Source organism: Coffea arabica, chromosome 8e (genome assembly GCF_036785885.1).
Source record: "Coffea arabica cultivar ET-39 chromosome 8e, Coffea Arabica ET-39 HiFi, whole genome shotgun sequence".
NCBI classification, from domain to species: domain Eukaryota; kingdom Viridiplantae; phylum Streptophyta; class Magnoliopsida; order Gentianales; family Rubiaceae; genus Coffea; species Coffea arabica.
Genome location: NC_092324.1, coordinates 5,543,975 through 5,616,063, shown reverse-complemented (window position 1 = coordinate 5,616,063; position 72,089 = coordinate 5,543,975). Strand labels below are relative to the sequence as shown.

The following is a 72,089-nucleotide window of genomic DNA, read 5'->3' as shown; positions in this document are numbered from 1 at the left end:
AACAAACAAAAGTCCAATCAACATTGGCTGAAGAAAGAAGGGGACAAGTTCCTCTTTCCTGGTGGAGGTACCATGTTCCCCAACGGAGTTGGAGAGTATGTTGATCGGATGCAGAAACTCATTCCCGGAATGAAGGATGGGACTATCCGCACTGCCATTGATACTGGGTGTGGGGTGAGTCTGTGTTACTTATTATGTGTTTGGTTTCTGTATCAACACTACCAACACTACCAATATTGTTTTTCCTTTTTCATTGTCCCCTTTTTCCGTTGGATTATAAAATATCTGGAAAGCTATTATTTTCATCAATGGTCTATCGAAAGGAATTTTGATGTTCTCTTAAGTTGTTGATGTAATTTAATTCTAATAATTGGATACAGTCCTTCTTGCTTCAACGGTAACTTTTATGCTTCAAGTTGTCCAGAGATCGGAGCCCCTATGGTAAACTGTGCTTTTAACTTTTCCTTTAGGGATCATAAGTAAAGACTTCTACATTCTGATTCAGTACAACAGTCTGTTTTTTTATCCTGATGAAGAAAATTGTACAAACGGGTTTTGAAGCTGTTCTAGTTTTATTATCCTTTTGGGCTTTGGTAGGGATGAGGTGAGGAGTGTTGTGATCTACTAGAATAAACAATAGTTTAACATAAGAAAACTAATGATTGTAAAGGTGTTAGGCATGTTGCTTTCGTGCAATATTTTCGAGTAAATGGTTAAGACTTGATTTCTTATTCTTTTAAATTTCATTGCTATCTCTAGGTTGCAAGCTGGGGAGGTGATTTACTAGACCACAATATTTTGACAGTCTCCCTTGCACCAAGAGATAATCATGAGGCTCAAGTTCAGTTTGCTCTTGAACGTGGGATTCCTGCGATTTTGGGAATCATTTCAACACAGAGACTTCCTTTTCCATCAAATTCATTTGACATGGCTCATTGCTCAAGATGCCTTATCCCATGGACTGAATTCGGTGAGTAGTATTAAGCAAATGTTCGGATATAGAATCCCCCGAATTATCTAGCTATCATTTGAGAGTCAAAGTTTGACAGAATAATGTCTGTTAATTTGACCAGCAATAAAAATTGATCACTGCAATTCTTCAGCATTGTGTTTATAGCTGTGGATATAGGGAATGCTGCATTGATTTCCAAGGCATTATTGGATGATGGGAATCTCATTTTTTTTTTCAGCAATAAAAATTGATCACTGCAATTCTTCAGCATTGTATTTATAGCTGTAGGTATAGGGAATGCTGCAATGATTTCCAAGGCATTATTGGATGATGGGTATCTCCTTTTTATTTCAGGTGGAATTTACCTTCTTGAAATACATCGTATACTTCGTCCTGGGGGTTTTTGGGTTCTCTCTGGCCCACCTGTGAACTATGAAAACCGCTGGAGAGGATGGAATACTACTATTGAAGAGCAGAAATCAGACTATGAAAAATTGCAAGAATTGCTTACTTCCATGTGCTTCACATTTTACAAGAAGAAGGATGATATTGCTGTGTGGCAGAAATCTTCAGATAATAACTGCTACAAGAAGCTTGATTCTCCAGATAACTACCCAACAAAGTGTGATGATGGTACTGAGCCAGATTCAGCTTGGTACACTCCACTTCGGCCTTGTGCTGTTGTTCCTGATAATAAGTACAAGAAATTGGGGTTGAAATCAATTCCCAAATGGCCCCAAAGACTGCATGTTGCTCCTGAACGTGTTACAGATGTTCGTGGTGGCAGTGATGGTGCTTTCAATCATGATGATAGTAAATGGAAGGCACGAGCTAAGCACTATAAGAAGTTGTTGCCTGCAATCGGGACGGATAAGATAAGAAATGTGATGGATATGAACACATTGTATGGAGGTTTTGCGGCGGCTTTGATTGATGATCCCTTGTGGGTGATGAATGTGGTTTCCTCATATGCAAGCAATACACTTGCTGTGGTGTTTGACCGGGGCCTTATTGGAACCTACCATGACTGGTAATGTGTGAAGCAAAATGTGTATTATCCTGGTTTGCAAGTATTGCAGCATAAATTTTGTTCTGGGTTGTTGTTTCTCTTATTTACTTTTCTGTGAATTTGAAGGTGCGAGGCTTTTTCAACATATCCAAGAACTTACGATATACTTCATGTAGATGGCCTCTTCACTGCTGAAAGCCACAGGTATGGGCATCTTTATGATTCCTTCTGCTAGTTGTCTGCACATATCTTCATTGCTGTTGATGTGGGTCAATTATGCGGCAATATAATTGTAGTTCTTAGCCATCTGGACCTGAAATAAGTTGGAAGAAACAGCTTGGGCCTGTTTCTTCTTTGCTGGTTCTGAAGAGTATTTGTTAGGATTTTCTTTGATGTTCAAGTAATGCTTTTTTATGTTTAAGTTTCGGCCGTTGCTTTTGAAACACAGGCATTGCTTGGGGGTAAGTATACCACTGTATGTAGCTGCAGAAGCATTTGGAGTTCATTTTGCTACCTCCTTGCTCTCTTTGTGTCTGTGCATGTGTGTGCATTCTTGTGCCAATATACAAGTCATAGCAATCCATGAAGTCTTAGATTATACAGGAGAATTTTATGTTGTTAGATTTGTGTTTGGCCTGCATTTGGCTGATATATGTGACGTGATTATAATACCGGTCCTTGGTCCTTATAATACCAGCTACAAACTTGTGGGTTGCTGAACTTTTGCGATACTAAACGAAAATGGTAGAAATGGTGCATATAATCTAAGACTCAGTTGCTGATTCTGTTGTTCCTCATTATCACTTCTTTATATGTGCAGATGTGAAATGAAGTACATCTTGCTGGAGATGGATCGCATATTGCGGCCTAACGGGTATGCAATCGTCCGTGAGTCCAGCTTTTATGTTGATGCTGTTGCAGCCATAGCTAAGGGCATGAAATGGGGATGCCGTAAAGAAGATACAGAGTATGGTGTTGACAAGGAGAAGATATTGATTTGCCAGAAGAAGCTCTGGTATTCTTCCACTAAGCAGACTTCATGACAAAGATGATGAAACATGCAAAGAACAAAAGATACTATAGTTCTGGTGAAGAGTCTCAAAGGAGATCAGATATATATACACCAACCATAGGAGACAATGTCCCATACAAACCACAGAAGATATTTGTTTGAGAAAATATGAACACAATTTTCAATTGGAGAATTGGCTATATCCCAATAATTTTTTCCTGATTTTTTTTCTTAGTGTATTGTAAACCATACTATATTCTTTATTAGGTTCAATGTTTAGGTTTTCTTGTATTTCTAATTTTTCTCCTTTTTACTCTTTTTTTTCCCATGCCAAGGCCAGATGTGGTAATGTAATGTGTTGTATGCATATCATCTCAGCTCATTGGCTCATTTAGTAATGAAATTTGCTCTCATATTCAAGTTTCCAACTTTCAATCACATTTTGCATTTTACATTCATTTCTTAAGAGGCTTTTAGGTCAATAAAAGTGCTCCAAAAACTTAGAATGAGAATGCAATTTTGTTAGGAAAGATCTAACTTCACTAGTCTTTCATCTCATGGCTGCTACAACTTCCACAAAAGAAGAAAACAGTGATATTCTTGTAAGAAAAAAGAAGTTGCAGCAACCAAAAAAGTTACAAGAACAAATCATAAAATGCATTAAGATGGGCCTATCTGTTTGGAGATTTAGAACCAATAACAGAAATCTTATACCCTAAAATACAGAAGTCATCTAATCGTGAAACAGATGGACAAGTGCAAGATCAAGCAGAAGCAGTGAGACTGGCTTTACTAAAAGCGGCCAACCAAGGATGGAGGAGAATCACAGTAGAGCTGGACAATCAAAGACTAGTGGAAGATATTATGGAATCAAGGTACAGCAACTGGCGAGTAGCTACTCTTATTGAGGATATCAAGTCCATTTGTAATCTGTTTCATCAGTGCTCTTTCTCTTTTGCAGTTTCGGGGAAGGTAGATAGCATTAAACTGAGCATGCATGCTCTTAACATTTGGGTAGATGAAGAGTGGGTTAATCCCACTTTTAGATGCTAATGCATCATTGTCATATGTACGACTGTTGTCCTTTTGATTGGACCTTTGTCCATTTACTGTAAAGTTTTAGAAATGAAATACAAAGCTATCGTTTCGACAAAAAAAAAAATTGAAACAGATGGACAAATAGAAGACTTGTGATATACCCCAAATAACAGAGGCATCATCTGGATATGACTAAAAAGGATAGACATCATCCACTATGAAACAAATGGATATCCCAAAGAATCAGAAATTGCTTAATGAACAATGCTGAAGTTCCCAGCTAGAAATTAAAAAAAAAAAAAAAAAAAGGTCTTCAGTATTCTGACAATAGTGTTCCAGTACAATTTAACCACTATAAAGCCAAAAATCTGGAGTAAAACCAACATGGCATATTGAATATTTTCAGTAGAAGGAAGAAAAGACAAATTGCAGCACAGCTTGAAATCCTGAATCGATTTCAGAAACGACTGCCAGTTACAATTGCAGAATAAGAGTCATTCACATGCTCAAGTATGTAATTGAATATCCTCAAATTTTGAGGCTCAAAAAGGTCAAAAAAACAACCACCTTATAAGCTTAGCCTGAATAACAAAGTATAAAACCTACGTGTTTTTTGAAGAATGTACGCTCTAATCACTAATCAGTATCTGAATTAGAAAAAAAAAAAAAAGTAAGTTCCCTCATTGAAAAGATTAAGAAACCCCAAAAGAGATGCAGTCTTGTGACTTCTCTGTTCATGCCCAAGCAAATCAACAGGCTTGTAAAAATCCAAAATTGGCATTGCACTGGATTCCTTCATAAAGAACTTCAGGATCCAATCCTTTTCTCCTCTTGAAGAGTCGGAATTCATAGGATTTCTCTGATACGGATTCATTCAGTGTTGGCTTCAGGCCCAAGCTCCTGTCAGAAACAGAGTTCTCTGCTGCAACTTTATCCAGTCTAGCAAGATTCTTCAGCAGCAACATTGGCTTGATCGAATCCATGTCCTTACTTGATTCATCATCCTCAGAGCTTCCGATCCTTGGTTCGTCTGACATTGGACTAAACGCTGATTCCTCTGAGATTTCCTGATCAACAGGAGCTTTGTCCAAACCTGAAACAAACGGATGACTCGAAAGCATATCTGCAGTCCACCTTAATCCAGGATTCTTGATCAAACACTTTGCCAGGAAATCCTGAGCATCCTTCGACAACCCACGTGGAATTTCCACCTCTTCATTCTTAATCCGGTCAAAAAACTCGTCGAAATCATCAAGATCAGTACATTGACCAAAATCAAAGTCCCAGGCGGGTTTCTTGGTGAACATCTCTATAACAGTACAACCAAGTGCCCAAATATCCACCTTAGAATCATATTCACCAAACATAACTGACTCAGGAGCCATATAAAACAACGTTCCCCTGTTACCCTTCTTTCTTTTCCTCCCTGTCCGCCTTTTCGAAACCTTTGTTGCGAGCCCAAAATCAGAAATCTTTGCCGTTCTGTTTCCCTCTTCGTCATCAACCAGTAGGATATTGGCCGGCTTTATATCACAATGCGCATAACCCTCTGCGTGAATGTAACTCAATCCCAGAAGCACCGATCGTGTAAACTGTTTAACTTCCTCCTCAAGCAAACCATATTGAGAACCATGAACGTAATCCGCCAAGCTTCCACCAGAGGCAAACTCAAGCAACATGTTATACAGTAAATGACCGTCTTCTTCGCTTACGTCGGCACCATAACAATGGATGATTTGTGGGCAGTTCTGAAATTCATGAAGCAATAATCTCTCCCTCTGAAGAGACTCAGAACAGGAAAACTCTGCTGACTTGACTGCGATAATGGGCGGAAGATCAAAGAACAATTGATCTTCTTCATCGTCCGGGAAGCTGCTTGGGATAGTCTTGGCTATCGACACAAAGCCAAAGCTACCACTGCCGAGAGTTTTTTCTCTGATCCACATCCTGTTTTGTTGCGAAAAGAAGTTAGGAAACTGAGACACAAGAATGAAAAAGTTCGAAGATTTATCCACCCCTATATGTTTACGTAACAACAACGGGCAAATCACAATCCTTGTTCGACACGGTTGTAAATCCTAGTCTCACTCAATATGTCTTCTAGGGGCGTGGTCATTTGACCAATGGGCTTTCTTTGGGTCTGAATTTAGGCCTATGGCTTGGGCTTTAAGACTTCCTGTTGTCATTTTAGGTTTTCATTTTTTTATTTTAATTCTCCCGCTTTTTCTCATGCCCTTCTCATTTCTAACTTTCAACCTTCTCATCTCTAACTTTCAAGTACATAATGGATTCGAATCGTGAATCTAATAGTGAAAAAGATACTAAGAACTCTCTTTTAAGCACTGCACCGATCCCACATTTTTACATTCGGCAAACAATATTGCCGCATCGCATATTTTATTTCTTTGTTAACTTTTCTTAAAATGATAAAAAAGTACCCCTTCTAAACACAAAATACACTTGGACTTGGGAAGGGTAGGTTTGGTATTTTGTAAAAGAATTGTTGTGAAAATAAAATCTAAGATATGGCATTATCAACAGATTTTTTATTCCTTGGGTTTTTGTCTGGTAGTAGTTTTATATATATATATATATATATATATATATATATAGGTTTTGGCTTGTGATATTTGTGTTTTTTGTTGTCTAGTAGAGCCACCTTCATTAAATCATAAGTTGAGTATTTTTTCTTCTTCTTCTTCTCTCTTTTGTTTTAGCTAGTCTAGAAATCCGTGCTATGCACGGTTACAAAGAATGTTATAAAAAATAAATAGATATGAAAATACATAAAATATAGAAATTTATAAATAATAACTTAATCTATGAAATATTTAAATAATTTGTAGTCATCCCTTCCACCTTTTCACTTCATAAATTTTACTCGCATTTTGCTTAAAAATTTAAAAAAAAATTAGCTACCGTCTACCTAGTGCAAACATGCATTACAAAAGAAATTTTTTTGTAACACAATACAAAAAACATGTCATATTAAATTGTAATATATCTAAATGACAATTCATTTCGCAACCATTATGTCCAACATTTAGAAAATTCAAATATTATTTGCCGAAATGTTAATTTATTTTTAACCATCATATCCTTCACATTTGCTAACAAATCTAAATGCCAATTCATTTCGCAACCATCATGTCCAACATTTAGAAAATTTGAAAAGTATTTGCCGAAATGTTTATTTATTTCTTAATCATCATAACCATATAAAATCCATACAGTACCAAATTCTTTCAAGAAGAATAAAAAAAACAAGAAGTTAGGAAACAGAGGCTCAAGAATGAAAAAGTTCGAAGATTTATCCGCCCCTATATGTTTTTTTTTTTTTTCTGATACAGGGGGTATCCGCCCCTATCTACCTACTAGATAAGAGAACAACTCAAGTTCTCCCTTTAATGCCAAGTGTCAATATATTGTTAGAGGAAGGAGTTAGGAAGGAGTTTGTTTTCTGATTTTTGGGATTCAAAGAGTGAGAAATGCCTATTTGAGCCTTGGTCTTGAAATTAAAGGTCTTAATAGTTCCTTACTATTTAGGGGCTAATTGGTAACAATGGTTTAATTATTTTTATTTGTTCCTTTTGTTTTGTTTTTAATTGGTTTGAAAGGTCAATTGAATCCTTTTATGAAAACTACCTCATTAAATAGTTGCTAACTATTTAGGGTTATTTTTGTATATTTGAAAATATATCTTTTATAATTTTCTGGTCAGATGCAAATAATTGTAGACTATTTGTGGACCTTTTTATCACATGGGTTGTTTTGAATTACATTATATAATACATTATATAATTATTTTTATTTGTTCCTTTTGATTGGTTTTTAATTGGTTTGAAAGGTCAATTGAATCTTTTTATGAAAAGTAGCTCATTAAATAGTTGCTAACTATTTAGTGTTATTTTTGTATATTTGAAAATATCTCTTTTATAATTTTCTGGTCAAATGCAAATAATTGTAGACTATTTGTGGGTTTTTTTATCACATGGGTTGTTTTGAATTACATTATGGGTTGTTTTGAATTACATTATATAATTATTTTTATTTGTTCCTTTTGATTGGTTTTTAATTGGTTTGAAAGGTCAATTGAATCTTTTTATGAAAACTAGCTCATTAAATAGTTGCTAACTATTTAGTGTTATTTTTGTATATTTGAAAATATCTCTTTGATAATTTTCTGGTCAAATGCAATAATTGTAGACTATTTGTGGATTTTTTTATCACATGGGCTGTTTTGAATTACATTATATTATTAATTATATAATTATACAAATTAATGCAGTCATACCCGTTAGAAGTAATGTTCCTGCCTGTTAGCATGATTAGTATGACTGATGACTCATGATGTAAGTTAGTCAACAGTAGCTTAATGGTCTTATTAGTCATCGAGCTTCCTTCTTCTTCATTTACCAGAATTTCCTTCCCCCTTTTTCCCTTTCCCTTTTTTCCCGCCGAGTAGCCTCTTTCTTTCTCTCAAATAGCCGCTTTCTTCCCGTCGAATCAGCCTGCAAAATTTTCAGTTTTCTACCAATTCCTTCAACAACCAATTGTCCTTCCTTTTGATTGCAACCCACAAAATCCTCCACACGCACGTGAATTTTTGTCCTGCCCCAAAAGTTAGGTCAGTAAAATTTTTTCCCCCAAAATCTAGAAGCCTGCAAAATCTTCAATTTTCTGTCAATTCCTCGAGCAACTAATTGTACTTCCTTTCGATTACCTCTCAAAAAATCATCCACATTCGCGTGAATTCTTCTTTTTCCCCGAAAAACAGCTCACTCAAATCTCTTTTTCCCCAAAATCAGCTCATTTTAGGGATGGCTGTTCTACCGCCTTATCATCTATGCTATAGCTTTCAGAACTTACTATTTCCAACTCTATATATACCTCTGTTTCCCAGTTTTGCCGGTATTCAGCAGACGAGCGAAGAAAATCTAGGTAATTCCTATTCTCTTTCCTTCTATTTCGAGCTGCAATTTTTTAGTTTTAGTTTGATGACTGAGCTGCAAATTTTAGTTTGAGCAACTAATTTTAGTTTCTGTCAATTTTTCAGTCAGCATATTAAGTTGCAATTTTTTTAGTTTGATGAATGTTCTTACCTTCTGTTTATTTATTATTTATATTTATTGCCATGTTCTTACCTTCCGTTAATTAAAGACTGCCATGTGTTTGATATTATAAATAAAAGAATAATTATGATGCTATTTTTTCGATTAGCTTACGTTTACTTTTTTTCTCTGTTTTTATATTATTTTCAAATGCTGCCGGACTTTTGCCAACATTCAGGCGAGCAAAGAAAATATAGGTATGTTTCTATTTTATCACCTTCTATTTTGAACTGCAAGTTTTTTTTTCACTGTTGTTGCCTCTGTTTATTGCTTTCTCTTAATTAAGGAATGCGATGTGTTTGATGTTATGCTATGATAGTTTACTTTTCCCTCTGTTTTTTATTTCAAATGTTGCATGATGCTGTTAGCTGCTTATCTATTCAATAATTACATCATTTAGTATCATTGTCCTTTGGCTTATTAAGGTTGTCATTTTATATATATTACTTAGTTTTAGCTATTCTAGGATGCTTTGATTCTGTCATTTTGTGTGCCTTTGGATTAGCATTTTGCTTTGTTTATAGTAAAATTAGATTTTGATTTTTTGTGTTTCAAAATGAAAAAAAAAAGAGAAAATTTAGTACAGGTTTTAGATTGATAGATGAAATGTTTGATGATTCCCCTGATCTAAGAATGTTGGAAAGAAACAAAAAGACAAACTTAAATATGCTGACTTAAATAAGCTTCAATTGTTCACACCAAGCACAAAGTTGGTACTTGAAGAAATTGCTGGAGCCAGTTCTTACAAAGACAGCCAGACATCTGCAACCAGTGGAGCAAAATGAAGCCTTGAGTTTCCAGAAGATTTACCAGCAGACACACATGCTAAACATCCAACAAAGGCTCCTGAAGAGTTTGCCAAAGAACCTGCAAAACTGTATGGTCCACCTGCAAATATCAAAGATAGTCCAACCAAGAAAGCTAAAGCAAAGGAAGACTAATATGGCCTATTTCTGTACTTTTGTTAAATCTTTTGTTCATTGCCTTTCCTCCATTGCTTAGACAATATCTTTTGAATTATATTATGATCCATTATTCTTTTGACTTAAAAAGTAATGGATCGTAATATACTTAGTAATAGTTTAACCATCAATGCTGTACTTCATTGGGCAATGAAGCTTATTTAAGCCTCCTAATATGTAACTGTGGCTGGCATCCAAGTATCTATTCTACTAAGACATGAATGATTGAGTTTATGTAATGTATTATTGTGATTTGCATAGTATTTACCTCTTGAGCTTATATATACATGATGATGTTTTAGGAAATTATCCTCATTGTCACGGATTAAGCTGTTCATACCAGTGGGTAGGCCGCTGCATAGCGCGGCTAGAACCATGCTAGTATGTTTACATAGCAACAATGGGCAAATCCTAATCCTTGTTCCACACGGTTGCAAATCCTAGTCTCACTCGCTATGTTGTTTGGGGGTGTGGAGGTTTGACCAATGGGCTTTGTTTGGGTCTAAATTTAGGGCTATGGCATGGGCTTTAATACTTCACGTTGTCATTGTAGGCTTTCATTTTTTCTTTTTTAGTCATTTCACTTTTTCTTATATTCTTCTCAATCTCAACTGTCAAGCACGGAATTCGAATCGTGAATCCACTAACGGAGAAGACCTAACAGTTCTTTTTTAACCATTGGAGCGACCTCGCTTTTTTTTTTATATTCGGCAAACAATATTGTCACATCACATATTTTATTTCTTTATTAACTCTTCTTAAAATGACAAAAAGTATCCATTTTAAATACAAAACACATTTGAACTTGGAAATGGCAACTTTGGTATTTTGTAAAAGAATTGTTGTGAAAATAAAATCTAAGATATGGCATCACCAATAGATTTTTTATTCCTTGGATTTTTATATGGTAATAATTTTTTCTTTTTATACATAGGTTTTGGCTTGTGATATTTGTGTTTCTGTTTTCTAGTAAGCCACCTTATCTAACCATAAGTTGATTATTTTTTTTTTGGCTTCTTGTTCTCTCTTTTTGTAATTGTCTAAAACTATTAGTTGTTGATTTTTTAATTAATTTTTCTCATGTTGGATTCTGGAATCTTGTGCTTATTGAAGAATCATTTTCATATGCAATGGGGGTACAAAAACTTCTACATTGCTTGATCTATAGCCGTATCAAGTGTAGAGAATAACTTAAACAACTTTTGAATTTCGATGAAGAATTTTTAAAATTTTATAAAGATCATGTGACATAAATCTAGGTGAGATTTGTAAAATAAATTTTATGTTACTAGGATAATAAGATTGATTATTGCAATATTAATTTAATGGTATTACCCAATATGATCAATTTAGACCTACATTTATTTTGGGATCAAAATCTTAGCATTTAGATCCAATAGGTTGATAATTTTGGATCCAACTATTCAAATAATATTTTTTTTTAAAAAAATTATCTCAAGTAATCTACTATCCAGAAACACCCATTATCACACTCTTAATCTTAACTTGTGAGGATTGGGAATATAGGCTTGTTTTTGATTGATCATTTTAACTGATTATAGATTCTGATTTCAGATAATTAGTTTTTGTGATGTTCATGATTACTTTTGTATTTTGGTTATTGGTTTTTTAATAATAAAAAATGCTAAAATCTATAATTATTCAAAGGGTAGCTTTTGTTGACTATAATTATTCAAAGGGTAGCTTTTGTTGATTCTTATTATTCTCCATAATCGGTTTCTATAATTAGATTTTGTAAAACTTAAAGCAATCGAGAGCAAGGCTATAAAGTAGTTGGGGAACAATTTCTAGTAGTTTTTGGAAAAAAAATAAAAGCTCTTATCATAGCCAAAGCTCACAAGCAGAACCGGAGTTTACAAGGAGTCGGAACTCGTACATAAAAGATTGCAAATTTATTTCCCTTCATACTTGCAACTATTTCTTAAAAAAAAAAAGGGTAAAATATAGAAAAACTCCCTATGGTTAAGCTAACTTACGGAAAAGTCCCTTATAGTTTCAAACCATACATTTCGACTCCTTGTGATTTGAACACTGATTTGAAACAACAATGAAAATCTTTGAAACAACAATGCAAATCATCAAAACTAACAGAGACAGGTGAAATGATACAATTACCCTTATATATAAGAGCAAAAATAGACCACCTAACAATCATCCTGACTAAGCAAATCTATGAAAAAATTTCCTATGGTTATGCAAACTTATGGAAAATCTCCGTATGATTATCTATTGCTACCACCATCATTCACCCCTTTCTAGCGCCACCTTTGTCACCATCACAACCCCCATCCCTTTCCTTTTTCCCCCTCTCTCTTCACTCCTTTTCCTCCCTTGCACCCCCTTCCCTCCCATTGCAACCCTATTTTGCACTTTCTCACCTCCTTCCCATGACCTAATTTATCATAGAAGGGAGGAAAGAGGATGCGGGGAATAGGCAATTTGGTCGTGACACCTTCCCCATACCCTTGCCCTATCTCCCATGACTGGCCATGATCACTGGAATGAGAGAAAGTGTAGGAGAGTGGCCTTGAAGGTGGAGAGACAGCGGGATGTAAGGGAGGGAAAAGGAAGAAAGAGAGGGAGGGGTGGCGATGAAGGGAAGGATGGTGGTGGAAGGTGGAGAGTAACGGTGGCAAGAGTTGGGGCTGGTGGTGGAGGGGGTGGTATTTTATTTTTATTTGTTTATTTTGTGTATAGAAATAAGGTGAATTTATTTAGGATCTTTTATTTATTTATTTTGTATATAGAAATAAGGTGAATTGTATTTGAAAATTTTTTTATTTAGTGTATAGAAATAAGGTGAGTTGTAGTTGGGAGTTTTTATTTATTTATTTTATGTATAGAAATAAGATGAGTTGTATTTAGGAGTTTTGGATTGTTTTTGAGAATTTTATGAACTCTAAAGGGTTTAATAAGTATATCAGCTAAAAATTTGATTTAAAAATTATTTTTCAGGTCAAGCACCCTCAAACTTGTTAATTTAAATGATTTTTATAATTTTTCATATTAGTTCAAATCATGAGATACTGAATTATATGATTTGAAACTATAGAGGCGTTTGTTAAAGAAAAAATCATAGAGGCTTTTTCTGTAGATTTGTTTAACCATAGGGGTTTATTTGCATTACATTTTTAAGGGTATAATAGGTATATCAATTGAAATTTTATTTGTTTCCAGTACAAATACTCACAAAAGACGAGCGTGTATTTCAAACCTATTAACTCAGACAATTTCCATTAATTTGTAAATTAATTCAAACTATGAGGTACCAGAGTATATGTTTTGAAACTATAGAGAACTTTTTTGTAGGTTCACTTAACCGTGTGGACTTTTTTGTATTTTACTAATAAACATCCCCATGTTTTCATGAAGTGAGATGGACCTTCTCGGCCAAGAGTGGGAGGCAACTGTTTGGTCAAAAATAAATCTTCTTGCTGGGTTTAAATTTAAAAAAAAAACTTTTGGCTTTGATTTAGAAATATTTTCGAGGCCATTAAGATTCGTCAAAAAATTTAGGGATAATTTCACAAACCTCTCCTGAGATTTACAACAATTGCAATCACCTCCCCTTAAGTTTTAAAAATTACACCTACCTCCCTTACTTTTACTGTTTAGGTAACTATATAGACCCAATATACTACATTTTTCTTCAAAAATCCTAATATACCCTTATTGACATAACAACAAAGAGAAAAAGTTAATATAATCATGTAAATTTTCGTTTTCTTAAACCACCGCAAACCTGCCACTATACCAAACCAATCGAGCAAACTATTATTTATAACTCAGTCTTCATTTCAAGTGATTTTAACAATATTTGCAGCCTTAGAATCATTTGGCATCCCAAAGGCTTTCACTAGAAATTACGAGATCAAATATAACCCCCATTTAAAAAACCTAAAAACTTACTTGCAACTTTCTCAACCTACTAACAATAGCTAATCTAGCCCATCACCACCTATATGGATACTAGAAGCAACCCCACCGTGATCCAAAGAATAACCCATTATTACTCCATAATCTCTGTTAGAGACTAATCCTATTTCCATTATAAAAAAAACACTGTTCATAGTAGCAAATCAAAAACAGAAAGATGCATTTTTCATTTTTGCTTTTCATTTTTTAGGCAACAAATGCAGTTATGGATATCTATTAAATTTTTTTACGAATATCTAATAAATTTTTTTGAATAAATAGACACAACAATAACCAATCATCAATCATCCGGTCCCTCATGATTTCAGTTATTGGTTTCAAATTTATTCTTTAGATTATACGGCAATTGGGAATGTTTTGCTGGTTGTAGTGGAATGGTATCTTTCTTTATGGATCAACTAATTAAGTGAAGGACATTCTAGTAATTTTGTTGCAACAAGGGAGGTCAATGTAATTATATAAACCTAAGGGGAGCTGACTGAAATTGTCAGAAACCTGAAGGAGGTTTCTGAAATTATCCCAAAAATTTAAGGGAGGTTAGTTTTCAAATTTGAATTCATTCCATATTTACACGGAAATTTCCACACTTGAGAAGTTATTTGAGAGCTTTCTCTGGACATAAACCCTCATATTTTATCAACTAGTATTACCTAATTTGACAATTAATCCCAATTTTGGCATCAACAAAAACTACTAGCTAGGCGAGGCTGAGATTTATTTATTCGGATTTAGACTGATGTATTTTCCTAAATGTATACAATTACAAAAGTTTATGGTGGTGAATGGTGATTCCACTCTGAGAAGATTATGCAATGAAGATTGTCACTTAAAAAAAATCTAAAAATATGGTAAAAACTGCAGGTGTGTCTATAGAACACACTTATTTTCTTTAGTTTGTATTCAGATTCAGTTGGCACGCATGTTAGAAAATATGAGATAGTTTTTTTAATCTTTTTTTTTTTAAGACTGTTAAATTTACTGTTCATGAAATGTTCAATTTCTGTATGGCTCTACCAAATTTAAAATTCAATGTAGTATGTTGATTTAACAATTCAACGTAGTGTGCTGGTTTAACATGATGTAATTCTAATATCTATATTCGCAAAATTTTGAGCAATTGGAACTGAAAATCGAACTTTGATCCTGTAAACATTCATGCAAATTTGAGTTTTAAAAAAAATGTAATGTAGGGTTGTGAGGTCTCAATCCCACTCACGTATATAGACTTTTCCTATATATATTACCATGAAAAGATGTTAAAGAACAAGCAAAACCAAACCACAGAGGTGTAGTGTGTAGTGTAGAAACCATAAGGATGGAAAAACCTGTCTCTGACCATGTTGTGTTAATCAATGAACAAAATGACAACATAATTGGAGAAAACAAGCCCCCTTCTCCAATCCGCACAAGAGTTCAAACCTTACGTGGTCTCAGCTTTTCGAAACCGAAAGCAAGATCAGTAGAATTCAACCTTAATCCAGTCTATCATCGTTCTTTATCTCAATTATCCGGTACTGAAAATGAACCCTTGAATAAGCCAAGTGGACAAAATCCTTCTCCTATTGATGATTGTGATAGTGATGAAGAAAGCTCCGAAGATGAAGAAGAATTTGAAGAAGGGGAAGAAGATGGAAATGGCCAAGTCAAGATGCTCAAAAAGAAGAAGATCAAGAGTCATTGCAGGGTTTTGGTTGAATGGATATTGTTTATCATTATCTTGACTTGCTTAATATGTTCTCTCACAATTTCATCTCTCAAGAATAAACTCAAATGGGGTCTTGAGATATGGAAATGGTGCTTGATGATCATGGTAGTTTTCAGTGGCAGATTAGTCTCTGGATGGCTAATCAAATTCCTAGTTTTTCTCATCGAAATAAATTTCATGTTAAAGGAAAAAGTCTTGTATTTCGTCTATGGCCTTCGAAGGAGCTTCCAAAACTGTGTATGGCTAGGCCTGGTTTTACTAGCATGAACATTTATGTTCAACATGGAAGTCCAGAAAAACAACAAAATGCTCAAAAAAGTTTTCCAAGCTTTGGTGGCTGTATTAATCGGGGCAACAATTTGGCTCATCAAAATTGTGCTAGTAAAAGTTTTGGCCTCATCATTTCACGTGGCAACATATTTTGATCGTATGAAGGAGAGTGTTTTCCATCACTATGTTTTGGATACTCTTTCAGGGCCTCCCATGGATGATGTAGCTTATCAAAAAGCACATCATAAGACCTTGACTGCATCGAAATCGCTGCCGGCGAAGCTGAGTAAATCCAAGAGTTTGAAGTTCAAAAGGGTTGGGACGAGGAGGATTGATATGGAGAAGCTGAGGAAATTGAGCATGCAAAGTAGAGCTTCTGCTTGGAACGTGAAGAGGTTGGTTAACTATGTTAGGTCTTTTGGCCTGTCCACCATTTCTAGGAGTGTTGATGAATTTGGGACAATGGAGATTGCTAGTGAATGGGAGGCAAGAAATTGTGCCAAGATGATCTTCAAGAATGTTGCTAAACCGGGTGCCAAGTAAGTGCTTTCTCTCTTCAACAATCTCATCCCTATTATTGCACTAAATCCACAAAATCTATTGCTTTCTTTTAAGCCAGGATTTTGTAAAGAAGAAAGACCATGGTTTAATACAATCTTCCTCAAATAAGAATTTTTTTTCATACTAAAATTCATGAATTTTATACTTACTAGGATTTCAGAAGATCATGGAAATATTTGTCCTTGTACATCTTTCCAAAGAAAAGAGCTTGTTTTACCTAAAAACTCTCTGTTTGGATTCGCCTATTTTTCAAAAACAAATTTTTTAAATACAATACTATAATAATACACAAACAAAAACAATTCAAAAAACATCTCATCCATACAATATATCAATATTTCAAAAAGCATATATAGTAAAAGTTTTTGATATATATTATTACAATAAAATATTTCAAAAACACCCAAAAACAACTAATCCAAATGGAGCATTTGTAGTAGTAGAGCTTGTTTTCATTTTTTTTTAATAGTTTTACCTTTTATGCTACATATATAGTTGCTCTCAACTCTATTTGCTTGATATAACATGTACATTTGCTTAATTTGGCAAAGCTTGAATAGTGTTTTGGGAGTTATCCATGTTGTTTCACTAGTTATTAGTTTGGCATCCAAGTATTTTATGAAATGCAATTCGAATGTTTTGCAACTTTACTGACAAAAGTAACCAAAGAATTCCAATTGCATTAACAAGCTGTCGCGCCCCATTTTTCGCGATGGAAAAGAAAAATAAAGTGTGAGGTTTATAAAAGATATGATTTTATTTTTAAACAAGTTAAAAGGGACCTAGAATGGGACTTAAAAAGAATGCGACAATTTGGGTCCAAAATTTAGTCTAAAAAGGGTTTTTAAGAAAAAACAGGAGTCGCCACTTGGTATGGAGTTTTGGTGTACCAAGTCACCCAAAAAATAAAGTAAAACAAAATAAAACCCTTTTTGACAACTCCAGGTCTTTGAAAACAAGAGAAAATGGATTCGGGAGTCACGGTTGAAGAAAGGGAAGGCAAAGATTCGATTAACTCAAATCTAAGGCACCCTTTCAACCTAGTCTAAGCTAGTTGCGAGGTTTAGTCAAAATTTTCCTAATCTAACCCTTAATTTATCACATTTGGATGTTTTCTATATGAATGCAAATCTAAAAAATATCGCAAGGGACAACATGTTCATTCAAGGGTTTAATTGAACCAATCGCATTAATTGCGAAGGTCAAAATAAATCCTCGAAGGTGTCACAAGGATGCAAATGATGAAAAAGAAAAGAAAATAAAAGAAATTAAATTAAATTATATATATATATATAAGTGATCAAAGAAAAAGGGAATGCAACATAAAGGGTACGGGAGGCAAAAAAAAATTCGTGACATAATTTTCTTATACATGGATTAATAGGGTATTTAAACTAGAAAGTTATAATCACCCATTTCCCATGTTTGAAAAATAATTATCCTAACATGAACAAGCAAATGAACTAGCTTAAATGGGATGCAATTCTAAATGACATGATTAGCACCTATAGCGGGTAGGGGATAATATAATAGGGAATATCATGCAAATGAGAAAAGATCCTAAAAATAAAAATATACATGAAAATGTAGTGAATAGCACACAAAGATGAATCTAGCGCAAGATAACCTAAAGGGTCTAGCGTTGGACTAGCCCATTTCTAAAAATCCTTACTAGCGTTGGACTAGCAAGTAAGCGGAGGGAGAAACCACAACTAACGTTGGACTAGTGTGGTGACGTCATGCATCAACAATTCATAGTGAAACAAATAAAACATAAATTAAAACAAATAAACACATAAGAGCACGTAGCACATAACACGTAAACATAATATCTAGATGCCAAAATCCTAAGAAAAACGGATAAAACACATAACACATAAGCCACATAAACACGCAACCTATCTATTACATCGGAGAGCGCCTAACTACAATCTAGAAGGGAAAAATATAATAAAACAAATCTAATTATCCTATCTATTACATTTTTGAGGTATTTAAATGCCTCTTGAATCATTGTAAAAATTAATTAAAACATATATAAGAAAATTTGAATGAATATTTAATTCAAATAAATAAAGCATATAAAAATATAAACACATAGGAACACATAAGAGCACATAAGAGCACGTAATTGACATTGAAATAATAAAAATAGGGGTACCTCCCGTTTGAAGTGGTGACTAAATGGAGTTAAATTGTCCTATTTATACTCACAATGAACAAAAGAATCATGGCACCACTTTAATTGAAAATAATAATAATGTTAAAATACTAAATTCACATTAACATGTCAAACGCAAAGAAATTTAAGAACATCTAAAAATTGCAAGTTGAATATGTTCAAAAATAACATAATTAGTTATTAAAGAAAAGAAACAATCATAATAAAGAGAGTCAAAATTCATCAGGGACTGAATTGCAAAGATTGAAAACTTTTAGGGACAGAAGTTATATTTTTCCAAAGTTTAAGGGTCAAAATTAAATGAAAGATAAAATTCAAGGACCAAAGTGAAATTAAATTAAGTACCTAAGTGAAAGGAATTTAAAATATTCTGGGCCGAAGTGAACTACTCCAGAGATCAGGGGGCTAAAGTGCAAAATTCGGTTTCTGATTTGGGAGAAGAAAGGCCATCGGGCCGTTATTTTTATTTATTTGGGCCGGATACTACCTAAGCCCAACCGAAACTCAAAAGAAACGAGCAGGCCAGCCCGTCTTTTTATCCCTCAAACCCAACCAAAAAAAACATGGGCTCCTACCTTCTAGCCCAACCAAAAAAAAAAGAAACAAACCCACTAAAAAAAAATAACTTAGCCCAACCCACTTTCCTTTTCTTTCTTTTCTTTTCTTTCTTTTCTTTCTCTTTTCTTCCCCATACGTTTCTGTCTTCTTCGGCCAGCCGAAGAAGCTTCAGCTGGCGGAAACATGGGCTCCTACCTTCTAGCCCAACCAAAAAAAAAAGAAACAAGCCCACTAAAAAAAAATAACTTAGCCCAACCCACTTTCCTTTTCTTTCTTTTCTTTTCTTTCTTTTCTTTCTCTTTTCTTCCCCATACGTTTCTGTCTTCTTCGGCCAGCCGAAGAAGCTTCAGCTGGCGGCCATGTTAGCCGCCGCCGCCGCCGCCACCGCGGACTGCTGTCGGTCGCCGGCGAACTTTTTTTCCGGTCACAAAAAATTATCAAAATATACACCCCAACTCGATTTTTCGCGTAGATTCCAATTTTGGGCTTAGTTTTAACAAAAAAGGAATCGAAAGTGGCCAAAATGACAAGAAATCAGTCCAGTTTTGATTTTTCAAAACAACATACCCTTCACCAAAAATCATAAAAATTATGCCACAACACTCTTGCATCTTCTACAATACAAATATGATTTTATTTTGACAAGAAAACAACATAAAATGGACAAAATAAAGCAAAACAGCCCCTAAAATTCTTTTTGGCATTTTTTCAAACAATTAACATGCATTCACAAGAAACATTTCCTTTTCCTTTATCTGGTTCATGCTATTTCCCAAATTTCAGCAATACCACAACAACAATGCAAAGTAGCAAGCAGAAACGAAAGAAAACTAAACAATGAAGCATTGATTTAATGTGCTAGACAAAACTAAAAATTACCTCAATGTAGGTGTGTGTGAGGTTGAGATGGAACCGAGAGGAGTTGGGGAAGATTTTTTTTCTCTGTTTCTTTCCTCCACCCAAGTCCGAGAGAGTGAGAGTGAGGGGTCAGGCTGCAAAATTCCGAGAGCTTCCCTTCCACTTCTCTCGTGCGTTTCCTTTTTTTTTCTGCCTCTGCCAAGTGAGCCCAGAGGGATTGGAGTGCCTTTTTTTGTGGCTTGTCCCCTGTCTGTTAAGAGCTAGCCGAGAGAGGGAGGGAAAATTTTTTCTTTTTTTTCGGTTGAGAGCCCAGAGAGAGAGCCGAGAGCCTCCCTTCTTTTCCTTGTCTGTTTTTCCCCTCCTTTTTTCCAGAGAGAGCCGAGAGGGACTTGTAGCCAAAAATGGAGCTTGTGTGTAGGATTTTCCGAAATGATGACTTCTGCCAATGAAAAGAAAGGTCCCTGGCAATTGAGTGTGAAATGGGTTAAATGTATTTTGGTAGAGAAAATGATTATGATGATTTTTTTTTTGTTTTCTTTTTGTTGTTTGTTGTTTTTGTTTTTTTTGTTTTGTTTGGTTTCTTTTTCTTTTCTTTTCTCACTTTTTTTTCTTTTTTTCAAGCAAACCCGCAAAAATGAGAAAAATGCACATTAAAATGCTAGAAAATAAATAATTCATTAAATAGAAAAATCTTGAGAAAATATTAAAAATTGACAAAAATTTGGTGTCTACAGCTTGCCCCTCTTTGTCTAGAGTTTCAAAGAAACTCAAGACAAAGACGTAGACACTAAATTGCTTACCTGTCTCTTTTAACTGCACCTGAGCTAAAATAAACAAGCCAACACTTGGCTGAAATTATTGGACAAAATGATGCAATAACATTGTAGAAAATGTGACCGAACCCATGTAGAGTTGCCTACGTATCCCACCATGGGAATCAGGTCAAACGTAGTTCGAATGCAAGTGAACCACAATGAAACAAGTGCATTGACAAACTGTAGTCTTTGCAAAGTCGAAAAAGTCTGAGTTATCAGAACTTCTAAACATGAAATACAAAATGAATGAGACAACACAATTATTAATCAAAACAGTCAAGAAAAATAACTTCTCATAACTAGAAAAAGATGCGCGGAGGGACGCGATTACGCTCCAACAGAAAATTAAATGTGATTGCTTAGAATGGGGGTAGAAGGGTGCGCGGCGGACGCTGAGACCTCACCAACAAGATATTAAATTTGAGTTTTTTGATTTTTTTTTATTTTTGATTTTTTTTTTTTGAAAAAAGATGCGTGGAGGGACGCGGTTACGCTCCAACAGGAAATTAAATTATCAAGAAGGGAGATAGAAGGGTGCGCGGTGGACGCTAATACTCACCAACAGAAAATTAAAGTGTCAAGAACGGGAGATAGATGGGTGCGCGGTGGACGCTGAGACTCACCAACAGAAATTTAAATTGTCAAGAAGGGGGATAGAAGGGTGCGCGGTGGACGCTGAGACTCACCAACAGAAAATTAAATTAAATTTGTCAAGAAAGGGAGGTAGAAGGGTGCGCGGTGGACGCTGAGACTCACCAACAGAAATTTAAATTGTCAAGAAGGGGGATAGAAGGGTGCGCGGTGGACGCTGAGACTCACCAACAGGAAATTAAATTGATGCGCGGAGGGACGCGATTACGCTCCAACAGGAATTTAAATTTGTCAAGAATGGGAGATAGAAGGGTGCGCGGTGGACGCTGAGACTCACCAACAGAAATTTTAAATTGTCATTTAGAAAAAGATGCGCGGAGGGACGCGATTACGCTCCAACAGGAAATTAAATTGTCGAGAAGGGGGATAGAAGGGTGCGCGGTGGACGCTGAGACTCACCAACAGGAATTTAAATTGATGCGCGGAGGGACGCGATTACGCTCCAACAGAAAATTAAATTGATCAAGAATTGGAGATAGAAGGGTGCGCGGTGGACGCTGAGACTCACCAACAGGAATTTAAATTGATGCGCGGAGGGACGCGATTACGCTCCAACAGAAAATTAAATTTGCCAAGAATGGGAGATAGAAGGGTGCGCGGTGGACGCTGAGACTCACCAACAGAAATTTAAATTTGTCAAGAAATAACAGATTGGTGGGATAAAACCCGAATCCAATAAAATAAAATGGTCAGTGGGATAACACCCAAACCTGCCGAATCCCAACATGATATACAAAAGACACGTTAGTGGGTTGAACCCGATGCTAACGGATGTGAAAAAAAACATAACACACCTTAGTGAGTCAATACTCGATGCTAACGGTGATAAAAGACACGTTAGTGGGTTGGACCCGATGCTAACGGATATGAAAAAGCAAAACACACGCTAGTGAGTCAATACTCGATGCTAATGGTGATAAAAGACATGACACACGTTATTGCATGAAAAAGTTCTTGAATACTTACCTGAAAAATCATTTCAGAAATTGACTCAATTTGAATCAATTTTGTTCAACCAATCATCTGCTTTGCATTTTGACATTGTGGCTCAAGTTGGTGGATTTGTAATCTTTTTTTTTTTTTTTTTTCAAATGAAAGAAACACACACATTTTTTTTTTTGTTTTTGTTTTTTTTTTGAAAAAAAAACAAAGGTGACAAATTCTAAAACTTGAAGAATACCAATGACAACTCTCCTTTCAAGAGATTTGAGAGGTACATACATATGTCACTGTCCTCTCGATTTTAAAAGAATTTTTTTTCCACAAAGCCGATTTAAAATGCATTACCAAAATTGGAGCTCATTCCTCTTGATATTTGCCCCAGTGTAAATCATGTTTAATGAAGGCCACATTTTTCATGCTTTCGAAAAAACAAAATGAATGATCATATGATACGAATACCATGTGATTCCTTGTGCTCCTTTTGGCCCTGAGAACTATGCAAGCATGATCTTTCGATGTCAAGACTGCTCCTCAAGAGTTGTGCTGCAACTTATTTTGAATCTTCTCAATTTTCTAGCATCAGTCAGCCATACCTCACTTTGTACCACAAATCAACTTTTCTAATGACCAGATTTGAATGAATGGCCTGTATCTCAAGTGTCGGCAACCCGCTTTTCATTCATGATTCTCTTGTGCTCCAAAATCTCACCTTGATGACCTTAACCTTTTAGATTTTCACAAAGGTCACACCTTTTTATTTTATTTTGTTTTCATTTTCTATTATTTTTCCTTTTTTCTTTTTTTTTCTTTTCATCCTTTTTTTTTCTCTTTTTTTTTTCTTTTCCTTTCTTCCATTCTTTTGAAGACACCCTTTCAGGTTTTCACCTAATGAACAAATCTTTTTAACGACCTTTATCAACTCAGAAATGTATTTAAAGAAAGGATGGCATCAGCGCGACAACCCTTCCCATGTAAAAATGGTGAAGGTATATTGACATCATTTGCCATTTGATTAAGTGATTTTTATTAGAAATACCACTAAGGCGGAGGTCGAGACTTTATGATTTTTATGATGGGGTCATGTGGGGTGTAGAAAAAGTGTTAAGGCTTCAAAGAAAAATTTTCAAAGAGGTTTCAAAAACCCTAAGACCGCATTTTATCAATATTTGTCCCAGTATGAGGGTATTAAGACCGAAAAAATTGCCCCAGTTTGGCTTTTGACTTCTTTTTTCTTTTTCTCTTTTTTTTTCATGACAAATATGAGATAAAATTTTACCCCAGTATGGGGTTTGCAATCTTTAGGAGGGCTATCAAATAAAGGGTTAAATTATTCTGGAGGTTCAATGGGGAAAACTAGGGATAAGATGTTCAAAGAGAAAAGAAGAAGGCTCGCCTTTGATCCGCCATAGATGGTATTTCAAAAAGAAAAAATCACATAATCAGATAAAAAATTTATTACACATGTCTTTGATTGGCAAAGGAAAAACCTGTCCATCCAGTTCTGTAAGAATGGACGTTCCTCCGGATAGCACTCTTTGAACAATAAATGGCCCTTGCCAAGTTGGAGCAAACTTTTCTTTAACCTCCTCTTGAATCGGAAAAATTTACTTCAAAACCTTATCCCTCACTTCAAATAAGCGAGATTTGTCTTTCTAACGAACCATCATTTGATGATAGCATTGTCCATGACAAACATTCAACCTCTTTTTCATCAATTAGAGACAACAACTCATTGTGCTCCTTAATTCATTTGATTTCTTCTGCCTGAGCCTTTGTCAAAATGTGCAAGGACGGGATCTCGATTTTGGCATGCATTACCACTTCCATTTCGACATAAGAGGGCAAGGTGTTGCCCCAACTTAGAAATGTAATCTCTAATGAAATGCTCCCAGAGTTCAATTGCAAAATTTGCAAAATCGAAGGAAAAACTCTCTTTTTCTTTTTGTCTTTTTTTTTTTTTTTTCAACCCCCTTTTTTCTTTTCTCTCTCTTTCTTTTTCTCTTTCTTTTCTCTTCTTTTTTTTTTTTTTTCAAGTTGGCTGCTAAAGTATGTACTCCTTTTGAGCAAATAGCCGATCCTCCACTTTGCAATGTAGCATTATTGCTCCATTTTTATTCGTGATTAATCTCCAAATTTGCAAGTTTTGAATTGCACCTTTTCCTCGATCTCAACCAAAAACACCTGCATAAGGGGAATTTTTCAAAGCGCTTGAATTTTTCAAAAAATTTTTTTTTGTTTTGTTTTTTGTTTTTGTTGTTTTTTTTTTTTTTTTTAAGCAATGATGTAACAATTAAGATTCATGCAAGGTATTGACTTATCAAGGTTTTTTTTTTTTTTTTTTTTTTAAAAAAAAAATATATACTTGATCTTGGACATACCCTACAAATGTATTATAAAATTTTGCTTCAATTTGAACTTATATGGTGAAATCTCATAGATATATTACAAACAATTTGCCCCAGATTTGGGGGTTTTTTTTTTTTTTTTTTTTTGTTGCAAAATAATCACATGCAATGTGAATAGAAACTACATTTTTCAACTGAAGAATTTAAATATCATATCCAAACTCATGTAGAAGGTTCCATGATAAATCCCTCAAAATAAGACCAAATTGTAAAAGATCTCTTCCTTGTTTTGGGATCGGTGTTGAGGGAAAAGGATCACTTTTCTTATGAGCTCATCTTTTAGGACCAATCAAATGGGTATTATTCATGATTTTGAGGTGACTCAGGGGAATGGTATGTCAGGATTTGTCTCTTTTTTTTCTTTTTTTTTTTCTTTTTTTTTTTTGTGCCCAAATTGTATCCAACACATTCAATATCACATCTTGGTGAAAGCAAATAGTTTATCACTCTTATTTCTTGAGAAAAACTCAGTCAACATATAAGCTGTATAGGCTTGTAATATATGGGTAGAAACGATAGCTAAACATATAAAAACAGGTTATGGCCTTATGATCATGAATGATTGGAAGATTCCTTAGAGGCAAGATTTTCACTTCAAATTGTCATGAAAGAGAAGTCAGCAATGGACTTTATGAGCTTGTAATGTGGCTTAACAACGATAGCTAAAAGAAATAAACTTTTCAAGAACAACGCACTTAAGATCGCATTCCTTCAAAAATTGCTCCAATTTTGGATTTAAAATCCGGGACCCCATTTGACTCTCTCTCTTTTTTTCTCAATCACTAGAGGGAATTCAGCATTGGATGTCTTTGCTTTTTCTTTTCTTTTCAGTTCATCATCATTTTTCACATTTTTCTTTTTTTTTTTTTTTTTTACCAATATTGATATCCCAAAGTCAATGATAAAATTGAAAACTCCCTAATTTGGAGTGTAAATGGCCCCTCTTTCTTTTTGATATTGAAGACCAAATATCAATGGTAGAGTCAAAATCCCCCAACTTGTAATTCTTTCTTCTTCTTCTTTTTTCACTCGTTTTCTCTATTTGATGTCCCTTTCAAAATTTTGATCATCTTTGCCATTTTTTTCAATTCTCAAATCTCCTTCCCCAGTGTGGGGGTGCGATCATAAGTGCTTTTGGAACGAACCACCAATTTAGGCTCAAACGAGGTTGCAAAGGATGGATAGTGTGTAGATAGTAGAAACGATAGCCAAAGTATCATTCTTATTTCTCATGACAACCAAAGTAAAGAGTAGCCCATTGGGAAAATCCACTTCCTTTTGACATTTGAAAATTTCATCAATGTAGGGTTGTGATCACCAAGCCTCTTATTTGAAACAAAATTGTGCTTGCGATGGTTCAAAAAGGAGACGGAATGATAAAAACTGTATGAATAGAGAAATGAAAGCCTAAAGCATCATCCCAAATTCCCAAAATAAATAAGAAGTAATGTACATTTTTGCTTTCACTCAGATGTGGATTGAATCTGATTAGACAACCAGGACATTTTCACGGTAACAAAATTGTCTCACTTTGAAGCTAGTCAACCAGTGCGACTGATCTTAGAGGTTCAATAGAAGTGTACAAAAAATGAAAAAGAAAAGTGTCTGGGTTGATCTTTTATGAGAAACTATCAAATTTGAATGACCCCTCTTTATTTTCGACTGCTCTCATTGAATAGTTTAGACCACAAATCTAGTGTATGCAAAGAATTTTGAGAATTGGACATACACTCATGAATTTCGAACAAGAGGTCAAAAGAAATTTCAATTTAGCCTTATTTCTTAGGATTCATCATGAAATCTCCCAATGAGAAAATAAAGAATGAGTATATACAAAACAATAGTTGTCTAAATAAAAACTTTATTATTCAAATGTTTGAAAATTTCTCAAATATAATACATGTGAGAAAATAAAAATCTCTAAAGAATACACTTTCAAATATATACACACTTTCTCTTTCTATCTTTTGAGACAAAATGTACTAGAAACAAAGAATCAAGAGATTTTTGAGATGCTTTACACTAGCATTTTCAAATGGATTTTTCATTCTCTTTTTTTTTTTCATTTTTTTTTCACATTGTAGGATCTGCCCAAGAATCAAGTAACATTTGTAATTTTTTCAAAATTTATTAGACCCAAAAATATTATCAGATATAGGAAAAATATTTTTTTTTTTACCTTGTTAAAACAACTTTTATAAATGCAGGGGAGGGGGAAAAAATAAAAGCAAAATACCCAGAGTTAGTAAGCAAAACTGCAAAATCGGTATGCATGTCCTATGGGTGAGCCCTTTTATGCCAAGGGTTGGCCTAGCATGAAAAATGCAATCCTTAGGGGTAGGCATCATACAATACCTGATGGATCCGATCGACTTATTGAGATTCAATGAAAAGCCAATTTTGAAAAGACTGGATAATTGGAGTAACAAGAGATAATTTGTCCTAACAAAATGAGGACAAAGTCCGAATGGATTGATTGCTTTGATTGACACATAAAATGATATCAAAATCAATTTAGTGTATAAAACTTACTTTTGAAAGGATTGAAATATCTCGACTAATTTCTTCGGTGAACCATAGATCGAAACTTTAAAAGAGAATAAATAGGTTAAATGAATCGAATGAAATTGATGGTTAGTTCAAAAATTGACTGGATTATCCTGAAAGTGAATAAAACCGATCCAATGGATTGGATGAAATTGAGAATTTATTCAAAAAAATAAAATTGATTAAATGAATAATGAATTGAATGGAATTGATGATTTATTCAAAATTGATTGTATTGTCCTAAAAATGAATAAATTGGTCAAATGGATTGGATAGAATTGACAGTTTATTCGAAAATCGACTGGATCACTAGCCAAATGAACAGAATGAAATTGATGATTTATCCAAAATGAAATTGAATGAAAATGAAATTAAAAAATGAGCAAAATTGTAAGGATCGAATGATCTATGAAAAAATCAATTCAATCATCTTAGATGTAAAAATGGATTGAATGAAATTGATGATTTTATCAAAATCGATGGAATTGTCTGCCCATTAGTAGTTTTAAAAAATTCATTGTGATTTATTAGTCTATGAGCCTTCGAAAATCAAAATTTGGCCTTAACATACTTATCATCTCAACGATGAGGAATTTGTGAATTTCTTCAACTTAATGTCCTTTACGCAAGGGATTTTTACCAATTCTGATAAAATGGCCAAAAGGTGATTATTAAAGGCTCATATTCTAATGCGTAAAACTGTTCCATCATTCTCAATGCCGTCACACAAAAGGGATCGAATCCTACCTTACCTTGTGCACTACCCCTTTGGATGGTACAAAAAATATAAACGTGCAAGTCTCATTGGATTATATATCCGAGACAAAATGTGGCTTATTCCTAACGCGGGATCCCCTATGCGGCATTCCCTCTAAAGTTGATGTATGATGCCAGTTTATTAAAGCGGTTAAATATGCAATGAAATAATTGACATATGATCTAAAAGTGCCCCATTTAAATGCCGGGGTAAGCCTAGAATGACATGCATATATATACATAGTATTAATGCGATAAACTAAAATTTAAACGTACTATTTACAAAGGGTGGTCTGCCTTAACGAATACCACGTCAGGACTCTTATTTCTAAGGTTTGTGAATGCAGTGGAGACAAAAATCAAGAAAAGTTAGTTCAATCAGATAAATTCACATAACACATTGTAGCAAAGTAATACACAGAGATAAAACAATAAAAAGAAAAGAGGGATTGGATCCCTCCCCTCGTGAATAGTGTTCCTAATAGAGTAAGACAGACTCTACCTTAGGTAAACTATCATGGATGCATGAGGTATTGGCTTACTAATGCATCTAGACTCGATAGGGTTTAGGTCCCCGAACCTTCAGACTTGGAAACCAAAGGTCATCAACCCCAAGGTTCTTTGTCGGTGGCTCGAGCGATTCCCCAGACATTGCTACGCGCACGTCGTGCCACGGCCACATGTCCAAGTGAATCTATCAAAAATCCTCAATCTTCGACTAAAAGCTAAAGGCTATCAACCCAAAGCTTAAAATGGAAGATTGAGTGACCCCTCGGATCATGCTACGCACACGTCGTGTTGCGATCACACGTCCAAGTGGGTCGCCTAATCCTAACAGGGAAGAGTGGCGTGACAAGCCACTAAAAGAAAAATAAATAAGGGATAAAGAAAAATAAAACGTATGCACGTATGCCAGTGCTCGGTTTGGAGGGGAGGGATCGAGAACCAATGCGAGGCTCTAGGGTAAATATTCCCCACCCCCAAATGCAAAGCGCGATACATATAATTAAATAAACAAAAGTAAATAAATAAATCATTCATCACATATACGAGGAACGATAAACGAATACGAGGGTGAAATGCAAAATATCCTAAAAGAGAAAAATGCAACCTAAAACATCCAAATATGATAAATATAAAGGTTAAAAAGAGAAAAGACGACTAAACCAAGTGCTTGGACTCTCTTACGTCCCCAGTGGAGTCGCCAAGTTGTCGCGCCCCATTTTTCGCGATGGAAAAGAAAAATAAAGTGTGAGGTTTATAAAAGATATGATTTTATTTTTAAACAAGTTAAAAGAGACCTAGAATGGGACTTAAAAAGAATGCGACAATTTGGGTCCAAAATTTAGTCTAAAAAGGGTTTTTAAGAAAAAACAGGAGTCGCCACTTGGTATGGAGTTTTGGTGTACCAAGTCACCCAAAAAATAAAGTAAAACAAAATAAAACCCTTTTTGACAACTCCAGGTCTTTGAAAACAAGAGAAAATGGATTCGGGAGTCACGGTTGAAGAAAGGGAAGGCAAAGATTCGATTAACTCAAATCTAAGGCACCCTTTCAACCTAGTCTAAGCTAGTTGCGAGGTTTAGTCAAAATTTTCCTAATCTAACCCTTAATTTATCACATTTGGATGTTTTCTATATGAATGCAAATCTAAAAAATATCGCAAGGGACAACATGTTCATTCAAGGGTTTAATTGAACCAATCGCATTAATTGCGAAGGTCAAAATAAATCCTCGAAGGTGTCACAAGGATGCAAATGATGAAAAAGAAAAGAAAATAAAAGAAATTAAATTAAATTATATATATATATATAAGTGATCAAAGAAAAAGGGAATGCAACATAAAGGGTACGGGAGGCAAAAAAAAATTCGTGACATAATTTTCTTATACATGGATTAATAGGGTATTTAAACTAGAAAGTTATAATCACCCATTTCCCATGTTTGAAAAATAATTATCCTAACATGAACAAGCAAATGAACTAGCTTAAATGGGATGCAATTCTAAATGACATGATTAGCACCTATAGCGGGTAGGGGATAATATAATAGGGAATATCATGCAAATGAGAAAAGATCCTAAAAATAAAAATATACATGAAAATGTAGTGAATAGCACACAAAGATGAATCTAGCGCAAGATAACCTAAAGGGTCTAGCGTTGGACTAGCCCATTTCTAAAAATCCTTACTAGCGTTGGACTAGCAAGTAAGCGGAGGGAGAAACCACAACTAACGTTGGACTAGTGTGGTGACGTCATGCATCAACAATTCATAGTGAAACAAATAAAACATAAATTAAAACAAATAAACACATAAGAGCACGTAGCACATAACACGTAAACATAATATCTAGATGCCAAAATCCTAAGAAAAACGGATAAAACACATAACACATAAGCCACATAAACACGCAACCTATCTATTACATCGGAGAGCGCCTAACTACAATCTAGAAGGGAAAAATATAATAAAACAAATCTAATTATCCTATCTATTACATTTTTGAGGTATTTAAATGCCTCTTGAATCATTGTAAAAATTAATTAAAACATATATAAGAAAATTTGAATGAATATTTCATTCAAATAAATAAAGCATATAAAAATATAAACACATAGGAACACATAAGAGCACATAAGAGCACGTAATTGACATTGAAATAATAAAAATAGGGGTACCTCCCGTTTGAAGTGGTGACTAAATGGAGTCAAATTGTCCTATTTATACTCACAATGAACAAAAGAATCATGGCACCACTTTAATTGAAAATAATAATAATGTTAAAATACTAAATTCACATTAACATGTCAAACGCAAAGAAATTTAAGAACATCTAAAAATTGCAAGTTGAATATGTTCAAAAATAACATAATTAGTTATTAAAGAAAAGAAACAATCATAATAAAGAGAGTCAAAATTCATCAGGGACTGAATTGCAAAGATTGAAAACTTTTAGGGACAGAAGTTATATTTTTCCAAAGTTTAAGGGTCAAAATTAAATGAAAGATAAAATTCAAGGACCAAAGTGAAATTAAATTAAGTACCTAAGTGAAAGGAATTTAAAATATTCTGGGCCGAAGTGAACTACTCCAGAGATCAGGGGGCTAAAGTGCAAAATTCGGTTTCTGATTTGGGAGAAGAAAGGCCATCGGGCCGTTATTTTTATTTATTTGGGCCGGATACTACCTAAGCCCAACCGAAACTCAAAAGAAACGAGCAGGCCAGCCCGTCTTTTTATCCCTCAAACCCAACCAAAAAAAACATGGGCTCCTACCTTCTAGCCCAACCAAAAAAAAAGAAACAAGCCCACTAAAAAAAAATAACTTAGCCCAACCCACTTTCCTTTTCTTTCTTTTCTTTTCTTTCTTTTCTTTCTCTTTTCTTCCCCATACGTTTCTGTCTTCTTCGGCCAGCCGAAGAAGCTTCAGCTGGCGGCCATGTTAGCCGCCGCCGCCGCCGCCACCGCGGACTGCCGTCGGTCGCCGGCGAACTTTTTTTCCGGTCACAAAAAATTATCAAAATATACACCCCAACTCGATTTTTCGCGTAGATTCCAATTTTGGGCTTAGTTTTAACAAAAAAGGAATCGAAAGTGGCCAAAATGACAAGAAATCAGTCCAGTTTTGATTTTTCAAAACAACATACCCTTCACCAAAAATCATAAAAATTATGCCACAACACTCTTGCATCTTCTACAATACAAATATGATTTTATTTTGACAAGAAAACAACATAAAATGGACAAAATAAAGCAAAACAGCCCCTAAAATTCTTTTTGGCATTTTTTCAAACAATTAACATGCATTCACAAGAAACATTTCCTTTTCCTTTATCTGGTTCATGCTATTTCCCAAATTTCAGCAATACCACAACAACAATGCAAAGTAGCAAGCAGAAACGAAAGAAAACTAAACAATGAAGCATTGATTTAATGTGCTAGACAAAACTAAAAATTACCTCAATGTAGGTGTGTGTGAGGTTGAGATGGAACCGAGAGGAGTTGGGGAAGATTTTTTTTCTCTGTTTCTTTCCTCCACCCAAGTCCGAGAGAGTGAGAGTGAGGGGTCAGGCTGCAAAATTCCGAGAGCTTCCCTTCCACTTCTCTCGTGCGTTTCCTTTTTTTTTCTGCCTCTGCCAAGTGAGCCCAGAGGGATTGGAGTGCCTTTTTTTGTGGCTTGTCCCCTGTCTGTTAAGAGCTAGCCGAGAGAGGGAGGGAAAATTTTTTCTTTTTTTTCGGTTGAGAGCCCAGAGAGAGAGCCGAGAGCCTCTCTTCTTTTCCTTGTCTGTTTTTCCCCTCCTTTTTTCCAGAGAGAGCCGAGAGGGACTTGTAGCCAAAAATGGAGCTTGTGTGTAGGATTTTCCGAAATGATGACTTCTGCCAATGAAAAGAAAGGTCCCTGGCAATTGAGTGTGAAATGGGTTAAATGTATTTTGGTAGAGAAAATGATTATGATGATTTTTTTTTTTGTTTTCTTTTTGTTGTTTGTTGTTTTTGTTTTTTTGTTTTGTTTGGTTTCTTTTTCTTTTCTTTTCTCACTTTTTTTTCTTTTTTTTCAAGCAAACCCGCAAAAATGAGAAAAATGCACATTAAAATGCTAGAAAATAAATAATTCATTAAATAGAAAAATCTTGAGAAAATATTAAAAATTGACAAAAATTTGGTGTCTACACAAGCATCAGCATTTGAACATGTGGAAAAGCTTTTTAAGATGTTTAACCGAAAATCATAATGGTTAATGTACCATTTCCAAATGGGAAAAAAAGAAACACAAAGAAGGGATAAGATTGGCCAGTAGAGTTCATTGTAGGAGACATGACAACGTCTTAGTATTATCACAACTCAGTGAACATGAAATTAGGCAGTTAATATCAGATCATGCTATATCTGACCAAATTAAGTCAAAATAGTTAGCCTAACTAATTCAATATCTTCTATTATCAAGTCACAACTTACAATAGTTAGCCTTACTAATTGTGACTTGATAATAGGAGATATAGCATGATCCTATAGTTAATTTCATACTTTAGAATTTGTAGGTCTAGCTTGCAATGAGGACATCTTTTGTTAAAACGTGAACAATGAACTGAGTTATGTCACCAAACCTAGAATATTAATCCAAATGACAAAAATGTGGCCAATTAGTTGTATTCATGGCAATATTGCTCGTACTGATTGTGGAATGGCCTAGTTGTTTGTTGGTCAAATCACTTTGTCTAGCATGTGGATTGCGGCCATCATAATTCACAATGTGAGGAATATAGAAGCCATATAAGCAAAAGTGGTGCAACGAGAATGGTTTGCATCTCTTAATCACGAGTTTTCGGGTGTGAAATCATAGGAATGGAAAGGATAATATTGGGAGAGTTTCTCTACAAGGGGCCATGTTCGGTTCAAACAGAATTAATCGCAGACCGTAAAACAGATGTGAATATCTATGAGTTATAAAAAAAAAAAAAAAAGAAGCAAAAGTGTTATATAAAAAAGAAGAAAAGTAAAAGAGTAAGAGATAATGTAGAACAGTAGCCTGAATGGCTGAGGTCCCTTTAATTGTTTATAAACTAGATGATTTAAAAAAAAATATCTAGCAAGGGAGGAGCGGGATTCAAGAAATAGGAAGGAAAGAAGGGGACTTGAATTGAGGATTTCTAATTCCTAGACACTTCAACCTTAGTCACAATAATTGAGAAGCAGTAATAATTAAAAAAAAAAATCAGACAAGATTTAGCCACTTACAAAATTGTCCTTGAAGTATACACTTGCTTAAGTGAAGATTAATCTCACATGTCCAGATACTTTTGAAGAGATTTAACGCATGTAAATGTCTGTACATCTCTTCAAACAGCACTTAGAATTATTTTTTTCCTTTGTGACCACAACATACTTTTATTTTGTTTGTGAGTACAATACTGTTTTCTATGCAGACGTAAATATATATATATCCAGGTACTTAATTAATAGTGTAGCTGAGGTTTAGTAGAGACTAGAGTACCTTTTTCCTCTTGTGTTCCCCCATTTCAAGTCTTTCATGGAGCTCAGGAGTCGGGAAGTCCTTAAGTCACTGCCTCACTTTTTTGGGGGTTCAGAATATACAGAATTGCAAGGAGAAAAGAACTTGCATGTGGTGAAACACCTGCCCTTTGCCCTTTACTGCATTTTTAGCATAGATTTTTGACGCAACAAATAAACTAAAATATGAAGTTAGAGTAGAACCCCAGTTAGGGTGCTGCAATTGTGCATGAGACCTTATTCTCAAGGCTTCCATCATAGATCAAGCTCACATTGACAAAATAAAATTCCTAGTTATTTTGGGAAAGTTTTTCAATCTGAAACTATTTAGATGTTATTACAATCCTATGCCCACGATTATTTTAAGGTGAAATTCTGCCTTTCAATGTGCTTTTGAGCTAAGTTTGTCTGAAAAGGGAACAAAGTGCTTCTCATATATCTAGAATTGGTCCCTAGGTCTTCATTGGACTTGATTAGGTTGGTCATACTAAAATTCATTTCGGATAAACTTGTCATAATAATCTATGTCTTCTGTGGCCTGCAGTTTTATGAATTTGAGTTTTAGGAAATTATTTTATGAACAAATATAGTGGAAAGTGGTTAATGAATAGTCGCTCTTGTGAATAAAAAACCTCGTCTAACTAATTCTTAACATGACTAAAAAAAAGTTGTCATAATTAATATTGATAAACACTTGCCAAGACAAGTAATCATTTGACTGATAGTGATTCTAAAATCACTAATAATAGATTAGCGAGTGGTAAGAATGTTTTAAGCCTTTAATCGACATAATTATTCACTTCTATGACTTTTTAAGCACGTTATATCATGCATTGGTCTTTAATCAATTTGAAAATTACTTGGATTAATTAGAAACTTCTAGGACAGAGGGAAAAAGGCTGTGCATGTGGTACTTTACTATCATAAAAGTTGAGGGAAAAAGGTGGTACCTTACTATCATTAAAGATTTCACTTAGCTAAACAGTAATTATTTGGATAGAATTCCATATCAATGTCTAATGTAGGATGTGACTAAATAACAAGATTAAGTGTCAACCCAATGATTGACATTTTTAATATGTTATATACCTAAAAAATTTGCATTAATGCCATCTACCAATTTTATGGATTATTGCAAATCACACTTGCATTTTGCAAAAGAATGACACAAAAGAATAAAAATGGTTCAAGAACAAAAGCAGGAGAAGACATTAATTAGCAACTAAATTTTTATATACCAGACACAAGCAGTTTGTAGTTTAGTTTAAACTAATTTGGCATATTATCATTATTCCATTTGAGTTAATTTGGCTTATAAATTAATGAAAACTTACTAATTGAATTAAGCAACTTAATTTTATTATCAGTAGGTACATAATTTTATTAATTTCGTAACTAAGTAGCTAGCTAAAGGTTGATGAGTGAGTTCACCAACACAAAACTCATTCAGACTGGCTTAATTGGTTTTTCTTTACAAATTAAACTCCATGCAGAATAATATGAATAGTGCATATGTGAGGTTTTGGAATTCAAGAAATTCAAACTGATCTATCTAAATGCTGTATATTTTTGTGTTGTTGAAGGTATATTGAAGAGGAAGATCTCATGAGATTCTTAACCAGAGTTGAAATTCACACCATATTCCCACTTTTTGAAGGTGCCCTTGAGACAGGAAGGATCACAAAATCAGCTTTCAGAAATTGGGTGGTAAGCTTAAATTGCTATACATGATGAACCCTAAACTGTAACCAAATTGCATCACAGAAAAAAAAATCAAAAGATAAGCATTTGATGTTTCTATTTTGATAATTTCTTGAAGAAACTTGAATTGAAATTTGTTCGTGAATTTGATATGTAAACATGGTTTTGCAATTGAACATCAGGTTCGTGCATATTATGAGAGAAAATACTTGGCACATTCCTTGAACGATACAAAAACAGCAGTGCATCAACTTCACAAGCTAGCAAGTGCAATCGTGAGTGTGATCATTATTGTGGTGCTCGTCCTGGTGATGGGATTGGCATCAACCAAAGTTGTAGCCTTCATCATAACGCAGCTTCTTCTCCTGGGATTTACATTCCAGAACATGTGCAAGACTGTTTTTGAGTCCATTGTCTTCGTTTTTGTCGTGCATCCTTTTGACATTGGAGACAGGTGTGTGGTGGACGGCGTTCAGGTACATTCTTGTTGACTACATGTCTTGCATACCACCGATAGCATACTATTTTCTTGAAATTGTGACCATGCTTACTGCATCTCCCAAAAAAAAATAATATTAATAACAAGAGTAAATCTTATATATACTCATACTCACAGTATATACGCTATCATCGTTAGATTCACGATATATGTGTAAATATTGGATTTCAAATTCAAATTTTATATAGTTATTATTTATCCGGTACTGACAGTGTATATAATGTCAGTATAAAAAAGATTAATTCTAATAATAATGGACCTAGCTTATAAAATGAGGAATTGGAACAGATATGGTTGTGGTAAGTACAGTTTGTAGAGTTGTTATACTTGTTATATGTTTTAGTGTACACTTACATTATTCTTTTGTACGCATAAATTTTAATTTTTTTTATTTGCTAAAGGTGTGAATTTTAGTTGTGTATACCAAATTCTATAAAAAGTACAACAGTTTGTAAATATATTCCAAATATTGTGAAAAATACAATAATTGGATATAATTGCATTAAATTATAACCGTATTTACCCACCCCATAGAAAATTGAGCGCCTAAATATACTCTAAATAACTAAAATCCCTCACGCAATACGGCTTTAAGTATATTTTGTGATTCAATAATTATTTAAACCTTATATGCCTACTTTTTTGAAAGAAAAATTATTCTACTCCACATTAATTCTAAAATGAAAATTTTGGAAAAAAATTACATATATTTACCACCTTTGAAATTTTTAAGAACTTAAAGGAACTTATGAAAATAATTAAATTTTATACGCTGATGAGACCTTAATCTAGTGGTTAAATTTGAGATTTCAGGGTTTAGAGTAGGGGTGTGAGAACCCAGATTTGCCCTAATATTTTTCTAGGATTTTTCCCCCCTTAAATTTCATGTTTTCTGCATTTTCTGGCCTAGGAATATTTTCTTGGTGGATTTTATGAGCAATTATGGTTTTTAGATGCTTTTTCTAATATTGGAGAATTTTTAGAAAATTAAGAATATATATTGGACGTGGGACCCACGAGTACGAAAAGTTCGGGAAAATTCGGCCACTACGGTTAAGTTTCGGATACTGTGAAAAATTTATCGGGTGTTTAGAGATAAGTAGAGTGGGTGAAATGATTGATGTGAGAGGTAAAAGAAAAGATAGGATTGCATTTATGAGAGTGACAAGTGTCACATAGTTATTGGATTTGACTTAAGAAAGACTATTCACTATTTTGACTTTTGACCCAAGGAAGTAAATATCTCAAAAATTCACAAAAAATTACCATTTTCTTACCTTGTGTTGGCCGGCTCTCTCTCTTGCAAGAAGGAAGGAAATTCTTCAACTTTCTAGCTTCCATTTCACTCAATCTTCCACAACTAATCACCTAGAATAGATTCTACTCCATAAAAACCTTTCTTCTACTGCGAGTAAGTAGTTTGGTGGAGTTTGTTTGAAGAGCTAAGGTGTCCAACATCTCTCTCTCTCTTAATTTCTTGGTAAGTGATGCTTGAACACCCTACTACACCTAATGATGTTTATGTTATGCTTAGAAGTAGCTTGAGTGATGGTATATGTGATTTATTTCTTGGTTTGAAGTGATTTGGTTGAGTTTTTTATTTTTTGAGGAATTTTCTGGTTTCATATGATCTTGATGGTGTGGTTGTTTTTGATGGTTGGTAATAAGGGGCTTTGGCTCTAGTGGGTGTGAATTGTTGATAAATGCAATCAATTTTGGGTTTGGAATGAAATGTGAAAAGTTAGGGTTCATGAACCCCTAATCTGTCCGAAATTTTAGGTCATAGATAGAGGCCGAATTGGACTTTGCTCAAAACATGAAAGTTGTAGGTATTGATGAATATGAAGTGCCTGCAAAATTTCAGGGCATTTGGAGTAGTATAGAGTGAGTTATGCCGTTTTTACTGTTGCTATTGTTGGTGAACAGAATGTCCGAACTGCGATAGTAATTGCCTGTTTTGACTGGAATTGCTTTGGATTTTGTTGTTGGTGTCTTCTGATGAAATGTAGCTTGATGTCTTAGCTTTCATATGCCTTTGGAATCAATGCATTTGGACCTGTGTAGGCTGAGATAGACTGATTACAGTTTTGTGTGATTTGGGAACCTGCAATTACGGTTCTGGCTTGGTTTTCTGCATTTTTGACCTAGTTGTGCTAGGATTTGGACTGAGAGGCCTTCTTCATTGTTGTAGCCCTGTTTCATAGCTTCGAAATGGTGGATCTTACACCCCCATCCGATAACCGTAGTGAATTTGACGCCATTACCGCATAATAAGGGCAAAACAGTTTTTCTATTCGGGGCCAAGGCTAGTGCTACTTCTAATTTCTGGTTTGCTTATGATGCTTGTTTATGTATATGAAACCCTATTGGGTTGTGATTAGTGTTGATTCATGACTCGTTATCGAGTCTTATGGTAATTGTTTACTTGTTCTAGGAGGAAACGGTGGTGCACGACGTTCGTTTAACGACGGTGCATGAAACATCATTTTATCGATTGGTGAGTATACTACTCACTTGGATTTATAATGTGGCTTTGCTCTATGTGATTGTGATGCCTTGAAGGCTTGTTTGACTATTGGAAATGATTAGGGTGAGGGTGTACTTAACCGCCCTCATTCCTTTTATTCTTGTGACCGATTGTTTACCGTTTTACTGTATTACTGTACTGCTATATGAATTCTTGGATTTCATTCATGGAAATTGTTTGGGTGTTGGTTGGACGAGTATCCAACGGCCCTACTGTACTGAGCTCGACCCCGTTGGCATTCAATTGAATCGAGCCAGCGAGGGCTTGGTCGTGAAAATTGACTCGCCACGGGGACTGAAATGGGAATCTTGTGGTAATGAGACCCTTGGTTCCGGTGTACTCGAGTATCACCTAATGTTACTGCTTGGAGTGCGGGCCCGGTTGGGGAATGTTGAGTAGAAGGAATGGAAGTGAAGAGAGGTCTACGGTTTGGTACTTTTAATATTGACGGAGGGTCAATTGAGTTAGATCAAGCATGTAGCGTGGAAATGGGCTCTTGAGAGCCGACCGTATCCTTTTACTGAATTGTTTTACTTCTTATTTGAATATTTGCAATGAACGATTATGCTTAAGTGATCTGGGTTGATTGTGTGATAGTTGCTCACTGAGCTTTAACTCACACCATTCCATTTGTTTTTCTTACAGGAAAATAAGCACTTTTGGAAGCTCATACTTGTTGGTTGCCAAATTGAGCCTTGTATATGTCTCTTTTGTAGCTCTTTGCATGAAACCCTAATGTGTATTGGGTTCATTGTTTGAATGGCAAACCGAATATGTGTATCCCTTATGTATCGCTTTTGACATGCCAATGTGGTTGTAAATGTTGAATTGCTATGTATTAAGGTTTGGTGGGATCTCGGATTCCACTATTCCAGGCATGATTCATCGTATTCATTTTCCTTCGTATTTTGTTATTTTGGTTCTTGTGGCTTGTTCGAGCGCGCTTTTATTTTCCCGAAACGTTCTAGATCACGTGTAACTGCCCGTAGTCCTGGCGAGAGTTGGGCAGGCAGTCCGCTAACCCCTTTGGTTCGCCTTAGGGGAAGGTGGGGCTGTCACAGGTGGTATCAGAGCCTAGGTTTGACTTAGCCTTGGTGATATAGGACTGTTTGACTTGAGGATTTGTTGTTTTGGCCTTTAAGCTTATATTTACGATTACATGTTCTTGTGATGTAGGATGGCCGGACAGGGTGACCCTAGTGCTAGTCCTTCGGGGGCTAGACCTCGCAAAGTACTCCCCGTGATCCCATATCAGATGCGGCCGGGAGGGGCCGTCATTCGTTGGAGCCCGTCTAACCGTCTTCGACGGTGCCCGTGTAAGGAGAAATACGCTTACCCGAACACCCTCGTGTTTGCGCTGGATAAAGAGCGTAAAGTGTTGGCTAGAGAGAATGCTCGACTTGAGGTCGATGCGATCCAGGATAGGGCGACGAATGAGAAGCAAGCTGCGGGAATTAAAGAGCTAGAGTACGACGTACTTGGGGCCGAGGATCGAGTAGACGACCTTTGCGCGCAGTTGAGGGAGGCACGAGAGCGCGAGCTTAAGCGAGCTCGCAAGGTCAGGGGTCGCGCTGAGGCGATCCTTAATTTGTGTGACGATGGCTTGGAAGAGTGTAGCGACGAGGCGTCGTGTGCGGAGGCCGACCCTGGGGAGGAGTCTACCCCATCGCCTGGATCCCAGACCCCGGCGACTGACTAGGCCTTGATCTTTAGGCATCTTTTGGATAGTGGTGGTTTTTGTATGTACATGGGGATAGGGATAGAGCCTTAGCTAATCGTTTAGGGTCGTTAGATTAGCTACGTGTAAATCTCTTTTGATAAGGCCAATCCTCGGGGGATTTTCTATGTTTGTTTCTGACTTGCCTGTACATGACTTGACTGCTTGTATATATGTGTGTGGTTTTTGGCTTGTATATATGTTGTTTGCAAAATATCCATATGTGTTACTGTACAAGTTTTGCATGTTACTTACGATGCCGTATTATGACTTTGGTTTAGTACTCTTGCCTAGACCAAGTAAATTATGGAAGGTACTCGGAGTGGTCGGGGACGTGGGCGCGGTGCTAGACAACCCACACCGGTTAGGGGTGCGGGGGAAACCTCGACTGGACCTGATCCTGAACCCCAAGCCGACCCTAATGCCCAGATAGCTGCTGCTATGCAGCAAATGACAAACCTGCTTGCACAAGTAGTGCAGCAACAAGCTCAGAACCCAAACCCTAACCCTGGAAACCCCGAAAACCCTGGCCACCATGTCGAGAGCGAGGATAGAGCTCTCGAACGTTTCCAAAAGTTTGCGCCGTCGAAATTTGTTGGGGGACCCGACCCTGACGTTGCTGAGAAATGGCTCGAGAAGATGGTTGATATATTTGCAGCTCTACACTACCCAGACGAACGGCAGGTGACTTTTGCCGTGTTTCAACTCGAGGGGGCTGCCCGTTCCTGGTGGAACGTAATTAGACAGAAATGGGAGCGGGAGCAGACGCCTAGGACTTGGGTGAACTTCATCCGGGAATTTAATGCAAAGTTTTTCCCTCCCTTAGTCCAGGAGAGGAAGGAAGACGAATTTATCCGGCTCCGGCAAGGGGCTCAGACTGTGGCAGAGTACGAGAGTCAGTTTACCCGCCTGTCCAAGTTTGCGCCGGAATTAATCATAACTGAGCAACGACGGGTTAGGCGCTTCATTCAGGGTTTGAACGTTGAGATCCAGAAAGACCTCGCGGCGGCTCAAATTACCACGTTTAGCGAGGCAATGGAAAAAGCCCAACGAGTGGAGAGTGCACGGTTGCAGGTCCGAAACTTCCAGGCTAAGAAACGTGGTTTTCCTGGGAGTACGTCTGAACAAGGTGAGAAGAGCACTCCTTCTAAGTTTGGACGAGGAACGAGTAGTGGTCGACACTCTGGTCCGGGCAGAGGGACTCCGTTCAGGGGTAGTCAAGCTGGGCGAGGACAAAGGGGAAACGCTCAGAGTGGCTCGGCTTCGGCACCTCGTGGTCCCTGTGGGCATTGTGGAAAAGCAAACCACACCGAGGATAACTGCTGGAGGAAGCAGGGTAAATGTCTACAATGTGGAAGCGCGGACCACCAACTGGCTACTTGCCCGGTCCTGAAACAGGATGGAAAGGGAAGCCAACCCCCGCCGAGGACCAATACTGGACCAACGAAGGGAGATGGGTCCAAACCGAAAGTTCCAGCTAGGGTTTACTCCTTAGAGCCCCATCATTGTGGAAAAGCAAACCACACCGAGGATAACTGTTGGAGGAAGCAGGGTAAATGTCTACAATGTGGAAGCGCGGACCACCAACTGGCTACTTGCCCGGTCCTGAAACAGGATGGAAAGGGAAGCCAACCCCCGCCGAGGACCAATACTGGACCAACGAAGGGAGATGGGTCCAAACCGAAAGTTCCAGCTAGGGTTTACTCCTTAGAGCCCCATCAGGTCCCAGAGTCTTCGGAGGTCGTAGAAGGTACGATCCCTATTTTCCACCGCTTTGCCAAAGTTTTAATTGATTCTGGTGCCACTCATTCGTTTGTTAACCCTGATTTCATGTGTGGCATCGATATAAAACCTGCTAGTTTACCTTATGATCTAGAAGTCAGTACACCTACGGGAAATCAACGTTTGGTGACTAGTATGGTTTATAGGGATTGTGATGTATGGGTAGGTGAAAAGAGCTTTTTAGGCGACCTGATAAGCTTGTCCATTAAGGGGTACGATGTGATTCTAGGTATGGATTGGCTAGCCAAATATAACGCCCAACTGGATTGTAAAACGAAGGTGGTAGAATTTCACATTCCTGGCGAGGCAACCTTAAGGTTGGATATAAGGGGTAGGTTAGCCTTATCTGCTTTGATTTCGGGCATTCGAGTTAGGAAATTGATAAGTAGAGGGGCGCAAGGATTTTTGGCCTTTTTGATTAACACCCCTACGGATAAGTTGAAAGTGGAGGACGTGGCCGTAGTGAGGGAATTTCCAGATGTATTTCCTGATGAACTAGTAGCTTTACCTCCAGAACGGGAAATAGCATTTCAAATAGATTTGTTACCTGGAACTGCACCTATCTCAAAAACCCCTTACCGAATGGCGCCTGCGGAACTTAAGGACCTTAAGTTGCAATTACAAGATCTTTTGGAGCGGGGATTCATTCATGAGAGTGGGTCTCCTTGGGGAGCTCCTGTCCTGTTTGTGAAGAAAAAGGACGGAACCTTGAGGATGTGTATTGACTACCGAGGCCTAAACAATGTTACGATCAAGAATAAGTATCCCCTGCCCCACATCGACGAGTTGTTCGACCAGCTGCAAGGAGCAGTGGTCTTCTCAAAGTTGGACCTCCGACAAGGATACTATCAGTTGTTGATTAGGAAGGAGGATATACCGAAAACTGCCTTCAACTCGAGATACGGGCATTACGAGTTCGCCGTTATGCCTTTTGGACTGACCAATGCTCCCGCCGCCTTTATGGACCTAATGCATATGGTTTTCAAACCCTATCTAGACCGATTTGTTGTTGTGTTTATTGATGACATTTTGGTCTACTCCAAGACACGCGAGGAGCATGAAGAGCATTTGGGAGTGGTGTTGCAGACATTAAGAGAACATCAGTTGTACATCAAGTTTAGCAAATGCGAGTTCTGGCTGGAGAAATTAGCATTTCTAGGGCACGTAATCTCTCACGAAGGTATTTCGGTGGACCCGGCAAAGATAGAGGCCGTGACAAATTGGAAGAGGCCAGAAACCCCCACGGAAATTCGTAGCTTTCTAGGGCTAGCGGGGTACTACCGAAGGTTTATTAAGAATTTTTTCAAACTGGCAGGACCTTTAACTGACTTGACAAAGAAGCATGGCCAGTTTATCTGGAACGGCCGATGCGAAACAAGTTTTCAGGAATTAAAGAAAAGATTGACCATGGCTCCGGTACTGGTCTTGCCAAATGGCGTGGATGGGTTCGCGGTGTACGCAGATGCGTCGCGAGAAGGCCTGGGGTGTGTTTTGATGCAGAATCGGAATGTGATTTCGTTTGCCTCTAGGAAGCTAAAGCTTCACGAGCAGAATTACCCGACTCACGATCTGGAATTAGCCGCAGTTGTCTTTGCACTGAAAAAGTGGAGGCATTACCTATATGGGGTGACCTTCGAAGTGTTTTCGGATCACAAAAGTCTTAGATACCTTTTCTCTCAGAAGGAATTAAACATGAGGCAACGAAGGTGGATGGAGTTCCTGGAAGATTATGACTGCACAATCAACTACCATCCTGGAAAGGCAAATGTGGTAGCAGATGCTTTGAGTCGTAAAGTGCAAGTGGCAGGGTTGATGATTAAGGAGTGGGATTTATTAGAATCCGTGTGCGAGTGGAGACCCTGTCTTGGGAGTCATAAGGTGATATTTGGCAATGTTAGGGTAACCTCTACTTTACTGGAGCATATTAAAGAGGCGCAAAACGAAGATTTGATGGTAAAGAAGTGGAGAGAGAAAGTGGAAAAGGGAGAAACTTCGGACTTCAATTTGAGTCCTGAAGGCATTTTGAAGTATCGAAACCGACTAGTGGTACCAAAGGATGAGTCGTTGAAAGCAGAGATTCTGGAGGAAGCTCATCGGTCCAAGTATACAATCCATCCGGGCAGCAGTAAGATGTATCAGGACCTGAAAGGGACTTATTGGTGGGACAACATGAAGAGGGAAATTGCTCAATACGTACAAAAGTGTCTCATTTGTCAACAAGTGAAAGCGGAACATCAGAAACCATCGGGTTTGTTACAACCCTTGGAGATACCCGAGTGGAAGTGGGAAAATATCACAATGGACTTTGTTTCCGGTTTACCGAGGACGCAAAGAGGACACGATGCCGTTTGGGTGATCGTTGATCGCTTAACCAAGTCGGCCCATTTCTTGCCGGTGAATATGAAGTATTCCATGGACAAGTTGGCCCGACTGTACATGGACGAGATAGTAAGGCTACATGGTGTTCCTGTGAGCATCGTCTCTGATCGGGATCCACGTTTCGTATCTCGATTTTGGCAGAAGTTTCAAGAAACCTTGGGGACTAAACTCAATTTGAGCACGACCTATCACCCTCAAACGGATGGACAGTCAGAGCGGACGATTCAAACTCTCGAAAACATGCTACGAACTTGTATTCTGGATTTTGGAGGCAACTGGGGTCAACACATGACCTTGGTAGAGTTTGCGTACAACAATAGCTTCCATTCGTCGATCCAAATGGCTCCGTATGAGGCCCTATACGGACGCAAATGCCGCTCGCCGATTTACTGGGATGAAGTTGGCGAAAAGAAAGCTTTAGACCCGGTAACTATTCCATGGATGGAAGAGACTCAAGAGAAAGTCAAGTTGATACGGCAACGACTTCAAACAGGTCAAAGTCGACAAAAGAGTTACGCGGATAATCGAAGAAAAGACTTGGAGTTTGAAGTTGGAGACCACGTATTTCTCAAGATCACACCATTACGAAGTATTACAACGGGTAAAGGAAAGAAACTCCAACCGCGGTACGTCGGACCCTACAAGATCCTTCAGAGGGTAGGAGCGGTCGCGTATCGATTGGAACTACCGTCCAGTCTCTCTCGAATCCACGATGTATTTCACGTCTCGATGCTAAAGAAGTACCATCCTGACCCATCCCATATATTGCAACCGGAAGATATCGAAGTAGATGAATCACTGGCCTATGAAGAGAAACCGGTCCAGGTACTTGATCGGAAGGTCAAAGAGCTTCGCAACAAGAAAATTCCATTAGTAAAGGTGCTGTGGAGAAACCACGGAGTTGAGGAAGTTACTTGGGAAATGGAAGAGGAAATGCGAAAGAAGTATCCAAACCTTTTCGGGAATTGAAGTGAGAAATTTCGAGAACGAAATTCTTTTAAGGGGGAGAGAGTGTGAGAACCCAGATTTGCCCTAATATTTTCCTAGGATTTTTTCCCCCTTAAATTTCATGTTTTCTGCATTTTCTGGTCTAGGAATATTTTCTTGGTGGATTTTATGAGCAATTATGGTTTTTAGATGCTTTTTCTAGTATTGGAGAATTTTTAGAAAATTAAGAATATATATTGGACGTGGGACCCACGAGTGCGAAAAGTTCGGGAAAATTCGGCCAATACGGTTAAGTTTCGGATACTGTGAAAAATTTATCGGGTGTTTAGAGATAAGTAGAGTGGGTGAAATGATTGATGTGAGAGGTAAAAGAAAAGATAGGATTGCATTTATGAGAGTGACAAGTGTCACATAGTTATTGGATTTGATTTAAGAAAGACTATTCACTATTTTGACTTTTGACCCAAGGAAGTAAATATCTCAAAAATTCACAAAAAATTACCATTTTCTTACCTTGTGTTGGCCGGCTCTCTCTCTTGCAAGAAGGAAGGAAATTCTTCAACTTTCTAGCTTCCATTTCACTCAATCTTCCACAACTAATCACCTAGAATAGATTCTACTCCATAAAAACCTTTCTTCTAGTGCTAGTAAGTAGTTTGGTGGAGTTTGTTTGAAGAGCTAAGGTGTCCAACATCTCTCTCTCTCTTAATTTCTTGGTAAGTGATGCTTGAACACCCTACTACACCTAATGATGTTTATGTTATGCTTAGAAGTAGCTTGAGTGATGGTATATGTGATTTATTTCTTGGTTTGAAGTGATTTGGTTGAGTTTTTTATTTTTTGAGGAATTTTCTGGTTTCATATGATCTTGATGGTGTGGTTGTTTTTGATGGTTGGTAATAAGGGGCTTTGGCTCTAGTGGGTGTGAATTGTTGATAAATGCAATCAATTTTGGGTTTGGAATGAAATGTGAAAAGTTAGGGTTCATGAACCCCTAATCTGTCCGAAATTTTAGGTCATAGATAGAGGCCGAATTGGACTTTGCCCAAAACATGAAAGTTGTAGGTATTGATGAGTATGAAGTGCCTGCAAAATTTCAGGGCATTTGGACTAGTATAGAGTGAGTTATGCCATTTTTACTGTTGCTGTTTTTGGTGAACAGAATGTCCGAACTGCGATAGTAATTGCCTGTTTTGACTGGAATTGCTTTGGATTTTGTTGTTGGTGTCTTCTGATGAAATGTAGCTTGATGTCTTAGCTTTCATATGCCTTTGGAATCAATGCATTTGGACCTGTTTAGGCTGAGATAGACTGATTATAGTTTTGTGTGATTTGGGAACCTGCAATTACGGTTCTGGCTTGGTTTTCTGCATTTTTTACCTAGTTGTGCTAGGATTTGGACTGAGAGGCCTTCTTCATTGTTGTAGCCCTGTTTCATAGCTTCGAAACGGTGGGTCTTACACCTCCATCCGATAACCGTAGTGAATTTGACGCCATTACCGCATAATAAGGGCAAAACAGTTTTTCTATTCGGGGCCAAGGCTAGTGCTACTTCTAATTTCTGGTTTGCTTATGATGCTTGTTTATGTATACGAAACCCTATTGGGTTGTGATTAGTGTTGATTCATGACTCGTTATCGAGTCTTATGGTAATTGTTTACTTGTTCTAGGAGGAAACGGTGGTGCACGACGTTCGTTTAACGACGGTGCATGAAACATCATTTTATCGATTGGTGAGTATACTACTCACTTGGATTTATAATGTGGCTTTGCTCTATGTGATTGTGATGCCTTGAAGGCTTGTTTGACTATTGGAAATGATTAGGGTGAGGGTGTACTTAACCGCCCTCATTCCTTTTATTCTTGTGACCGATTGTTTACCGTTTTACTGTATTACTGTACTGCTATATGAATTCTTGGATTTCATTCATGGAAATTGTTTGGGTGTTGGTTGGACGAGTATCCAACGGCCCTACTGTACTGAGCTCGACCCCGTTGGCATTCAATTGAATCGAGCCAGCGAGGGCTTGGTCGTGAAAATTGACTCGCCACGGGGACTGAAATGGGAATCTTGTGGTAATGAGACCCTTGGTTCCGGTGTACTCGAGTATCACCTAATGTTACTGCTTGGAGTGCGGGCCCGGTTGGGGAATGTTGGGTAGAAGGAATGGAAGTGAAGAGAGGTCTATGGTTTGGTACTTTTAATATTGACGGAGGGTCAATTGAGTTAGATCAAGCATGTAGCGTGGAAATGGGCTCTTGAGAGCCGACCGTATCCTTTTACTGAATTGTTTTACTTCTTATTTGAATATTTGCAATGAACGATTATGCTTAAGTGATCTGGGTTGATTGTGTGATAATTGCTCACTGAGCTTTAACTCACACCATTCCATTTGTTTTCCTTACAGGAAAATAAGCACTTTTGGAAGCTCCTACTTGTTGGTTGCCAAATTGAGCCTTGTATATGTCTCTTTTGTAGCTCTTTGCATGAAACCCTAATGTGTATTGGGTTCATTGTTTGAATGGCAAACCGAATATGTGTATCCCTTATGTATCGCTTTTGACATGCCAATGTGGTTGTAAATGTTGAATTGCTATGTATTAAGGTTTGGTGGGATCTCGGATTCCACTATTCCAGGCATGATTCATCGTATTCATTTTCCTTCGTATTTTGTTATTTTGGTTCTTGTGGCTTGTTCGAGCGCGCTTTTATTTTTCCGAAACGTTCTAGATCACGTGTAACTGCCCGTAGTCCTGGCGAGAGTTGGGCAGGCAGTCCGCTAACCCCTTCGGTTCGCCTTAGGGGAAGGTGGGGCTGTCACAAGGGGTGCAAACGAGCCGAGCTCGAGTCGAGTTTTGGCTAATCGAGCCGAGCTCGAGTTAATTTTGTGAAGCTCGAACTCGAGCTCGAGCTCGACGAGCTCAAAATATCAAGCTCGAGCTCGAGCTCGAGTCAAATTCGAGTCGAGCTCGAGCTTAAAAAATAAAAAAATAATTATAATTATTTTATTTTTAAAAAATAAATAATAATTTTTTTAAAAAAATAAATAAAATAATAATTTTTTAACAAATAATAAAATATTATGGATATATATGTAATTTTACTATTAAAATAAAAAATAAAAAATAAAAAAAAATATATAATTGAGCTCGCAAGCCAACGAGTTTAATGTTTTTGAGCTCGATTTCGAGCTCGAGATCGACTTAATTAGCTCGAGCTCGACTCGAGTTCGATATTGATGAGCTCGAGTCGAGCTCGTATTCGAGCCGCTCGCGATCGGCTCGCGAGCGGCTCGATTCGCGAAACACCCCTAGTTTAGAGGTCTTGGGTTCAACTTTCCCTACCCACTTCTTAAATCCTATCCTTCCTTTACAAGAAAAAAGAATAAAAAAAAAACACAATGCATATCAGCAATTTTATTTGATATAAGATGCCACATTTAGGTAACTGATTTCGTACAATTTGTTGATTGTGATCAGATGATTGTGGAAGAGATGAACATCCTGAGCACAGTTTTCCTTAGGTATGACAACGAAAAGATCTACTATCCCAACTCAGTTTTGATCACTAAGCCAATTAGCAACTTCTATAGAAGTCCAGAAATGGGCGATACCGTTCAATTCACCATTGATCTCTCCACACCTATGGACACCATTGTTGCACTCAAGAAGGCCATACAAATGTAAGCATCCAATAAAATCCTTATCATCTTAATTTTCTTCTTGTACTTTAGCTTATGCAATTTCAATTGTGGGATCATACTTTCCTTCTTATTTTTCGTTTCCATCTATAATTTCTTGAACTTTTTTTTTTTTTGGGCTGATGCAGATATATAGAAAGCAAACCAAAGTATTGGAACCCAAAGCATAGTGTGATAGTGAAGGAGATACAAAATGTGGACAAAATGAAAATGGCACTTTGTGTACAACACACAATCAACCATCAAAACTTTGGTGATAGAAACATCCGAATTACAGAGCTTATGTTTGAGCTGAAAAGGATTTTTGAGACCCTCAATATTAAGTATCATCTTCTTCCACAAGAAGTCCACCTCACTCAAGTAAACATGAACAATTGGAGGGTGCCAACACATTCCTAAGTTGCTTTGCTTATAAGTAATTTATCCACCACCCAATGATCTCTTTGTTTTTGTCAATTTGTGTCATTCTGGTTTTTGTGCTTGTTTTGCTAATACTTTCTTGAGGTTTTTGTGGAAATATACAGCATATACATTGTTAGGATGGTATAAAAACTAGAAACCAATTAAGTTGTTCATGGAACATGTGTGATCTTTTACCATTTTAATGGTGGTATATTGATTTTAGACTTTCCATTGTTTCTTATGCAAGTGAAATATAAGAACTGATTAAATGATGATAAATATACAATTCAAATGGTGGAAATAAGGAGTTGATCGCTTGAAGTAAAAGCATTCCTACACACTTGGTTTTGGCAATTAAAATTCCATCAAATCTCATTTAATCTACCCCTTTTTAAGTAAACTTGAGAGCAATTTACCTTTGATGAAAAAAAAAAAAGAATTATACCAAATTAAGGATATTGCCTATTTGAAATAGGGAAAATAATTGGTTTCATCCTTCACATTTTACAAAAATATTCTTTTCATCCCTCACTTTTAAAATGAAGCAATTTCATCCTTGACATTTAAAAATTGAAATTATTACATCCCTGAACCCAAATTTCAATCTGAATCAAATCACCAATCAACCTGATTACAAATTTTTGGGGTGTAATTGGTACATCACTTGGTTAACTCAAGTTGATATTCATGTGAAATTTAATGAACCTAAAAATAAAAAATAAAAAATTATAACATAAAAAAGAAAGATTAAGCTTTTCTACATTATCATCGTATGCACTAACGATTTTATGTACCGCCATATCATTTTAATTTAAATTTAAACACCAAATTTTATATTTATGATACACATCTAAATTCGCAAGCGGATATACTAACGGTGCATGAAAAGATTTATCAAAAAAAAAAACTCTACTATTCCAAGACAAAGAATGGCCTTTTATGTTATAATTTTTATTTTTTTGGTTTAATAAATGTCATGTGAATATGATGAAGTTGATCGAATGATCTATCAATTCTATTTTTGAAATTTATTATTGGATTATTGGATGGTTTGATTCAGATTGAAATTAGGTTCAGGGATGTAATAGTTTTAATTTTTAAATGTCAGGCACGAATTTGCTTCATTTTAAAAGTGAGGAATAAAAAAAATATTTTTGTGAAATGTGAGGGATAAAACAGGTCATTTTCCCTTTGAAATAACACGGGGGAAAGAGCAAAAAATTAACCACGGTTCTACGGCTTGCATATATTTTAGTTGGGCTGGGCTAGACTCTCATGTTGTAGGCCTTATGGAGTAACTGAAGAATATGCTTCACATTTGCGCCGTTCATCCCAAGATCTAGTGCAAGTATAGATTCCTCACTCTCTGGAGTGGACTTGTAAATCTGACAACAAATTTACTTTCAATCCAGCATTTATGCATTCAAGCCAGAGGGTATAAACTATTCATTCACATGAGAAAGAAAGAAAAGGTCGAGGTGTGAATCACACAATTAAATTGATTGACCCGTCCAAACTCAGTCAATTAATAAATAAATATGGGTAAACAATGAACTTTGAATGGATTTAAATGAGTTAAACCCATTTAATTTGCGGATAGTGGGTTGACTCATATCATTTATTTATATTCAATTAAAAATAATTGCACATTTAAACTCAATTTTGCTGAGTGTAAAGATGATGCATTTGATTTTTCTACCAATCTAATAATGATAAAATGTCATTATTTCTTATCAAACAAAAAAAAAGTAGAATTTCAATTGGATCGTAAATGGATAATTGAGGATATACTCACGATAGGGGTGGCAATGGGGCGGGGGACACCTCCCCCAACCCCCGCCCCGTTGCATTTTAATTCCTCCCGCCGCCGCCCCGCCCCGCTTCTCCCGCGAAGGCACCCATGGGGCTAAAAAAATTTTATTATATAATTTCATTATAATTAAATTTGAGCAAATAATCAAGTATTAAAATATCAACACATCACCAAATTATTATTCATTGTAACTTCATAATTGAAACTCATAAAAATAAGTAAACAAACGTTATTTGAATACAATCTAATATGATAAAACAAATATAACTAAAATAATCAAGTTTTCATTTTTGATACAAATACAATCACTAAATTATTATAGTGTTTTTTTTAGAAAAAAATGTTATTGTATTAAGTGTAGTTAGGAATTTAACATAAATGTATTAATAAATTTAGTATAAATAATTAATAATTTTTATTAATAAATATGTATAATTAATAGTATAATTGATAATATCATTATATAAATATAATTACGTACATATATATATTTTTTTTCAAACAGGTCCCCATTTCTTTTTCCCCCAGCCCCCGCCCCAATGACCCCCGCAAGGTGGGTGCCCGCCTCCGTTACCATCCCTACTCACATCTATTTATTAAATGAGCATTTATGGGTCGATCCATTTTGACCCATTTATTAAATGGATTGACCTAATTATAACTCATTCAAATCTCTTGAGTTACTCATTCAAATCTCTAGAGTTACTCATTTTGACACCTCTAGACTTACGTCACAACTGATGAACTATTGAACTAGCAGAAACTAAAATAGTTTGTAGTTTCTATTTATAGATATGTAGCGAATGATGTTTAGGCACCTAAAAGTAATTTCTTGCATACCTTTATGATGCATTTTGCTTGATTGTTGGATAATTTGTTACTTGACTTAAACACAAATATATATATATATATATTGATGATGGGTGAAGCCTATTAATCCATAATAATCTATAAAGTATTTTAGTGTTCTTTCTAATCATATTGGCTGGACAGCACGTATACCAATCCGATAACTCATCTTCCCACTGAAAATATACTCGTGTTTATATAACGTTTCACAGACCTAAATTTTTTGCTTGTCGGTTTGTACAAGCATCTAGTGATTTATTTAGTTTCATTCAATTGGTAAGAATACTTATCGAATGGTTTTCTTTTCTTTGTTAAAGTTAAATAAGAAGAACGCAGTTTTTTTTGGTCGTGTGATCGCTGTTACTGGAAAAAGGGGATACGCCTATTCCTTTTTTTTTTTTTTTTTGATGAAAAAAAAAGTGTCAAATTTTATTAATAGCATGCTAAATCTGCTTCAAGAGCAGAAATAACAAAAAGTAAGGCGGAAAATTGCAACTCTAATAACAAAGCAAGGTATACGCCCATTCTGACATCTCTAATAACAACTCTAAAATTAAAATCCGCCTCTTAAATTGCAATAATTTTGTGAAATAAAATTTTTTTTTGTTTAAAAAAAAAACAACTCTAAAACTCTCCATTTATCTTGTGTAACGGGTTAAGAATGAAATTGTAAATGAATGTAATCAAATCAAATAGAGTATTGATCAATATGAGCTTGAATTAGTTTGAACTTTTTACGTATAAATTTTAAAGTTTTATTTTAATCGAATTAAATGCGAGCCAAATTTAAAACATCGCCAAATGCAAAACATTGTTCATGCTTCACTTAATTAGTTTTCAAATCAAAATCAAATTCGAGTCAAACTCATCTACAAGAACAGAAATGATTATCTATATGCTTTATTCACACATCTTCTCGATTTTGTTTCCTTTTAGCTCTTTCACGTCACCAAACATTTTCTAATTCTCCTCACCTTCGGTTTCGCGTCCAATAAAAGTGGAGGCTTTGTCTTGACTCTCTAGTCTCCGCCCAATCCCTAACCGACTTACCCAATTGCAACACATGGACTAGTGGTTGGAAACGTGGCGCCACCGCAAATAGCAACAGCTACACCTCAGCATCCACCATCCACCAGCGCCTTTCGTGTAATTCGTCATATATCAAATTTGAATGCAGCAATTGATTTAATTCCTTGGAATATAAGGCGATTGGATAAGATAGAATATCTTATATCTCAAATATCTGTAGCCACTAACCTTTCGTTTTTCATGACCTAACTTGGTGACCAAAATATTCCCTGTTACCATTCCAATTTCATACCTAAACATCATATGCCATTATGCCATTGGCACTATGTAAATGGGATCCATCTAGTGGATTTCTTTTTTTTTTTTCCTTTTTTTTGTGCTTAAAAGTTTTGGTGATTTTTTCTTTTTGTGCTTAAAAATTTTGATCAGTTCGATTTAGATTATCACTATGAATTAGGGTATGTTCCGAGATAATATATCACTCAAAAGAATTATTACGGATTACTCATCAACACAATCCTCACATCAACAGCGACATAAATTTCACAGTTTCTTTATGAAGATATGAAACATGCAATGTGTGTGTTCTCCATCTACGTGAACCTACATTAATCTATAAAATTGCACCAATAACTTAGAACATGTTTTAAAGGGTTAAGCGATGGTTGCAGTAATTGGTCAAACTTTGGCGATTGTTATTTAACTCTAATTAGTATTTTATTAAGAGAGTAATATTCTTCTTTATGTAGTTGTTGGGTGTATTTGGGCATCTAAGGTGGATACAATTTTAGGATCCAAGCCGTCATTTTGGATTCTGCACTTATTTTAGATAGGAATAATAAGCATAATTCCTAATTACTTTGATCACATAAGAATTCTCTCATGAAATTTGGTATCTCTGGATTCTATTGAATTTCGCCAACATTTTTGTTAACTCTTCTCCCTAAGAAAAGGGCAAAAGAAAAATATATATATCCATGAAAGAAAGGTATAAAGGGAAACACTTTTGGGGCAAGAAAAGAATATCAACTTTTTAAAATCATTTCCTTTTAGAAGGTGCTATTTTACAACTTTTTGATCACAACAGTTGTCCCCCGGAAGAAAAAGAAAGAAAAAAACATAAAAACTAGAACTAGTTTTTTCTTTAGTGCTAAGTTTTATAAATTTCTTCCTTTTATGCCAATTTTGCAATTGCAATGTGCCTTGCTATGATTGCTATATTGCCAAGATAAGGATGAATCATTTTGGCTTTGTATACATGAATCATGATAAAAAAGGTTTGACGTTCATCATTGGAAGCCAACTGTAATTTTTTGTTCCAATGTCTACTCCATATTTATAAGATGGATTAACTTTTTATACACTAACAGTGCAGTGCTTTTTTTTTTTTTATACTCGTAATTATAAACGTATGTCACATATGCATTATTTAAATTTCAAATTTAAATTCATGTTATATAACATGACCTAAACCTATTAGTATAAAAAAATTATGTACTAACAGTGTATAAAAAAGTTATCCATATAAGAGTTGCGCACCCTGTTTTTCTGGGTGTAAACTCCAACACAAATGCAGACAAGGGAAAACATCTATAAGATTTTGCGCACCATGTTTTCCTCAGTCAATCTCCATTATACAAGGGTCAACATAATTAATTGAAACAAAGAAAATAACAAGCTAACTTAGAACCAGAAACATTGAGAATCTCCAAGATACATTCCTTAAGTCCCATGATCTTTGGCAAATCATAGTCATATAGTACTACCTAACTTAGGAAGTATAAAAGTTTCACATAGTACCTACCTGAGGAAGTTTTATTTCCAGAGGAAAAACTGCACTATTATTCTATTCAGCCCACTGAAAAAGTTGGACAAATTTGATTGACCTCTTCCTCATGTTCCTTCAAGTTGGGATACAACGAGGAAGCCTTTACACTCATGAAATACTTTCTAGAATTATTGTACTTTCCTTAAAGTTGTGGATTATAAGCAAAAATTCTTGGGATTGCCCGCACGACTTTTTTTTCCTTTTTTTAAAATCTCTCTTTCTCTTTCTCACTCCTTTCTTATCTCCAAAAGTCGAACCAATACTCTAAACCCTGTTTGACACTTGAGTTTTTTGCCAAGTTTGTCTGCTACAAGTTTTTTAAAAACTTTAGTTACAGTAATCTAAAAAAACTTTTCAAAATTTTTAAATTATACACTTCAAAATATTCAAAAGTTTACACACTTCAAAAATTTACTTGCCAAACAGGGCCCTAAACTCTAAACCAAATAGTAGAAAGAATTTTAAGAGCTTTCCCTGATTACTGGGATAGAGTTGCATGAATTTTTCTTAATTATCCACAATTACTACATTTTGTTGTATGAACTTTGTGCCACATTAGCATTTGGGGCTCAATTGGTTCCCTACTGTAGTGGCATAATCATCTAATTTTCCTTGCTTGTGCATCCACTAAACCAATCTATCCTTGGTAAAACCGTGGAAATTCCATATGGTCCCTTGAATCAAATGATTTGTTTCTAGAAGTGTGTAACTTGTTTCCCTAGTGGTTGTCTATGGTTATCGACTTGGTTAATCTGTCTACTCGATTTGTCTAATGAGCCATTAGTCTATAAATTAGATGGAGAAATTGTTTAGCACCCAAAACTAAAAGGAATGAATTCATCTTGTCTTAGTACTATTTATTAAAATCTGACTAAAAGACAAATCAAAATTCAATGACAGGTACTCGTAAATAACTATCAAAATTAGAGCTTCTGCTATCAGGCTAGCTTGATGTTGAATTGGTGAAAATGTGAATTGAAAAATAAACAAATATGAATATGATATGGTGAATATCAACTCTCTTAAATTTTATAGCAATTAATAGTACTCCCTGTAAACTTTTCAAATTTATACTTGTATCCTCTATTATCATCAGGGATTAATTTTTGTAAAACTTTGAATAGTTTAATTCACACTCATCGATTTTATATTATTCGACAACGCTTACTTTATTCTTTGTCTTTGGTAGCGCCAACATAATTTATATACATATATCTACGCATATAGACACACACACACATACATACATTTATCTATTTGTGTGTATGTGTAGTGTGTGCGCATGCACTGCAGTTTCTGTGTATATATATATGTGTGGGTTTATACACATATATATGTGTGTGTATATACATATATACATACATGTGTATGTGTATATATATGAGTGTGTGCATGTATACACATATATATGTTGTGTGTGTATATACATATATGTATGTGTAAATATATATGTATGTGTGCATGTATATATGTATTGCAATGTATGATATTTTAGACCAGCATATTCCATTTCATAACAATAAAACAATAAAATGGGACCTCTAATTAATTGGGTTACACGGTTTCTCCATTGATTTTGTAGCAGGTGTGAAGAAACCAAGAAAGACTCAGCTGGTTTTAATTATGGCCATTGTTGTATTTAGACGTGGCCAACCACGTGAGAGGAATGGCTCATTATCACATCAATGATGACATGATCATGGGGTCAAAGGTCCGACCAATTCCCACCCTACCTTTTGTGATCTAGACATTAGAGTAGGTGCGTATCAAAGACCTCCCACGAGGTTTATGACAATTTCAATGCACCCTCCAAGTTTGAAAAAATTAAACTTAACTCCTCTACTTTTATTATTGGGATAATATTAGAAACCTCTCCTAAGGTTTCTTTTAATATCATCTGTACCCCTAAATTTTAAAAATACCACTTGCTTTCTTTATTTTTGTTATTTGTGTAATAAAATTTTCAAAAACCCTAAACTGCCATTTTGCTTATTTTGCTAAATAAATATATTCACAAGCCACTTTGTTTACTCCAAGAAAAATCACTATCTAAAAAATAATTTCTAGTAGTACTACCACATCATGAGACTATAATCCATAAAAATATAAATTTGAAAAATAAAAAAGATATTTGTAAAGAAATACATTAGCATCAATTTAATTCTATATGCTTAAACTCGACATCTTTTGAATATTATATTTTTTTCTAACTTCTTCTCAATTTGTGGCCCAAGCCTCTAAGTTGTACTAATCAGTGTAAAAATAAACTCAAAATAAATAGAGAAATCATATCCCATTCTATTACAATCACAAAAAGGAAAAAGATAAACAAAATTCATTTTACTATTATTTACAAATAAAAAATTGCATAGTCATTTAAAAAAAAGAGTAAACGTTGCCGTTTAGGAAAAAAAATTTTAAAATGAGTAAGAGAGGATGTTGGAAAAAGGGAAAAGGAAAAAAGTGACATTTGTTTCTTTTTTGTAATTTTTTGAACTTCATTTATTTAATATGTAAATTATGTATCAAGTGAGAGACTGAGAGTTAATACAGTCTTTTTGTAATTATTAAGAGAGGTAAGTAATATTTTTAAAATCTCAAGATGCTGAGTGATATTAGGAAAACCTCAAGGGAGGTTTCTGATATTATTCCTTTATTATTATGATAACAAAATTTAAGGACAAAACTAGCGCCAATAAATCATTTAACTTTATACATATTCTAAAGCACCATCTTGTTAAGGACAAAGCTAACATGTACAAGTGACTTTTATACTTATTCTAAAGTGTCACTCTTGATAAAATGATTGAAATGCCAAAAAACAACTTGGTAGTATAAATATAAAGAGTATATATTCTTATTTCAGTATTTTATTTATTTTTTTGCTTAAATACTTGTACCAATAGCAACAGTATCTTCATCAAGAATCAATGATCTCCAAGGTCATTGAAGTAAACAAATTGCACGCCATATGTCTAACTATGGTAAAAAAAATTTTTTTTTTTACTAGATTAGACCAAGTGGATAAGTGATTTATCTTATATCTAATTATACTAAAACTTTAGTTTGATTTCGACCTTAACTAAATTAGATTGTTAAGTTCTCATCTCCATCCCCAATAAATACTTCTACCTTATCTCTCTTTCATTGTCTTAAATAAAGGTGGTCCTTTTTTTTCCTTGTTTCATATGATTCTCAAGTATACTAAGGCCCCGTTTGGCGTTGCGGTGCTTTTCATGAAGGAGTACTTTTAGGTGCTAAAATTACTTTTACAGTATTTGGTGAATATTATTCCATAAAATTAGAAGTAGAATTTTTGGTGTTAACAACACTTTTAGCAAAAGCTCAATTTTGGTGCTTTTAGAGTAGCTTTTGTGATTTAAAAAATAAAATATTAAATTTAATCATGTTATCCTATATTATGAACAAAATAAAGAGATAAACACTTTTAAAAATTTTTAAATTACACATTATCCAATACAACAAGTACTAATTGAATTATGCCTTCAAACAATATACTCCCTCCATCCCATTGTTATTGTCATAGTTCACCTTTTTTCATGTCACAAAATTTGAGTCACACTACAATTTTTTTCTCTAACATTCCATTTGTAGCCTCAAAAGAGACATTGATAAAAATAAAAAACAAGTATGATGGAACCCACAAAAGCAATAAATAGACATCCAAAAAAAGGTGCGTGGACAGCACCAAAAATTTTGATGGCCATAAATAGGCACGTGCTTGGCAACAGCATGAAAAAAAGCTTACATTTTACATGGACCCACAGATTCTTTTCACGTCACCATAGACAGCAATTAAGATTTGATATCGGTCAAAAGGGCACAATTGGAAAAAAATGTCTCACATTCAAATTGATTAAACTATGCATAATAAGTTAGAATCCCCAAAAACGTCCCTTATTTTGGGACGGAGGGAGTATTTAAAAGTATTTAAGCGATTAATAAGTACTTTTATTAAAAACTCTATTAAAAAAGTACTTTTCAATAAGTTATCGCAACCCCTAATAGGCCATAAGAAGTACTAACCATGTCAAGGGTATTGTAGATACTTTGTTGCATCAAGGAAGGTTAATGTAATAATTTTATCATATAGGAGCCAAGTGAGAGTATTAGAAACTTGAGGGGAAGTCATGTCAATTGCCAAAAGCAAAGGCACCCAAACCAGGCCGACCGTATAACGCAGCCACACAATCTCATTCCAGAATCCAGATCATCATTCCTCGTTTTTTTCATGGATCCACCAAAATCCACGTGTTCTAGTACCCATTATTAATAATTCTGCCGCTCCCCTCCCCTCCCCGCATCCCACAAAAAAAAAATAAAAATACAGCTAATATTTAGACTAATTTATTAGCAACTTATTTCACAGTATGAGATACTCAAAAGATGCCAAAGTAGAAAGCAAAATTACCATACAAAATACTACACACAGTCTACTACAAGTTGAATTCTAGCCTCATGCATGAAATTACTGGGAAAATAATTAGTGGTCCAGATTGAAGAGCAATATATATAGTCGATTCAATTGTTGATTAAAGAATATTATGATTCGTTTGAATTGAGGGATTTGATGAAGGATTTGAAATATTCTAAAATCCTTCTAATTATTTATATTATTTAAGAAGCTTTTGAATTTGTACATCACATATTATTGTAGTTTTTAAAATGCATTTTGATAATTGGTGAATAAATTCAAAGGCCCTTTAAATAATCCAAATAACTAGAGCAATTTGAAAGAATTTCAAATTATTTATCAAATCCCTCCATCTAAACGAAACCTTGAACTTTTTCATTTCCATTTAATTTAAAAATACCACTATTTCCTAACCTAGATTGACACTATATCAAGAAGTGGGAAGGAAGCTAATCATTTAGAAAGCCAATTAACAACCTAAATCAAATTGCAACTTATTCATATAAAATCCATTTTTGCTAATTATATAGACTCTTTTTTTTTTTGTAGTTTTCTTATGCCTCCCACACCTCTCCCAATACCCTTCCCACCCCTAACCACCAAATCCATGATTCAAATCTTGCAGAAAAAACTCTAAAAGCCCTCCCCTCCCCTAATCCTGGGTCAATCCAAATAGTTATATGGTCTCGAATTAGCAAACTACACTAAATTAACTCGGAAAGTTTAACCCAATGAACTCTTTTTTTTTTCCCACTACAAATGCACTCTATATTTAGTCAAAAAGAAAATATCATAAACAATAAAAAAACTATTCTACCAAGAAAATTTACCCTTTTTCATTTTTTTTAACTTTCAGTTTTCTTGTTTGTTTGTCACAAAAGGGTGCTTTCCTTGCTTGCCCACAAAGGCAAGCCTTCTCTCACAAAAAAACCTAATCCCCCTTTTTTCCACCCATTGCCCCTCCTCCATTCCTTCCTCATTATATCATTCCATGCCTATCTACTTCATGCATAATTATACTCCTCCTCATCATCATCATCATCATCCCCCCCCATTATGATCACATATAACAGTATATAAAATTAGTATTTATATTTCCGGTATAAAAGGATAAGTACCAGGGCGAGTACTGCATATTTATACTAAGAAGAAGAAAAGAAAGGACGGTGGGGGGCGTTGGCTAATTGGCTTTTGCTACAAGAAAAAAAAAAAGAAAACTCAGAGGAAAAAAAAATATATATATATATTTATACCTAATCGAAAGAGAAACGCACTCACGCAGTTTTACATCTCACGCTTTGGAGGGGGTGTGGTTTTTTGGTGGGACTATTTCTCTGTGGGCTTTCTACCCTTTGCTTTCTTCCGTGGCTTCCTCTTTAGGTTATGCCGTTTTCCCCTCAGGTACTAAAATTCCTTCTGCTATGTTTCTTTTTATTTATTTTAACTTTTTGATGTTTTATGTTTTGAATTTAGGGATTATACGATTAGATCTGAAATGGGTTCGATTCAGATTTGGTAATTAAATTGATTTGTATTGAGATTTGAGATCTCCGGTCGGGTTTTTATCAGGGATTTTTTAAAATTGGTTCTATTATTTTTGGGGTTTTTTAGTGGTTTGAATTTGATATCATGCTTAATTCGATGCCAAAAAGAGAAGGGTGAGGTTGTGGTTATATGGGTTTTTTTTGGGGATTTGTACATCTACTGGTCTGGGTTTTTTCTTATTGGCTTATGCTAATTTTATTCGAGTATTTTCTGTGATTTTTGAGAGTGATTGCCTGGTAAGTCATAAGAAGTTCCATATCTATGTGCATATCTTGATGGGTTTAAATTAAATAAAAGGGTTAAGGGGTTATGTATAGAGTGAAAGTATTGAATTGTATTGGGGTAAGGACTGGCGGAGTTATGTTGTCCATGAATTATCAAGAGGAAACTAATTTGCTTCTTCCGGATTTGAATCTCTAATGCGTTGATGTTTAAGATTGAATTTATGATCATGTTTTTGAAAATAGGTAGTGGTAATCATTACAGATAATGGTATTAACATTTTGATTTGAATATTTTGGTGTTTTAATGATGAAGTATAAACTCAGCAATGAACAGTGTTGGTTTCCCCCTCTTTCTAGTTGGTTGAGTTTAGTTGAAGGTGGAGCTAGTCCAGTACCAAGCCTCTGCAGAACTTTTGCTGCTTCGCTGTTTGCATTGCTAGTGTTCCTGTTTGCCAGTTTTGTTTAAATATCTTTCCTTATGCGTTATTGCCTGAATACGAGTTCATCTCAGTAGCTTTCTTTGTTGTTAGAAGTTACACATGTATTTAGGTGACTTTGTTATTGGATTTGGATTTTGCTATATTCAATTTTAACTAGTTGCTATGTTGCAGGCTGTATCCGGCTTCGATTTGAAGGGATTAATTTCACTTAGGACATGGAGCAAGTATGCCTTTGGTCAATTTGTGACAAATTTCGGAGTTTCTCATTCCAGGAAGTTCTTGATTGGCGGTTTCTTATCGCTGGAGGCTTTCTTCTTGTTTCTTTTGTCAATTGCACTTAGTGAACAGCTTCTCATGAATGATCAGTACAGGAGGCCAAATGCTAATTTTTTCTGAGATAGCTGTTGGATCTTTAGAACACTTCTATATGTGAGCTGGACTTTTTTACTCTAATTCACATAGCTGGTTATTTTAACTGTGGCCATAGAGTTAATGTGTTCTTTGTTGGTTTTTGCTAGTGCTTTGTTGATACATCGTCCATTCGAGATCCTTTGGATACTGTCTTCTCAGGTATTCTTTTACTACATCTATTCATCTTATTCTTCTATTTAGTTTTTTCCCCCCGTATTGCCAGTCTCTTAACCCTTACTCTTGCTACACTTTTCCTTGTTGCAGGACTGAAGTCTGCTAGCAATACAAATTATACATGATCAAAAAGTCATAGATAATCTATTGCACTGCTCGTGCATAGTTAGTTTTTCTTACTATGTGTTGTCTTTTAAGTTGATGGATACCTACTAAGTGTGGTGTGTTGTTTACTAAAGGTTTTGCATACACCTATATAGCACGGTTGAGGTAGTTGTCATACCTTCTACTGAAGTCTCAGTCAACCATGTTCTGATCTAAGCATCAGATCTGTCAGAGATAGTTGTTCATGGTTCAGTTATCAGTTTTTGGACTGGTAACAAGATGGTCAGCGGCTCTCGTGTTTCCGTGCTCATTTTGCTGCATCTCTGTCTGGAAACCTTTGATGTGTTAAATTTTATAAATAAGGCTGTGGAGGCTGTCCACCATAATCATACTGGTTTTGCCTCTGCATTCAAAGTCGGAGAAGATTAACATTTGGACCCCTCTGAGTCAGCCACATTTTAGCTCGATTTAATAGCGTTCCTTTACAGTCATCTACTTAGTATTAAGTCTACTACTTGTTCTTTGTTCTGGAATAAACTGGGTGTTTCCTGCTGTTGAGATCACAGAAATGGAAAGGTTAGTGTGTGGTCTTTATGACTCTTGGCACATTTTTTTGTTGTTTATTTCTTAATATGATCAAACGTCTGACAGATACAAGATAATCAAGGAAGTTGGAAATGGTACTTTTGGAAGTGTTTGGCGAGCATTGAATAAACAGACTGGCGAAGTGGTAAGCATATCTGCGGTTAGGCTATCTTGTTGAGTATGTTGATAATGTTGTATTATGTTTTCTCAGAAAGATGTAGGAGTCTAATAGGAAAGAAATCTGATGAGAGAAGAAAATTGCAAGAGTAATGTTTTCAGTCACTGCTATTTTTTTTATTTGCTATAGACTAATTATTTCTGTCCTCAGGTTGCAATTAAAAAAATGAAGAAGAAATATTATTCATGGGAAGAGTGCATTAATCTGAGAGAAGTCAAGGTGATGTTGTTTTGCCACTTTTGTCTTCTGCCTCTTCTTTTATGCCTGTACATGAAAGTGACATTTTTTGTCCTCCCAGTCTCTTAGGAAAATGAACCATCCAAACATTGTGAAGCTCAAGGAAGTGATTAGAGAACATGACATTCTGTACTTTGTATTTGAGTACATGGTATGCTGTGGCTTTGGGTTTGAAAGGGCTTTTATCCTTACAGTGTTAATTGTTAGAGGCATGACTGGAGTAATGTTCTGTAATTTCTAGGAATGCAATCTTTACCAACTTATGAAGGACAGGCCAAAACTATTCTCAGAAGCTGAAGTAAAAAATTGGTGCTTCCAAGTTTTCCAAGGTCTTGCATACATGCATCAACGTGGGTTCTTTCATCGCGACCTTAAGCCAGGTGAGTGTTTCATTCATTGATGCGCTTAGGGAAAAAGATAATTGCTTGATCCTTAACTGACTTTTGTATGCAAAGTTGATGCCAAATTTAGTTTTTTATGTAATGATATATCTTGTTATCCAGAGAATTTGCTGGTCTCAAAGGATATTATTAAAATTGCCGATTTTGGTCTTGCTCGTGAAATCAATTCTCGACCACCTTATACTGAATATGTTTCAACTCGATGGTATGTCTTCCACCTTTCTACTCCTTCATTTGGAGGCATATGAATGCTTCTTCCTTTTATTTGGTCACTAAGGTGTCAGCATGCAGGTATCGTGCTCCTGAAGTTCTGCTCCAATCACCAACATATGGTTCTGCTGTTGGTGAGTTCAATGTTAAATCCTTCCTGTGATTTTCTAATAGTACTCTGAACTGCAGCTTAGTTTTGTTTGTGTTATGCGCAGATATGTGGGCAATGGGTGCAATAATGGCTGAATTATTTGCACTTCGTCCTCTGTTTCCAGGGTCAAGGTATACGATTTGTTATTTTTATATGTTTTCTTCAAGCAATTTTGACAAAAGAAGCTTGAAGTTTTTTTGTCTCTGGTTCTGTCCTTCCAGACAGTAAAGTTTTTTGTGCATGTGGCTCAACTCTTATGTAAAAAGCCCTGACTTCTGCATTTTGTTTTTCTACTCCTATATTAGTGTCATACTGGCTCAAATATCTTGTCTGTTACGTCTGTTGTCACATTCCTTAACAATGTTCTCAGCAACTATGTAAAGTTATGGATCTTTGTTAAGTTTGTCATTGTGGTTTTTTATTAGTTGCATGGATCATCTGGTTGGTTTGGGTTGAAAGTCTATAAAATTAACTTTCTTCGTCGCCATCACACATTTTATGCATTCACCTGTCGTTTGTAGTGGAATAAGCCTGTAGCAAGTCACTATTGACATTTGTTTCTGCTGTACTTTTGCAGTGAGGCAGATGAAATATATAAAATATGCAGTGTTATAGGGACTCCAACGGAGAATGACTGGTCTGAAGGACTTGAACTAGCTAGTGTTATTAACTACCAGTTTCCACAGGTATCTTGGTTCTGATCCTCAATCTATTTTTGGTTGTCTATAGGCCTTAAATTTTCTATTGCCACGTTAGGAAGACAAGATGCTAGGCCTGTGCCTCTGCTCTTTGTTTTTTGTTCCATTTTAGTACTGTGCAAAATCCATTGATTCGAGCCCCTCCCACAACTTTTTCATTTTTAGTACAAGTGAAGTCTAAAGATTCATTTAGAAAATCTCAGTGGCACTTTTGCTTAGTGTAGAGGACAGTTTTTTCTCCAGTTCTCTTTGGTGAATTATTTGCACTTGGCTGATATTTTTTGGTGGTTTTGAAGTTGACAGTCAAAACTAAGTACTAACTTGTCAATTTGATGTATCAGGTTGCTGGTGTCCATCTGTCCGCCTTGATGCCTTCCGCTAGTGAGGATGCAATCGACCTCATTCAAGTAAGTAGCAGTTTATGGTGACAGGAGTTTACTCTCTCTCATTTGTTTTGTGAATTTTGACTTGATCTTAATGTGCTGAGATTGTCTTATTGGTTAGAACTTGAAAATAAAATGGAAATAAAATGAATTTTTGCAAATCCACTTTTTAATTTGTTTGCACTACTTTGGATTTGTAGTCATTATGCTCATGGGATCCATGTAAGAGGCCAACTGCCTCAGAGGCAATTCAACATCCTTTCTTTCAGGTGATGAGCTCTTCCTTTTTTCAGAGGAGAAATTTATCTGCAGCAAACTTTTCTGTGACTGACTTTATTGTGTTTTTGCAGAGTTGTTTCTATGTTCCTCCATCTTTACGCACTAAAGCTGCTCTTGCTAAAACGCCTCCATCAGGATTGTCTTCTTCTCAGATTACCTTTCCTTTTTCTTGGTGTGGATTTCGCTGGGTGACATGCCTCGTGTTTCTTCATTTTGCAGCTGGAACCAGGGTGCCGGTGGAGCAAAAGACTGGTAGGAGATATTCGGGCAGTTTGCCAAATGTGAAGTCTGCAAACAACTTCTCCTCCATCAAGTCGAATGCATCTTCCTATGCAGGTAATATCTTAGTTATACTTGTGATTGGAGTTCATGATATTCTAAAGCCCTGTTTGAAGAACTGCCACCACTGCAAAGAAAATTATTCTGATGCTGGATGCTTACTGTATTTTGATAATTTTTGATTATATTTTGAGGTGATAGGTCAAAATGAAGTGCATTTTTGACATATCTCTAGATGTGATTCTGATGTAACTTGTGCATGTCAAAGATTGGTTTTTGGTGAGAATATTTGATATGAAATTTCTGTTTAGTGTATTAATAAGTTGTCTTCCTTTGCTTCTGACTAGTAATTTGTTTATGTTGTACCATATGAAACTAGTAGTTTCAGACGCGGTGTCCTGTGAGAAGGTGATCTTCTTCCATTTAATTCCTTGAAATTGAAATCTGCAGATTTGATACGTAACTCAAACCTGGATGTTGGTCTGGTCTATGCAGCTGCCTAGTTATCTGTTTTTAATGTCAATGTTTAGCTTTAACGGAAATCTGGTCAGAGGTCGGATCCTGGAATATTGTCTAATATGTACATTTACTTGAAATTGGGAGCTGCAGATGTGATACATAACTTGAACCTTGGTGTTGGTTTCAAGATTGATTTGCTTATTATAGCCAATATTTACCTCTGACAGATCATATCAGAGGTCTTGTAGAACATCTTCTAATTGAGTTAATTTTTTCCAGGTGTACAAAGGAAGTTGGAGATGAATTTTCAGTTTCAGGTACACATTTTCAATGGCCTTTTCTGCTGTTGTCTTTTCCTGTGCTTTGCTTGGGTTCATTCACAGTAATGATGGGATAGTGAACATTGTTTACTCACCTGTATAATGTCCTTGCTTCACACTTCAGGATGAGCAGAAATATTCTAAGAGCACTTTGAAGCAACCACCAAGATACCGACCACCTGTTAAGAATGGTCCAGGTGAGCCCCCTTTTCATAGCATAGCTTGTATTTTTGACTGGTCTCTTGGGAGATTTGTTGGTACAATTACTACTAAGCAACCCAATCCCTAAGAAGCATTTGAATATTCTGGAGTCGGTTGGAAGTTCTGTAGATATTTTTGTTCTTTCTGAAGATTTTAATGGCCTTGGATACCACAGCACTACTCTGTTCCATTTTGCTTCGAACGGGGTGCTATTGGGTTTTTTTGGCCTTTGGGTTAATGATGGATGGCTTTGGGCCTTGAGTGACTTTTGCTTGGTTATTGTGGATGTCTTCTATACTGGAACAACTGTTATGCGTTTCTTGAGTAACATTACTGAAATTGATTGTCTGCTAATGATTGTCCCTTTTTTTTTGTTTTGTTTGGGGGGGGGGGTGGTTATGCATATTTTTGTATAAATGCTATACAGTAGTCAGATAGGTACATGGTCAACCTTTTGTGAAGGCAATCTGGCTTGGGTATATTGATGTCGTCTCTCATGTTGTCCTTGGGCAATAAATGGGCTCTCCTTAATATGCAATTCTCTGTTTTTTTTTTTTGTGGTAATAAAAGGGACATGCAATTCCCTATTATCTAAGTGGTTATAAACTTCATATTTTGCAGCTTCCACCTTTATGGGGAAGACTCGTGGAGTTTCTGATACAGCTGAGAAGTTTTCAAAAATGACCATTGGATCTGGAAAACCGTCTTTAAAGTCACAGCAGCCTCCACCCATGAAGGCTGGAGGATGGCACGGGCAATCTGATTTGTTCCTTGGACGATCTCAAGAGATGCTTCCCGGAAGAACTTTCACCAGGAAAGTGGCAGGATGAAGACTTCTGAAAAAATGGATTTTGGTGTTTAGTAGTCTGAATAATGTGGTGTTGTGTGCTTACTTTTTAAGTCTTGTCTTATTTGGGGGCTGAAATAAAGAGTCAACCGTCCGTTTGATGAACATGGTACAAAACTATTATGACTGCAGTATTGGTTTTGTAATGCCGTCCTGTGTTTAGTTCTTGTTGCCGTTTGGTCCTCTGAGGTACAGTGTGTTCATTCTCTGCTGGTTGCATTCTGTCAAAACCTTGGAATAAAGAAATATATTACTGTTCCTTTATTGATGGTTATTTATTGTACAATTGTGAGCTTATTGTTAAGTAACAAATCTTGTCGCTTTTCCTTCTCTCTCTGTGAATGTGCATGTCATTTAGCATATGCAGCTCTATGTTAACAATTTATGGCTGGAAGTGAAAGGGTAATAAGAGAGAGAGAGTTGAAATTCTGCCCACTGAGAACTCACTCCCAATTTCCGCCCTCCAGAAATTGCGTTAATCTGCTTGCGGAGCTTTATTGTACATCCATGGAAAGAGGACAAGCCCTTGAACGTGGCACATCAAAATTGCCAGAACCCATCATGCTGCATTTGCTTTCGTTTCCAAGACCCAAAAGAGCATCCCAAATTAGATTAGTATCCAAGTGTGCAGGGGCAAAAAGCTGAAAAATAAAGGCTTGATCTCAGCATGCCTCGTCTGATTCTTGAATCTAAAACCCATTGCAGACGTGTCCCTGACGGCTGACACAATGATCTGATGCTAATATTGCACGAGATCAATCTCAAACTTCTTGAACAAGGTAACGGTAAACAACTTCGAGAACCTAGAGGAATTTCGCCAGATGCAGAATAACAAGTTGACAATACGCCAAATCAAAGTTTCCATTTTTGAACATTTGAAAATCAGTCATTGCCATGATTTGCATAGACTCCAAATTTGTTGTCCTTTGCTCAAAACCACATAGTTTAACTTAAACAGAATGTTAAAACAGTTCGTGTTTGATGTTCCAAAGATCGATCGATTTGAATGCAGAGGCCACAGCATTCCCCTCCTGTACTACGTTATATCAGAATTGACAGTCTTATAGTTCTTCATATTGAAATCAGTGCTGAGAAACTTGATGCGATCTTGAACTTTTCTTAATTTGCCAATGAGAGATGGTCCACTAGCCTTGACGTGAAATTTAAATGTGTGTGCGCTTTTTTTGGGCATGATATTAATAATTCCTAAAAACACCCCTATGTTATTCAGCTCTTCTGGATGGATGCTCTGTTGTTATCGTTCTAAAGTCGTAACAGTCATGTTGCATTGTCTTTGTCTTGGAACATTTTTCATTAAGTTCATATAGACAGATACTTTTGGACCAAGAGCTATCAAAACCACCTCAATTTCAAAAAAAAAACCTGCTAGTAATGAGCTTTGAAGAAAAAGATGTAAAGATTTGGAAGTCAGGATCTTGAAGCAGCACTGAAACATGTTGCCATCTGAGCTTTAGGATTGAGAAGGCTTTAGTTAAATCTCCACAGCATTTATGGCAGATCAACTTAGAATGGTGCTATGCCTATATAAAGAAAGATAAGCATTCAACCAAATTCCAAGTTAACACTTGTGAAAAAGTATTGTTGAGTTGTTGGTTGAAGAGTCACTTGAAAATTTTCGTAATTGTCAGCTCAATTTAGTAATAAAATGCAATTGAGCCCACAAACCCAAGATGCTTGTGACTTTTGTTTGGTAAAATGACTTGTTAATATCATATGTTAGGTGAATAGTTTAATTTTTGTAGAATGGGAAGCAGAGTGGCATCTGGGGTTTTGGATAATGTGATATAGCTTTGTGACAACAATTAGCTCCAAGAGTTCCTGAGGTTTCCCACGATCTTGTTGAATCCTGGAATTTAATCCTGGCATGCTATACTTGAAAAATATGCAAACAAATGGGCATCAAACACAGAACTTGATGGATTTTTCATGTCAGAAATTAATCAAGAATGAAACAAGAACTATGAACAGCATGCATGTTCTAGCATTACATGCTTTTGATTCAACTTCTCTTGTCAAGCTAGAAAGCTGACATACAGAGCAAAACCATGGAATTTTGTCAAGAGCCAAATAATCCCCACAACAGAGCTGTTAAAAGGAAAAAAATTTAAGGGAAGACGAGGCTCAAAAGAATTTGAGATCAGGGTGTAGGCACTGATAACTAAATAGTAACAAAAATGGCATGCCAAGCTAGCTTACAGCATTGTCCATGGGGTGGAGCCATTTCAAGTAAGCAATACTACATTCTGAGAAGAGTCTGATTGTCCCATTACCAGGACTGAGCCTCTTTGATCATTCTATCTTGACTGTAGTTTGTTTGGCTGGCAGGTGGGGTGGTATTTCCAGATGCTTTTTGGCCTAAAACATTGGAACGTTTTCTTTTCAAATTTCAGGCAACTTAGTTAGTACTCGCTTTCCCCAGTAAACTCCATCCAGAAGCCTACTTCCTTTAGAGGTATTGAGTTTGTATTCTATCCCTGTTGGATTCCCACCAGAGCTTTGCATGTACTTCCCCGAACTTCTCACGGCTGTAGAAAATTGAACAAGGAAATGAGAGACGATTTATAAACATATTAACCTTTAGCATTAATGATCAAGCAATTCTCAACTAGTGACCAAAAAACTATCTTCCTACAGAAATAATTAACGCATCATCTATTGATCTTGACACTGCAGTTATTCAAATCCATTTGGCAAAGAGAGAGCACAGAAAAAATTGCTATCAAGGGACATTTTGTCAAATTGTTCAGACCTGAAGATCCAGGCAACAACAAATGGAAAAAAGGAACAAAAGCAAACACGAATAACCTGAAGTTGGGGTGCTGTACATAAATCCTAGCTTGAACTCATTTCAAGTACCAACCTACCTAATTCAGTCAAGAGGAGGCCGATATTTTAGAAGAAGTCAACCACTATACAGTATTATCTCCTGATAAGCTGCTGACAAGAATCTTTTTTTGTTAAACTAGTCTTGGTTTTTCTCTAGCATTTACTCAAAATTTCTAGCCATTTGTAGGCAGATTGTCAGATGATTTGATTACCTGAATCTTACACGCCTTAGCTCCCTGGTTCCATCTGCCAATTGTCTGATAGTAATATATACCCCTGGTTCATCTTGTTCCACCCACTCAGACTCGATGTCACTGGCATTGCTTATTGAGGCTGAAGCCTCGTCCCTGGAGGAGGTTGTTGTTCTAGATGGATCCATTGATGACATCTCACCCCTTGGGCCACCTGGTGCATAAGCACTTGATCCAGCCATATAATGTTGGCTGCTGCCTTGGTCTGAAGGATCAGAGGGGAAATAACCCTTGTTTCCAGGAGGTCTATAGTAACTTCTTGGGGTCCATTCTTTGTTAACAGATGGAGTCATCATTGGGCTTTCCCTAGCCGATCCAAGCCTCGAGTAAGAAGAATCCCTCTGCATCAGAAGAGAGAAGCTTCCATCACTTTTGAGATATTTGGCATGGGATTGTTATGCAAGAGGATCTGAGTTTTCAGTTGTCATGTGCAACTTAAACTGGTATTTACTATTTACGAGTAAATTAGTGCATTTGCTCGTGTCTAATGAAGACACCGTGTTCCATAGGTACAAGCATTCCCAAAAATGCAAAACTTAAAAGATTAATACACTTTTTGTTCATATTGTTGTTCAGAACATTCATTCTTAAGTTCCAGAAACTGACAATATAGCCCACTAATGGATCCATCCAAGTAGTTTATACAAAAGAATGGCTCAACCATGTAGAGGACAGTCAAAAAGTTGCGTAAAAGTTGGACAAGTTAAAAAAAGGCACTTAATTTATAATGTACCTTTCAGAGACAAAAAGCCAGCGAGAGAAACTAAGTTCTGCACAACTGGTGTAACTTAAACCTAAGTTTTGTCTTTCAACAGATTCGTTTGCCCAGTCAAATGGTCCATTAATTGATATTGTCAAGAATAAATTGATACTCCAAGAGAAAAACCAGAGTTCTTCTAAGCTGTTCAGCTTAAAGGTGTAAATACACAGACAAGCACAGAAATGGTGCAGCTT

General features: G+C 35.9%; 4 protein-coding genes, 1 long non-coding RNA gene and 1 pseudogene across 11 annotated transcripts in view; 4 read left to right on the top strand and 2 right to left on the bottom strand.

Annotated features, from left to right (window-relative positions):
- The window catches only part of LOC113702771 (probable methyltransferase PMT20), a 5,836-nt gene extending 2,428 nt beyond the window's left edge, over positions 1-3,408 (top strand). For all 3 annotated transcript variants that reach the window (XM_027223909.2, XM_027223911.2, XM_072061384.1), the window contains 5 exons: positions 1-174; positions 760-970; positions 1,307-1,982; positions 2,088-2,165; positions 2,782-3,408. The exon at positions 1-174 is cut by the window's left edge and continues 22 nt beyond it. In XM_027223909.2, coding sequence (XP_027079710.1) covers positions 1-174; positions 760-970; positions 1,307-1,982; positions 2,088-2,165; positions 2,782-3,004 — 1,362 coding nt within the window. In that variant the 3' untranslated portion in view covers positions 3,005-3,408. The remainder of the gene's footprint in view (positions 175-759; positions 971-1,306; positions 1,983-2,087; positions 2,166-2,781) is intronic.
- A 1,235-nt stretch (positions 3,409-4,643) lies between these two features.
- LOC113704442 (mitogen-activated protein kinase kinase kinase 20-like) lies at positions 4,644-6,058 on the bottom strand. Its single transcript, XM_027226344.2, has one exon. It carries the CDS (start codon positions 5,955-5,957, stop codon positions 4,761-4,763), a length of 1,197 nt encoding a protein of 398 aa, XP_027082145.1. The 5' UTR covers positions 5,958-6,058; the 3' UTR covers positions 4,644-4,760.
- Positions 6,059-8,369: 2,311 nt separating this feature from the next.
- On the top strand, positions 8,370-10,323 carry LOC113702887 (uncharacterized). Its single transcript, XR_003451292.2, has 2 exons — positions 8,370-8,952; positions 9,301-10,323. It is a non-coding gene; the product is annotated as an uncharacterized lncRNA (long non-coding RNA).
- Positions 10,324-15,356: 5,033 nt separating this feature from the next.
- On the top strand, positions 15,357-49,953 carry LOC140012626 (mechanosensitive ion channel protein 10-like; annotated as a pseudogene).
- Positions 49,954-61,043: 11,090 nt separating this feature from the next.
- LOC140012988 (cyclin-dependent kinase F-4-like) lies at positions 61,044-68,301 on the top strand. 2 transcript variants are annotated; one of them, XM_072061820.1, is made up of 19 exons: positions 61,044-61,311; positions 62,291-62,548; positions 62,638-62,689; positions 62,795-63,385; positions 63,461-63,539; positions 63,723-63,791; positions 63,871-63,960; positions 64,051-64,189; positions 64,313-64,415; positions 64,502-64,554; positions 64,636-64,702; positions 65,149-65,257; positions 65,611-65,676; positions 65,853-65,921; positions 66,003-66,066; positions 66,151-66,267; positions 66,949-66,986; positions 67,114-67,186; positions 67,812-68,301. In XM_072061820.1, exons 4-19 carry the CDS (start codon positions 63,378-63,380, stop codon positions 68,018-68,020), a joined length of 1,353 nt encoding a protein of 450 aa, XP_071917921.1. In that variant the 5' UTR covers positions 61,044-61,311; positions 62,291-62,548; positions 62,638-62,689; positions 62,795-63,377; the 3' UTR covers positions 68,021-68,301. The 2 variants fall into 2 exon arrangements, with proteins under 2 accessions (XP_071917921.1, XP_071917920.1); XM_072061819.1 differs by having other exon boundaries at positions 66,003-66,267.
- Positions 68,302-70,005: 1,704 nt separating this feature from the next.
- The window catches only part of LOC113707301 (protein Brevis radix-like 1), an 8,191-nt gene continuing 6,107 nt past the window's right edge, over positions 70,006-72,089 (bottom strand). For all 4 annotated transcript variants that reach the window (XM_072062182.1, XM_072062181.1, XM_072062180.1 and 1 more), the window contains 2 exons: positions 71,097-71,476; positions 70,006-70,583 (listed from right to left, as the gene is read on the bottom strand). In XM_072062182.1, coding sequence (XP_071918283.1) covers positions 70,505-70,583; positions 71,097-71,476 — 459 coding nt within the window. In that variant the 3' untranslated portion in view covers positions 70,006-70,504. The remainder of the gene's footprint in view (positions 70,584-71,096; positions 71,477-72,089) is intronic.

What these genes read in the sequence shown, in the direction of transcription:
- LOC113704442 (XM_027226344.2), bottom strand. Translation starts at nt 5,957, where the DNA reads ATGTGGATCAGAGAAAAAACTCTCGGCAGTGGTAGCTTTGGCTTTGTG.
- LOC140012988 (XM_072061819.1), top strand. An exon ending in AACATATGGTTCTGCTGTTG is followed by an intron (nt 64,555 to 64,635) that starts GTGAGTTCAATG and finishes TGTTATGCGCAG; the next exon opens with ATATGTGGGCAATGGGTGCA. An exon ending in TTAACTACCAGTTTCCACAG is followed by an intron (nt 65,258 to 65,610) that starts GTATCTTGGTTC and finishes TTGATGTATCAG; the next exon opens with GTTGCTGGTGTCCATCTGTC.